The 71,373-nt window shown below is 48.1% G+C and overlaps 4 protein-coding genes and 2 pseudogenes across 4 annotated transcripts in view; 4 read left to right on the top strand and 2 right to left on the bottom strand.

Annotated features, from left to right (window-relative positions):
* Nucleotides 1-10,081: 10,081 nt before the first annotated feature.
* Nucleotides 10,082-13,572, top strand: LOC136467579 (protein kinase G11A-like). Its single transcript, XM_066466340.1, has 3 exons — nucleotides 10,082-10,438; nucleotides 11,325-12,289; nucleotides 12,474-13,572. The coding sequence occupies exons 2-3, from the start codon at nucleotides 11,436-11,438 to the stop codon at nucleotides 13,333-13,335; spliced, it is 1,716 nt and encodes a 571-aa protein (XP_066322437.1). The 5' UTR covers nucleotides 10,082-10,438; nucleotides 11,325-11,435; the 3' UTR covers nucleotides 13,336-13,572.
* A 967-nt stretch (nucleotides 13,573-14,539) lies between these two features.
* On the bottom strand, nucleotides 14,540-19,896 carry LOC136467580 (uncharacterized). Its single transcript, XM_066466341.1, has 5 exons — nucleotides 19,449-19,896; nucleotides 17,261-17,346; nucleotides 16,862-17,167; nucleotides 16,646-16,729; nucleotides 14,540-15,329 (listed from the first exon to the last, which is right to left on the bottom strand). The coding sequence occupies exons 1-5, from the start codon at nucleotides 19,860-19,862 to the stop codon at nucleotides 14,924-14,926; spliced, it is 1,296 nt and encodes a 431-aa protein (XP_066322438.1). The 5' UTR covers nucleotides 19,863-19,896; the 3' UTR covers nucleotides 14,540-14,923.
* A 12,047-nt stretch (nucleotides 19,897-31,943) lies between these two features.
* Nucleotides 31,944-32,960, top strand: LOC136466071 (glutathione S-transferase T2-like; annotated as a pseudogene).
* Nucleotides 32,961-33,631: 671 nt separating this feature from the next.
* On the top strand, nucleotides 33,632-35,004 carry LOC136466072 (uncharacterized; annotated as a pseudogene).
* Nucleotides 35,005-38,426: 3,422 nt separating this feature from the next.
* On the bottom strand, nucleotides 38,427-41,494 carry LOC136467581 (cytosolic invertase 1-like). The gene is made up of 4 exons (XM_066466342.1): nucleotides 40,813-41,494; nucleotides 39,727-40,158; nucleotides 39,072-39,630; nucleotides 38,427-38,939 (listed from the first exon to the last, which is right to left on the bottom strand). The coding sequence occupies exons 1-4, from the start codon at nucleotides 41,233-41,235 to the stop codon at nucleotides 38,644-38,646; spliced, it is 1,710 nt and encodes a 569-aa protein (XP_066322439.1). The 5' UTR covers nucleotides 41,236-41,494; the 3' UTR covers nucleotides 38,427-38,643.
* Nucleotides 41,495-70,358: 28,864 nt separating this feature from the next.
* The window catches only part of LOC136464285 (ribulose-1,5 bisphosphate carboxylase/oxygenase large subunit N-methyltransferase, chloroplastic-like), a 4,718-nt gene continuing 3,703 nt past the window's right edge, over nucleotides 70,359-71,373 (top strand). Inside the window, exons 1-4 of the mRNA XM_066463252.1 lie at nucleotides 70,359-70,782; nucleotides 70,883-71,046; nucleotides 71,149-71,232; nucleotides 71,334-71,373. The exon at nucleotides 71,334-71,373 is cut by the window's right edge and continues 18 nt beyond it. Of these exons, the coding sequence (XP_066319349.1) occupies nucleotides 70,405-70,782; nucleotides 70,883-71,046; nucleotides 71,149-71,232; nucleotides 71,334-71,373 (666 nt within the window). The 5' untranslated portion in view covers nucleotides 70,359-70,404. The remainder of the gene's footprint in view (nucleotides 70,783-70,882; nucleotides 71,047-71,148; nucleotides 71,233-71,333) is intronic.

A 71,373-nucleotide genomic window follows, 5' to 3' on the forward strand; every position in this document is an offset into this window, starting at 1 on the left:
TGGTAGGACACTTAGAGGCAAAGTGTCCCACACTTCCACACTTGAAGCACTTGATGTGAGTATAATCTTTCTTCTCATCTTCATTCTTGCTCATCATCTTGGCATCTTGAGTTTGCATTGGATGCCTTGTCTTTCCACCCCTTCTTGTTTTCTTCATCTTTATCATCAAATCACCACCATCTTTATGGTTGATCTTGATTTGAACTTGGGGTGTCTTCTCTTGCTCAACTTGTGGCTTTGGTTGAGGCTTCACTTGTTGCTTCACCAATTATTTGGTTGGGCACATTGAGGTAAGATGACCCCAAGTGCGGCACTTGAAGCACTTGACATGCTTGAGCCTCTCTTTTTCTTTTATCTTCTTGAGCTTCTCAATGTTAGGGCAACCATTTGCAAGGTGTCCCGCTTCATGACACCGGTAGCACATGGTATGAGAAAGTTTTCTTTGTTGTAGCTTCTTCATCTTTCTTTCTCTCTTTCTTTCGCTCTTTGTCGTCTTGTTCTTGAAGCCAAGGCCACATTTGTCACCATAGTTTCTTTGAGTCTTCAATATGTGCTCAAAGATAACTTTTAAGTTGTAGCACCTCTTTAGCTTATTGCTCAATTTCTTCACTTCATTTTTGAGCTCATTGTTCTCCTTCAAAAGGTTAGTCTCACAAGACATAGAAGTAGAACAAGCATCTAATTATAAAGAGCATGGCATATCTAATAAATCATCACAAGAGGTGGATACATGCTTCTTGCCTACATCACAAGGGTCAGCAATATTTTGCAATTTATCATTTGATCTATGTGATGAGCTCTCATTATTTTTAAGTTTCTTTGTAAGCACTTTAATGAGAGAAGCATGTTGTTCTAATAATTCATCATGAGATGCAAGTAGTGTCTCATGATTCAATTTTAGCTCATCATGTGAAGATTTATAAGCATCAAGTAATTTCTTATGTTCTTCACAAGAGTTCTTTAGAAATGAGTTTTTATTTTCTAATTTTAATGTTTTAGCTTTCTCATTTTTTAAAGATATGGTCATGCTAGCAAGTCTACTAACAAGCTCATCATATGAATCAACATGATCAATCACATTATCATTTGTTACCTTGGTGTCACCTTGTGACATAAAGCAATGTGGTGATGTAGTTGGAGAGCTTGTAGTAGCATCTTCATCATGGCTTGAGCATGAACCATCATCACCATCAAGTTTGCATGGGGTAGCATCATCACTTGCAACACTTGTGGCATCATCATCAACCTTGTCAAGTAAACTTGTAGTAGATCGATCATCATCATCATCACTTGACCATGAGGTGGAGCAATCTTCCACAATCACCAAATTGTGGTTATGCTCAACACACTCATGCACCTCCTTCTTGGGCTCATCCTTCTTGAATTTGCCATCATCCCATGTGGAGGAATCACCGAAGGTTTCCTTGATGGACTATCATATCTCACGAGCGGTTCCCTTAATGTTTACTTGTTTCATCAAATCAAAGCTTAAAGCATCCATTAGAAAACAACAAGTATATGCATCAAATTCATAGAGAACTCTTTGAGCTTTGGTGAGATTTCTATGGTCCAAGACACGGGTGAGACCACTTGTGACAACCCACCAAAATTTAGGTCTCTTTGCATGAAAATGATCAAGCATGTGATTTTTCCAAAGTGTAAAGTTTGTGCCATAAAAAATATGTGTCTCACAAACATCTAGCCCATTAGACGCCATCCTCTCAGGTCGATGAAGACCATAGATGAGAGACCTAGCTCCGATACCACTTGTAGGGTCGAGATGGCGGACTAGAGGGGAGGTGAATAGTCCTTTCTAAAATTAATCGCGTCGGCTAATCGAAACAAGTGCAGAATTTGAACTATCGGTCTAGCCAAGACTATACCCCTCTATCTATGTTCTCTAGCACCTTCCAAAGATACTAATTAAGCAACAAAGGTGCCGGGCTAGCTAGAGCTCACCTAACCAATTCTAGGAGCAAGGTCACACAAACCTATGCCACTAGTACTTTAAGCAACAAGGGAGCTCCTACACATGCTAGTAAGCAAAAGCACAAAGCCAACTAAGCTCACTAGCAATGCTCAATAACAAGGCAACCAATGCCAAATTAGAGAGCGCAAATACTTAGCTACACAAACTAAGTAAAGTGACTAACAAGGTTACATAAACCTAATTAGCCACGTAAGGGAGCTACTTCTATGCTACACAAGCAAAAAGGTAACTAGTAAGCTATACAAGCTAACTAGTTATAAGAGTAACTACACAAGCACAATGTATATGAAAGTAATTACAAGCTTATGTAACAAGGATATAAACCAACAGGAAGAACAAGGTTGACACGATGATTTTTCTTCCTAGGTTCACGTGTTTACCAACACGCTACGTCCCCATTGTGTCGACCGCTCACTTGGAGGTTTGGTGGCTAATTGGCATCACCCACCAAGCCCGCACGTCGGGCACCGCAAGAACCTACCCCGAAAGTGAGGGTAGCTCAATGACACGCTCAACTAGAGTTGCTCTTCGTGGCTCCCGCGGGGCGAGCACAATACCCCTCACAAAGCTCTTCTTCGGAGCACCGCACAAGCTTCTTGCGGGCTTCAACGGAGACCACCACCAAGCCGTCTAGGAGGTGGCAACCTCCAAGAGTAACAAGCACCACCGGCTTGCAACTCGATCACCTAGTACCACTCGATGCAACCTCACGATGCAATCGCACTAGAATCACCCTCTCACACAATCGAATGATCACTATCAAGCATATGTGAGATGGAGGACTCCCAAGCACTACTACACAAGCCACCAAGGCGCTAGTGTGCTCAGCTGCTGGCCCAAGGCCGACCATGGCTTCTATTTATAACCCCACGAACAAATAGAGCCGTTACCCCTTCATAGGGCAAAAGTCGTGGTGACCGGACCCTCCGGTCATACTGACCGGACGCAGTACCAAACGCACCGGTCGTGAATATCGGACATGTCCGGTCGCCATACCGGACGCGTCCGGTAGCTACCTGACCGCCACGTGTCCCACCGTTGCCTCCAACGGCTCTCTGATATGTCCGACTGGACGCACTGTTTGAAATGACCAGACGCAGAGCCGCTGCGTCCGGTCGAGTCCAGTAAGCCTCCAGGGCCGATCAGACACGTCAGTTAGAAACTGACCGGACGCTGAGCCTCAGCGTCCGGTCAAGTACAGTAAGCACCCACGGACGACCGGACACGTCCGGTCACTCCAGACCGGACGCGGCCAGCGTCCAATCAACTGTCTCACCGAACACCGATTTTGCTGATTCACACCAGACACGTCCGGTCGCTGAGTTCATCGTTAATACCGGACGCGTCCGGTCACCATATCGGACGCGTCCGGTCACTCTGTGACCAGCGCGACTAACTCCTTTTCACCTCTAACTTCTTCACCCTTGCTCAAATGTGCCAACCACCAAGTGTACACCACCATGTGTATGTGTGTTAGCATTTTCACAATCATTTCCCAAAGGATTAGCCACTCAACTTGCCACGCCACTCGATCCTAGAGACGATGCAAAGTTAGATCACTCGAGTGGCACTAGATGACCTATATGCAAACAAGTTTGCCCCTCTTGATAGTACGGCCATCTATCCTAAACCCGGTCATCAACTTCTCTACACACCTATGACCGGTGAAATGAGATGCCCTAGGTTATACCTTTGCCTTACGCATTCCATTTCATCTCCTCCAATGTTGATGCAACACATGCACCAACATGATCAACAATGATATGATCCACTTCATATCATCACGTGATCATATTGATTCATCGATCTTGACATCACTTGTTTTTCATCATTGCCTTCGTCCATCGGCGCCAAGTCTTGCTCAAGCTTCACCGCCACGTGGTCCATCGCTCCAAAGCCTCCGACTTGCCCTTCACGCTTGCAACCGGTCCATCAAGCCAAGTCTTGTCTTGATCTTCTCCACCTTGATCACATGACTCAATGTCATGTCTCATGTGCAATGAGCTCCTTTATCATCACATGTGTGAGCTTTGCAACATCTCTAAGCTATTTTTACCTTCATGGCATATGTTACTCACACATATATACCTGTGGACTAATCACCTATGTATCTCACATAAACACAATTAGTCCACCTAGGTTGTCACTCAATTACCAAAACCACATAAGGACCTTTCAACTGGGAGTGAACACCAAAAAATGCTCGATAGGATATCACCAAATAAATGCTCCAAAGATCTTTTTACTATCTCTCAAAAGTTTTATTGCAGAAAAAGAAGCATTGGGCTATGCAAAAGTTATCCAAAAAAAAGAGTTGAAAAAATAGACAAGTGTTCGAGATATCTAAAACAATGGGTACTCAGATGCCCGCCTAAAAAAAGAGATAGCCCATATTTTCTTGCAAAGTTGTTCCTCAATTTCAAAAGAGAGATGTTTTTAAGGAGCATAGTAGAATTAGGATAGCAACCAAATATATCCACCATACATCCACACACATGCACATCTTGATTTGATTGTATAACTCAACTCTCTTTGGATCCGAGGTTTGACTTTATAAAATATGTATTGCAAGTATGCTCTTTCATGTTATTTCCACTCCTATGAGCTCCACATAAGCCTTAGTTATAGAAAGAGAAAGGCATAACATCACTATTGCCTTGGTGATGATTCATAAATATCACATATATTAAGAGACTTAAGAGTGTCATACAATGTAAGCTCTGAGTTTTATTTTGAAAACCCATAAAAACTTTGGAATAATAATTAAACAAAGAACTTGAGACATAGTGCTTGACTTGATCGTTCTGTCTTTCAATTACTCAAGATCCAAATAAAGGCTAAAAAGCCCCATGGTTGAAGATAATATTGGTAAGTTTGAAAGTCAGATCGGTTCATTCTAATCTGGAGAAGAATTTTTGTTTAAACGCACGTGAACTTTTGAGGAGTGAAAGCATTGAAGCAACTCCTGATCCATTTACGGAGTTTAGCTTTGCTAAGGGACTAGCAAAGGTTAAGCTCGGAAGAGTTTGTTGACGGTAGTTAACAAACATTATAAACCATCAATATAACTTATATAAGGGCATAAAAATAATCACCAACAAAGGTTTAGGGGTTTAAACTAACAAATTCCACGAGTTTTGGTAAATCTGTATTTTCTACAGGCTTTATCCAGAAAACCGTTAAGGTGAACCTAGATGTCAGACTTAATCACGATTATCCGCGTGATAAACAACTCTAGAAGATTCCAGAGGATACCAGAGAACACCACACCGAAAGCGAAGGACGAGAGGCCACTTCCCACCTGCAGACCGGCTGGCCCCTGGGGCCACCAGTCAGCCTCCGTCTAGCTACGTCGGTTCTTCACCGTCTTAAGGATTGCATCTACGCCGTTTATTCAAGTCGGTTTGATCCGATGGCTCAGGATTGACGCTTCGACATGTATATACCAGCCCCTGTCACCCCCTCAGGCATAAGTCATTTGAGAAGACAGAAACCCAAATCATCCTCAAAGCTCCATCATATTCTTGACATAGCTAGCTAGGCTAGGTCTAGAAGGAGGCAAGCATGTTTCGCTTGGATTCTTTATCATGTCAAGAGCAGGTTTCGCAGATAAGCCAGTTTAATGGCAGCCGAACAGAGCTTGCTCATGCTGTACTTTGTGCACAGTTGCTTACTTTGTGCTGGTTTTAGAATGGTTGGCGCGATAATTGTCCTCCGCCCGGGCATCCACGATCGGCCTGCTGGATCGGAGGAGTTTTGACACGGCGACATGATTTACAACTACTCCTACTCCGTACATGTCATAGTTTATGCTCTCATCATTGCGGATGCGTCGTTGATGTCCCATTTCGAATGGGCTCCATCGAGAGAGGGGGACGCGTCTGTACTGCATCCCGACGAGGACGGCGAAAGAAAGTGTAGACTGGACTGGATGGGCACGCAGGCCCACGGCCCTGCGTGACCGATCCATCCTCCTGCCTCCCCGCTACGTGGACGCGATGTCGTCGCTCGCAGTTGGAAGCTTCTCTGGAGGAATTCACAAACACGCAATCGTGGACCTCGAGCTTCTCTTTCTCTCCCTCTGTCTCTGTGCAGTGCTGCTGCTGCGAATGCGAACCAATGCGCACATGAGATTTGGCCCTGACTGACATGGAGGCAGCAGCAGCGACAGATCTTTGTTGCTCCGTGGATGCTTCCTGATCGATGAGCTAGCGACGCAGCATGTGCCCTGCACATGCTCCCTCTCGGCATGGCAAAGCTTATTCAATGGACAGCGCCGGAGGGGAGTAGTTGTTGCAGTGCAAGTTTGGAGCGTTGAAATCATCATGGATCGATGCACGCACGAACGCCATGGATTCTGAGAGATGCCATCAGCAGAAGCGTCAGCCGCGCGCGTGTGTGTGTGAGCATCCGTTGATCTGTAATTTGTTTCAAGGGACAGGCACCCGGCCGGCTGCATCTAGCAAGCTACTAGCACAATGTTGCCTATGCTAATCTAGTAAGCTAGCACAGTTGTGTATGCTAATTGGCAGTCGCTTGCCTAGGATTCCAAGGCGATGCGCCGCCGATAATCTCGCCTTCACATCTTGGACGCATTCCTACTTCCAATTTCCTACTGCCAGCCAGATTGCATAATTGTCTATACTACATTACTACTCCCTTCCCTCTGTCTAGAATATAGCTACGGTGTGTATTTAAAATTTTCAACTTTGTCCCAAAATATAGTATGTTTGAGTTGCCAAGCCAGATTGCATAGATCAAAATACCCCTGCTATTGTCGATTAGTAATAGCCTGCACCACTTTAACTCACTAGTGTGGTCTAAAATTATGTAAAATGATCTAAACTTTAGACACCGCTTTAGATCTTCTGTTTAGGATTTCAAGAGCTAAAATAGTCTCCAAACAGGGCCTAAATAGCAGCATATGTATGCACATTTTAATTCGATCAACGTGGAGACATATATGCATCGCTGTGTTTAGTGATGGTCATATTTGACCTTTTATCACTCTCCAATCTTTGTGAGCAAGCTGGTTATAAAATAGGATTGTTATTGAGTAATGAGTTGTTACCACGGTCACCATCTGTGGTGCTTCTTAGACTCCGAGACGGCGTGACCTGTGTAAAAACTTTTTTTATTTTTTGCGAGCAGACCTGTCTAAAAATTAAACTTGTTTGGCTACACTCCAGACTCTTAGTTGGAGTACAGCCAAATAAGCCTAATTTAGCTACCTGCGACTGCGAGGCTCTGATCCAATGCGGGCTGCTGGTGCCGTGCATTCGGCCTGTGCTTGGAGAGTGAGGACAGCGAGGCAGATTGCTCCGCATGGCGTGGTGGCGTCCCATAACTGGTGACCTCTCCACGTACTCCACGCCGTAGCTGGAGGACGGCGATTGCTCCGCATCACAGACACCGACGCCGAACCGGCCGCGGCCAGCCACGCATTGCATTGGGATCTGCCCCGGAGGTCCACGCCCAACGGGTGATGGACCTCGACCACCCCAGCTACGACTACGAGCCTCTAAAGCCTAGAACCCGTCCGGTTTCGTCGTGTACGCCGAAATCCAGTAGCCGCTCTGCCGCTCTGGGAAGAAGTAGAACCGTGCACAGCTTATGGTTAGTTTCGAAATTCTGCGCAGCTGCCGCTGCTGTACTCTTTAACCGCTGCTAGCCGTACCGCTACGTACGTTCTGAAATGTTAGGATGGGTATAAAGGTTTGATCGTATTTGAGCTGCCTCATTGTCCTACACTACACGATCCGAAAGCGCCGTACTACGCGCAGTATTAATACTACTCCTAATGAAGACACCACTTTTCAGGGAAAAAAAAGTATTAGCGACCGTATATATCATGAATTTTGCGGCAGTACATTGATTTACAGGACTACACATCGTTGCCCGTCGCATTTTGTCTTCATCACTTTAGTGGTGTGTAAGAAAATGTGAGAGAACACAGATTATTTACCGGGCTAGGCTCTGTTTGATCGATTAGTTGCTAATACGTACAGTAGCTAGCTAATACTCTCTATTTTAAATTATAATAATAAAGTATTTTAGCTTTTCTAAATATATATTTTTACTATATATATATATATATATATATATATATATATATATATATATATATATATATATATATATATATATTCTGTAGCTGGCCGCAGAATAAGTTATTCTGTGGCCACTTTGAGTTACGATAATTACTATACTAATTTACGAGATTTGGTAACTCTCTCATAAGTGATTTACTATAACATTATGGTAAGTATCATCTTGAATTATAGTAACCCATGTATCGTAAATGTGTATTATCATTATCGTAAAACAAGGTGGCTATAGAATAAGTTATTCTGTGGCCAGCTGCAGAATAGCCTTACCGTAGTTTGAAATGGAGAGAGTAGTTCATATGAGCGCATAGCTGAACTATGTATCTAGAAAACACAAACGTCTCGTAGTTTGAAATGGAGAGAGTAGTTCATATGAGCTAGTTTTTTAATCCAAAAATGTGAGCTAGTTTGGCCTAACCGGTCAAATAGTTGTTAGGTAGATATTCAGCTGCCAATTAGCAAAACTATTAGCATATGATCTATTTGGATCCAAAGAGATAATTGTTAGCTCTATCGATGGAACATGGCCCTTGTGATCAAATACCTTGCTCCAAAATTTGGCAATATTTAGGTTGCGTTTCGCAGCGAGATACGTTTAGAACCACTAGAATCGCTGCCAACCAAAGAGCGAGACGTTTCTAAGAGAATTACCCAGAACTGATTCTTGTTTTTGTATTAGTCCAGAAAAACACTCTAAAAGTGAAGCTGGCTTTTTAAGAGTGCGCTTAAGATTTACTCTCTCTGTCCCTAAATGTGTGTCGTCACAATTTACGTGCCGATAATTTTGACTCCATTTGTAGAAAATGCGTGCAACATTTCTATCTCCAAATAAATTTATTAAAAAACTAGATTCAAATATCTATCAATGATACTAATTATGTATTATAAATATTAATATTTTTTAATATATATTTAGTCAAAGATGTTTCTCAGAAAGCGAAAACGATAGACATTTAGGAACGGGGTGCAGAGAAGTTGAAGCGTGAAAAATTATATATAGGGCAATTTTTATTTCTTTATACGATGATGATTTAAAGGACGATTCTAGGAGGACCGTTGGGAGATGCTCTTATAATTCGACCGTTCCGCAGCTTCCAAACCCGCTACCGTATCTACCGAGTAACCGGCCGAGGTAGTTTTCGTTTTCACCGATTCCTTCTCGGAAAGCAAGGAAAAGTTGACTCGGCCTTGTTTATATTGTAAATTTTTATAATCTGGATATTGTAGCACGTTTTGTTTGTATTTGACAAACTTTATCTGATTATGGACTAACTAGGCTCAAAAGATTCGTTATTTTTTTATCTACATTTAATGCTCCATACATGTGTCTAAACTGTGTAATTAGTTATTTTTTTTATCTACATTTAATGCTCCATACATGTGTCCAAAAATTAATATGATAGAGAGAGTGAAAAAACTTAGAATTTTGAGGCAATCCAAACAAGCATTTGAGGCTCGCCAATTTTAATGACGTGACTCGAGAGACGGCTGTTCTGTCACGTCCAATTGATTGCCGATGTGATTTCTTTACTGTGACGGTTTAAGAGATGCTATTGCAAGTTATGGCAAAGTTGCAACGTTGGAAGCAGGTTGCTGCAGTACGTTTGGGTACAGGGTTCAAAAAGATTTTGCACTGTTGCCGCGTAGGGCAGCATAGATCCGCACCATTACGAGTCTGTTCGTCTCATCTTAAAAAAAATCACAGATTATTTATTGTTGGTTAATTTAGTATGAGAAAAAATATTATTTCAGTTTATAATCGATGGTTGTACGATGATCGCCCGAGAGCCAGAGCCAGCGGATTTCTGAAATCTGTTTCACGATCCAACGCCGTGTTTTTCTTGATGCTGATTTTTGACAGAATTTCCGTTTCCGTTGATCTTGGCACGTTAACGTTACTGTGACTGTACTTGCGTTTACCCTCCTAACAAACTGAGAGGGATCATCGGAAGAAGGTTGAGGCGGGCATGTCGTTTTCGAGAGACTGGGCGTCGCCTCCAGCTCCAGGGAGTCAGGGACCCCAAAAACTATGGGACAGGATCATTGCACCTGCGAAATGAATTACCAAAAACGATAGAAAAAGAAAGCGAATTGACGGGCAGGGGAGCAGAAAGGCAGGCCATTAATACTTGACACCTCCCGTTTCCTGCCCTCTTCTTCCTCCTTCCCCTCCGCCATTGCTCGCTCCACAAGACATGTGCTGCACGCGCCAGACCTAGGGAGAGCTGGACAGAAGCGCAGGCTTCGGTCTCCTCCCATCCTCGCGGCGTCCTCTCGCTTGGGAGCGCAGAGATTCGGCTCTTCAGGGCTTTCAAGCTCTGCGCAGCGCAATCTGGTTCTGGTGAGATTTCTGCTGCGGCACATCTCCCCTCCAGTTTTGTTTTTCCCTGGTTCCTGATTCGGTCGCCTTTCGTTATATTGTGCTTTGGTCCTATAGATCTGTCTCGCCTGGGTTCCAGGATTGTTTTTGCTCATCTCTGCTGTTGTGCATTTCGCAGAAAGATGAGAAAAGTTCGCCCCTTCTTTTCGTGGCTGTTGATTCCTGCTTTCCTCAGCTTTCTGCAGCCAACACCAAAAGAAGAAATTGAAAAAAAAAATAGCATTTTGGTTTCGCTGAAATGTGCTCCGATTTCAACTCGCGAGCTTTGTGCACGCGGCGCGCCTTTAACTGCTAGGCAGTAGTATGTTTTTTTTTCTTTTTTTTTTGTGCAAGAAAAGGCTTTCATTCTGGGGCGGACGACTTTCTTTTGCGAGCAGCAATGATGTTCCTTTGGCGACCACTCTGCTGATCAAACATTTGTTTATTGCTAAAGAGTATGCTAGATCTGTAGCGTTGCATGATTGAGGTTAGTGGGTGCTGGACATAGTTTATGGTTGGAACAAGACCTTTCCTAGCTTGACAGATGATGAATCCCAAGTGCGGCTGGCGCACATTGAGCACCCAATGATGAGCGCCCATCATCCCATGGCGGGAGGCGAATGCTGAATGTGGCCGTCATTTTCTTGGTTTATTATTTCTTTTGATAAATCTTGGTTTATTGCTTACTTCAATAGTATGTCGCAGCCTGCGGTAAGAAAAGAAGTATGTCACAGTCAGATGATGCGTTCTATTTTCTTGGGCCACCTCATTTCCTCTGTTCTTTTTGGGGAGTAAATATTTGTTGTGAGTTCAGTCACTGGGCGACCCTAGTTCATTGATTTGATCGAAGTTTTGCCCCCATTTGCAGATTGTCAATGGAATAGTCCATCGCAATGCTAAGGTTGCTTCCTGACTGACCAGATCGAGCTTGTTGCAGTCTCTGGTCATATTGTCTGAAAAACAGACAAGTGTTTCAACTATGGCTTCGAAGGCAATGCCCCAAATTCTCCCAGAAATGCCAAGCATCCCAGGCCCGAAGCAGTGCTCTAAAAGTGCTTCCCCTTTGGAGATTCCCCAGACAAACAATTCCTGTGCTTCAGCACTAACAGTGTTACCAGGAACAACTAACGTGAGCAAATCGAGTCATAAACCTGAGCCGAAGGAGCAGAAACCAGATCACCTCAAGGAACCTGTTGATGTTGCGTCGATCAAGTTTCCCATAGAATCAAGCAAGAAAGTGGTAGCGGAGCATGGGAGCATGAATGGAAGTTCCACTTCATTTCAGACATGTGAAGGGACTAGTCAAGCAAAGGTTAGCGCAAGTGCTAAGTTCACTGATCCATCCGAGATTGGTGACAGGGGCAATAGTGGAAGATGCAGGCCTAGCACAAGCAGTGATATCAGTGATGAGAGCTCATGTAGTAGCATGAGTAGCAGCACAAAGCCTCACAAGGCGAATGATTCGCGATGGGAGGCAATTCAGATGATCAGAACTAGAGATGGGATCCTTGGGTTGAGTCATTTCAGGCTGTTGAAGAGGTTAGGCTGTGGCGATATTGGCAGTGTGTATCTCTCTGAATTGAGTGGGACTAAGAGCTATTTCGCGATGAAGGTTATGGATAAGGCGTCACTAGCAAGCCGTAAAAAGTTGCTTCGAGCTCAAACAGAGAAGGAGATTTTGCAATGCCTGGATCATCCCTTCCTTCCTACACTCTACACTCACTTTGAGACCGATAAGTTCTCCTGCCTAGTTATGGAGTTCTGCCCAGGGGGAGACCTTCACACTCTTCGACAGAGGCAGCCTGGCAAACATTTTCCGGAGCAAGCTGTCAAGTATGTCTTGTCTGCATTTTATTACCATCTGCATATATTGCATTTCACTGCCTAACTACCTAATAGAGTTAAGGTTTTCGAGTTCATTAGTTTGAAATCATCATGACTGAAAAAAATCTATAGCTTGCTGCCTTGTTTTCCACCTTCTGAGGTGCTTCGCTAATGAAATCTTCTCATGTTGCAGATTCTACATAGCAGAAGTCCTCCTAGCACTAGAATACTTGCACATGCTCGGTATCATATACCGTGATCTCAAGCCTGAAAATGTCCTTGTTCGGGAGGATGGGCACATCATGCTCTCAGACTTCGACCTCTCCCTTCGCTGTGCAGTCAGTCCAACACTGATTAAATCCTCAAACCCTGATGCAGAAGCACTCAGGAAGAACAGCCAAGGCTACTGTGTTGAGCCGTCCTGCATTATTCAACCATCATGTGCAGCCCCAACCACCTGCTTTGGCCCACGCTTGTTCTCGAAGTCTAAGAAAGATCGAAAACCAAAACCTGAAGCTGCCACCCCGATCAACCCTTGGCCTGAGCTCATAGCAGAGCCCAGTGATGCACGGTCAATGTCATTTGTTGGGACACACGAGTACCTGGCCCCTGAGATTATCAAAGGTGAGGGCCATGGTAGTGCTGTCGACTGGTGGACCTTTGGGATATTCTTGTACGAGCTGCTGTTCGGGAAGACACCTTTCAAGGGATCCAGCAACCGGGCTACACTGTTCAATGTCATTGGCCAGCAGTTGCGCTTCCCAGAGTACCCGGTTGTGAGCTTCTCAGCAAGAGATTTGATCAGGAGTCTACTTGTGAAGGAGCCCCAGCAACGGTTGGCTTACAAGCGTGGAGCCACGGAGATCAAGCAGCATCCCTTCTTTGAGGGCGTGAATTGGGCACTTATAAGATGTGCAAGCCCACCAGAGGTACCAAAACCTGTCGAGATTGAGAGGCCATCAAAGCATCCTTCATCGCCATCGGGAGCTGCTGATGCTTCCGTTGGTGCACCCCAGAAAGGTGCTGACGGCTACTTGGAGTTTGATTTCTTCTAGCAAACATGTGGGTTTTACTTTACTATATTTGTTTCTGCCACTGAATGTAGGATTTTCTGATGTTATGTTTTTAGCAGATGGTTGGTGCTGTAGATTTGTCTCTTCAACCTGTTTTTCTTTTTTCTTTTTTTTTTGGTACTTTACACTTTCTTAAAGTTCACATCTATAATTCAGCAAGTCCTGATTGTACTGATGTCCTGCAACGCCTTTACAAGACATTGTCATTTTCATATTTTTTTTCCGTCCGTTTCAAATTGGAAGTCGATTTAGTTTTGTTCCAAGTCAACTTGTCAAACTTTAACCAATTTTGTAAAAAAATAATAATTAACATCCAATCCAAAACATTAACTAAAGGAAGTCTCCGGCACTCATGTGGGTTTATCCCTTCCCCAGACCCCACTCATGTGGGAGCCTCCGGCAATGGATCTGCCCAAAACATTAACTAAAGGAAGTGAGTCTAGCTCAAGTGGTTAGGTAGAGGATGTGGTAATGCACCTAACCATCTTGGTTTTAGTCTTCAACTTAAATTTGGATGCCTAATTTCTTGTTAATGAAAAAGAGCATGATTTTTCTTAGGTTGGTCACATTTTATCAATATAAAATAAATGTACTATCAAAATATATCTCATAGTGTGCCTAATAAACCTGGTTAAAGATATTTTTGTATATTTTTTTTTCTATAAACCTGGTTAAAATCAGAAAAAAAAATGACGTGGGGCGAAGAAATTGACTTACGGTTTGGAAAGGGAAAAGTAGTTATTATGACCGATTTCTTCACTCTTCGGTACGGTTTATGCCTATTCTTTCTAATGCCATGTCCATGTCACTGGTAAACTTTACAGTCACATGCTCGCTCTACGATCTCACAGGTCACATGCTTGCTCTACTAGTTTTGAATTTGGTGATCACACAGCAACCGCTGAATGACAGCAAAAGGTTAACAGAAAGCTCCGACCAGATAGCATCATTTAAGATGACCATCAGACTATGCATCAGAGATCTTCAGAGATGTATCTGCGATCGTCAGCCGCAATTACCGTTCGTTGGCGCCCTATACATGTATCCGCGATCTTCAGCAGCAACTACAGCCTCCATAGCTTCATGCAAAATCCATTGCCGTCTCGCCGGGTTCACCATTGAAACATGCACGCACAGGTTGTCGATAAAGGAAGTTCAAATTTCAAAAAGAAAAAGAAAAAAGAGGGAGATAACTTCTGCATCAGATTAACATATTTTCCAATCAACCTGACATTGTTTTAATACCTCGATGCTCCGGAACATCCAAAATCCAAACAAAAGATAACATCATCACAGTGAATGTTGATGCCCAGGCCATCGCCTTGCTTATGATTAACTGCAGCTATGGCATCGAAACTTCGATAGCAGTGGACGTTCACAAGGAGTTCACACACGAGAACACAGTAGCCGCAACACCTTTTCATCACCATCTCCAGAAACGCTACTTTAAGGTTCTAAGCCTCGCATTACTATGCACAGGTAAATATTATTCTCATCCCAGACTGTTTTACCACAATACGCTGTTTCACCTACTTGTTTTGGGCACCTCTTCAAGGATCTCTCAAGTTCTTCAGTTGAGGTTCTTGTAGATTCTGAAAGAGACAAACACCGCTGCAGCAGCTGCGACAGCAGCAAGAGCGGCATAGGTGTCAGCTCTCTCCCAGGTCTCAAACCAGGTGGGCATCGGGCAAGTCTTTGTATTCCCCTTCTTGCTGCCAGCACCACCCTCCTTGTCATTCTCCTCAGAGCTCTTGGGGTTCTGCTCAGCTGCGATACTCTTGTCCTGTTTTTCCTTTGGCAGGTCAGTTTGGCAGCAGGTGAAGCCACCATTGCCTTGGCAGCATCCACCAGCTGCTGCAGGGTTGCAAGAAGCACCATCTGTTCCGGTTTCTTCAAGGGATTCTTTGCCACCATTTAGCATGCTCCGAAGCTCGAGAGCTTGCTTCTGCTGCTCCTCGGATAAACCCATCTGCCCCCTGCAAGACACCATATATAGCACACACATAAGAACCCCAGGACAAAGAAACACTCAGCTATCAATCAAACATATATTGTAGGATCGCTTGAACATAGCAAATTAGCAATGGAGGCAGAAAGCATTAATTTGGTGGCCCCAGTGCCTTGTAACACAAGTACAAAAAGTCAAAAGGGATTTGGAACATGCATTATTAGATTCAGGAAACACCATTCTTCTATTGCAACAAAGAACTGTGAATATGAACACTGAACAGCTTGCCATGTAAGGGTCATTCTTTAAGTTCTGAAGTTGGTGCAACTAGAAGTACAAAGACATATACATGAGTATCAAATTCAACCAGGAAGTAGACTTGCTACGACATTCCACATTAAGCAGTTGGAGAATTCCAGCGAAGCATTAATGAAATATCATTCTTGATCAGCTATCCTCATGAGCAGATCAATACATACAAAGTGAGTGATTTGACATAGCGCAGACAAATCCAACACTGAGATTCTGGATAAACTCACACCAATAAAGGAGGATAATTTAAAAAGGATTTCAAATATGAAGTTCATATAGGAAATCTCCTGTGTATGAGCATGGCTGAACAGAAAATGCACTATACAAGAACACAGATTCACGCATGCTTATAGTGCATTGTCTTGAACAACTTTAATGCACAAGTGCAAAATTCAAATGCACAAAATTCAAATTAAGACTTTGGCCCCATAATATACATTAGACTACCGAAATGCACATAGTTTTGAACATCGTGATCTCCAATTCTCCATTGAGGCCATGTTTAGATTGCAAAAAATTTCAAACCGATGAATAGTAGCACTTTCGTCTTATTTGGTAAATATTGTCCAATCGTGGACCAACTAAGCTCAAAAGATTCATCTCGTGATTTCCAACTAAACTGTGTAATTAGTTTTTTTTTTTACCTACATTTAATGCTCCATGCAAGTGGCTAAAAATTGATGTGATGGAGAGAGAGTGAAAAAACTTGGAATTTGGAGGTGATCTAAACAAGGCCTGAAGCTAAAATTAAGCATTACTAAAAGGATGTATTAACAGTACTACTTTAAGTAATGCAATTAAACTAGAACATTATGCAGGTTTTTTTTGTATGATTAATCATAGAATATATTACACATGTTCACATAAGCATGTACTTTGCAGGATAAGAAAGAGCAATATAATAGGCTGGGAACCGACATCTAGTCATTCATGACTCCACAACATGATAAGATGTAAATGATGAGTAAACAATTCTAAGTTCTCAACCCATGGTATACAGATAGGAGAACAAGGGTTTAACAAGGAGGATACCTCCATAGATGGTCCACAATTTCTCCTTGTTCAATATGTTTATGCAGCAAAACAGGCACATCATCAGGAACAACATAACCATACCTACAATTGCAATTGTAGTGAGCACTAATTGGATTATAAATGGACAGAATGTGCATATGCAAAAGTAAAAAAAAAACAATAGTTGCACAAGACAAAGTGAAGGGTTAATGTTAATTTAATAACAGTCCTTACCAATGACCAGTCACATCTCCCTTAGCATCAGAACTGAAAATGATGACATTTCCTGCATACTTATGACCTCCCACGTGTGAGCATGCACTGACAGACACCTGACCATCAAGTCCCAGTCCATTTATCTCTTCCTTGAACCTTTTAATCAAAGCAGGTCCACAAACACCACACCTTTTGTCCCTGCTTCCATGGGAGCAAACAAAAACATAGGAACCACTCATAGGCTCAGGAGATCCAGGAAGCCAGTCAATATCCTTCACTAGCACTTCTTCAACAAAGTTGTCGACATCAAAATGGGTCAGCCCTCTGCAAACATATGTCGCAGATTGAAAATTAACAAATAGTTGACTTTGAAGCCTAAATACCACATGTTTATTAGTTAGCACACTTGCAGCTTACTTGTATCTGACCATATCTGGAAAGATCAACACATCTCCATTTGATGATTCAGTGCCATCTTCTCCTTCACAGATGGTCAATTTGATCTGTGACGTGGTAGTATATAGCAGTCATTGGATATATATATGTATATATGTAAAACAGGGATGAATTAGCAAAAACTACCGAACTTACAACCTTTTTTGAAAGCATTTCTTTTCAAAAAGAACATAAACAAGCCACATAGTGGACAAATCAATATTCTTAATACTATAAAATATCACCCCAAAAGTTACAACTGTGCAATAACAACATGCTCCCAGAAGACAATAGATCAAAACAATTAGGTAATACCCTCTCAAGGAGCCTATATACCGAAAGCACTAGTTGCTTATTTGTTATTTGGGACACAGCAATAGTCAAAATCAGTTTGGTGCCTATATTATATGAGGTGATACAAATTATTTCTCCCACAGTTAGAACAGTTTGGGTTCTACCATATACTTTGGATAACAGAGCAGAAACCTAAAGACCTGAACAGTGACAATAGATTTGGCAACATCTTATAGACACACAGGACATGTTTTTGCATTTCTTCCAAACCATCAATTATGTAAATCATATGATGAATGGCAACACTCATAAATAATAGAGGCAGTGATTTTTATGTTTCGGACTAAAATGATTCGATTAGGAACAAGTCGACCCTGGAGCTCAACCAATATATGTCAAACCCATTCAAGTCATAGCTGAACACACATAATAGTATATGCGAAGAACATTTGGAATATCAATGATTCCCACGAAAGAAAATGAGCATGGACTTAAACCCACTACGGTAAGCTATTACTTAGATGGCACTTGAGGGGGGAAACAGAGACTAGTTGAATCTAAAGTAACTTTGAAAAAACCAAACAGGGCAAATAACCACTCAAGCTTCAAATAATCATTAACGAAAATTGGCACCAACTCATGGTACCATTAGCAAATAACCATGTAAAGGACCCAAACAAGGAGCAGAAGAACCATATAATGTTCATTAACTACCTCTTATACTTAAGCACTGGAAATGCATCATGGGTGCCAAGCAAAAAGTAAGTGATCCAGATAAACAACTACATTTCGAATTAAAAAAGGTGCACTAGGGTTCTATCCAATTAAAATAATCAGAACATATATACAGTTAAAGCATAAAAGCTAAACCAGAACATAAGCTAGACTCACCGAGCCCAATAATACACAATTTCTGAGCCATGCGCAAATCCCCGAATAATGATTCAGATGTCCTACCAAAACTACTAAAAACACGATTCATGACTTCAGGGTCCACAACATCAACAGATGGGATTGGAATGGAACCATGAATAACATCAACATAACCCTAACAGGTAGAGGAGCCATACATAGTTCATACCTCTTAAACTTCAGCATCAGAATAGAATCATGGAATATGGATAAACAAAATGTAAGCAGAATCCAAATTATGATGATGGGATCCAGACAAATAGATGTATTAAGCCAATCAATTCATGGCCAGCCGTGCACAGTCCAGTTAAACAAAACCGAACATATTATAAATTCAAAACATAAATGCCAAACCGCAACTAAAGCTAGAGTCGCAGAGCCCAATAGTACGAAGTGTTTCCTATGCCAAGTCCAATCCCCAAGCCAAGATTCAGATATCCAACAGACTATACTAAAAGATCAAGTAGCAGCCAAAATCTTCACTAGTTCACAGATTCAGATATCCAACAGACAATACTAAAAGATCAAGTAGCAGCCAAAATCTTCACTAGTTCACACTAAGGCCTCATAAGCAACCACAGACAACAAGGTGTAGTTAGAACGGGCGCAAAGCATTAAATATCAGCATCCCTAGATTCTAGTGGCGAATTCAGCGACGAAAACCATAATCACAACCGAACAGAACATCCACCAAAGCACTCTGTCGACAAGGATCGTAAAACCCAAACTAACCTCGCCCGTTTGCAGACAAACCAACCATACTAGATCACGTGATACCTGGAGCTAGTTGAATACTTACTCTAAAAAAGGGTCCAAAATCCAAATCACCAGCTTCCAGTTGGCAATTCCCCCAAATCAACTACGGAAAACCCAGCCAAAAGCGTACCAAAAACCACAACGCGGTACCGAACCAGCTAATTTCTGAGACGAATAAAAATTAGGAGGGAGCCATATGGATGCTCACGGTCTTCTTCAGATTGGGCTTGCGGGCCTTGATGGCGGCGGCGAGGAGGCGGGGGAGGCGATCAGACTCAGAGGCCTCGAGGCGGGACGGCCACACGTCCGGGCCCTTGTAGCAGAGGAACACATGGCGCTCGTGGAACCCCACCGTCCCGACCAGCTTCTCCTTCCCGAGCTCCGGGCGCTGGAACCCGAACTCTGCGTCTGGATCCGGCACCGCGGCCGCGGCGGCGAGGGCCGCGTCCGTCGCGTCAGCCGCCGGAGCCGGAGCCGCGAGGGGGGCATCACCCGCCGTAGGGGAGGCCATGAGGAGGCGGAGTGGCAGTAGACGGCGGCGGGTTGGTGCGCGCTGCGAGGAAGAGAGTGGTGGTGGTGGAAATGGAAATTGCTTGGGGAGTGTGCGGAAAATGTGTAGCATCTCCTCGGGTTTTTATGGCAAGAGGAGGGGAGTTGTTCTTGCTCAAGGGGAAAAGTCACGCCCACGGCCGCGGACCACAGCTGGCGTTGGCCCACTTGTCGGTGAGAATTTGGTTTTGTCAATCAATTTATTTTAATACCGCGGGACCAACACAAAGAGGGTGACGTCAACCAGAGAACCCAGAAAACTTTTGCTTCTTGTAGAGTTGCAGTCCGGTGTGCCGTGTGCGTGCCCGTCTCAATTTTATTCCATTTTAATTAAATATATATAAATACATTAACATTTGTGAAGTGTAATAAATTATATTAAATTAAATTAACAGTATATATTGTTAAATTTACAGTGTAATAATATACTATTTTTATAATAAATATGTTGGCAATATTTCTAATAAAACTAGTCATTTAAAAAAGATTTCTCAAAGTACAATTATTTTTCAATGAAGAGAGTAATTTGTAAGGTCCATAATAGTCTAGACTATTAAAATCCATAATTTATAAAATATAATTAATTAGGATCTAAATAGATGGATGGTTGGTTTGATTCTACGGAACGATAACTATTAAGCGAAATCAGGATATGACTTAACCAAACACGATCCTAGTGATTTTGCCATGGATCTAATCACCCTGTTCGCTTGTTGGTTTCAGCCAGTCCAAACCAGCCAGCCAACAGTATTTTTCTCTCACAACGAACCAGTACCAGCCAGCCCAAACCAGCCCAGAAACCAACCAGCGAACAGGCCGAATATGTTTATCGCTAGCCCTGGGTGTTCAGGTTACCTGAATATTTCGGGTAAGGTAGTTCGGGTAATAAGATATTCCGATAATGAAAAATGCTATCCATCGGTATTTTGAGTAAACACCAACGAGTAAATTTGTGTTAATGCGCGTCTGGCCCGGATGGTATACTAAAAATACACAAGGTTTATACTGGTTCGTACAGAATATCTCTACGCCCAGTTCGTGGTAGCTGCTCGTGTTATTAACACTGAAAAGTTCGCAGTAGGGGTTACAAACGAACGAGAGAGGGACGGATCCCAAGTCTCTGATGGAAAAGGTCGAATGGGTGTTGAGAGCTTGGTTGCTGCTCAGTTACGTGGCGTGATGTGTGATATGATGAAAATCGATCCCTTTAGTGGGGTGTCCTGCTTTCCCTTTTATAGATTAAGGGAGAGCATGGATTACAGATGGAAGAAAAAAAGAAAGAAAATCAGAGGCAAAGGAGGTCATTCAAGGATGCCCTCGGACATGGCAGGCGGTGGCAGAGATAGCCCCACGCAGGGCGCATGTCCAGGCCGTGTTGAGCGTATGTTCGCTGACGATGCCATGTCCTGGCATGGTCAGTGAGTTGTCAAGTCCCATCCCGCCCCGACAGACGAGACGGCGGACCAGGGTGTTGATCCACAGCCATATAGGGAGCAGACGGCGCAGTAACCGTACGTCCGTTATTGTAGGTGGTGCGAGTTTCCTCCTGGACCGTAGTGGTTGTCATGAGCTTCCGTCAGGATCCATGCCTGAGGGCAAATGGCGGCGCCCACAACACTATAAGACAAATATCGGCACCTACAACACTGTTTAAGCTCTGTCATGCCTAGAAGGTCACAAAGCGCCCTTCTGTCATGTCCTGACGGTACTTTCCTGCAGGCGTGCAGAGTACGGTCCTCGATATTGTGGTTGACTTAAGTGCCATGCCTTATCTACGCGCATCGTTACGAAGGAGTCGCGCGCAGACGTCGGGCGAGACGGAGTTAGCCCCCAAACGTTGGGCGAGGCAGAGCCGGTCCTAGGACATCGGGCGAAGTGGAGCCGGCCCCCAGACGTCGGGCGAGGCAGAGCCCGCCCTTAGACGTCGAGCGAGGCCGAGCCGGCGCTCGGGAGTTAGCCTGAGGCCGAGTCAACCCTCGGGGGTTGGACGAGACGGGGCTCGTGGCTGCAGTGCCCATCGAGGCGGAGCCAACCCTCGAGGGTCAGACGAAGCAGGGCCTATGGTCTTGGTGGTCAAACGAGAAGGGACCCGGCAAGCGGTGTAGTCGCGCTCTTGATCGTGCGGACGAATCAATATTGATGGTCATTAGCTCTTTCTCTTTGGGTACCCTAATACTAGTCCCTGACACTACCCGATGTTAGCCCCAAAAAACCACTACCCGATGTTTCGGGTATCCGATAATTGGGATTTAGGTCCGGGGATTCCCAAACTACCTGATATTCACATAAATCTACCGTCAAGATCTGACTGGGACTGGGAGACACATAGTCATAGACGATGGCGGTCATCGAGACCTGACATGGATGCGTCGGTGTGCGCTAGTGTTGACGCTGGGCGCCGGGTGCGTGGGCCGTGTGGGAGGCTTGCATCAGAGACCCTAGGTCACCGTCGGGGCGCAGGCATAGGCAACGCCACAGCGTCGGGACTCGGGCGGTTGCTGTCGGGTAGGTGCTACTCTCGGGCCTTGGCCTCGCTGCTCAGGCATCGGGCGAGGGTAGGGACTCGGCCGCGTTGGGCGGAGGCATGGGGTGGCGGGGATTTTTTTTATTTTAACATTTTTTAGAAATTAATTTTAAATCTAATACGGTTGGGTTTTTTAAAAAAACCCAACACTTTTGGCCCAGCCTATTACCCTGGCGTGGCCAAATGCCTGTGTTGCGCCATGCATGGTGGCGCGACAGAGGGCTGACGTGGCAGCGACCAGAATTGCTGAATGCTGACGGGGTAGGGCCTGCCGCGCCATCGATCTTGGCGCGGCACTGCCGCGCTCTGATCCGTGGCGTGGTAGAGCTGAATAAAACCCCCGCCGCAGCCCGCGTGCGCCAGTGGCCGAGCAGCCGTCGTTGCCCGAGCAATGCAGCAAGGCCGCCTAGCCGCCGCGCCCGCGTCCATCCGCGCCAGCCTGTCGCCGAGCACGTCGACCGCCGTGCCAACCAGCCCGCCACCAAGCACAGCACGGCCGCCAGCCGCCCGGTGCGGCCGCCGAGCCCGCACGTCGGCGCGCCACCCCCTCTGGCCACGCATGGCGGCTGCCCACCGAGGACTGCGCCCATGCCTCCTGGCTCGGTCTAGCGTGCTGCAGCGAGGTACTCCTCTAATAAAGTTAGTAAAATTATTAAAGTATAGTTAGTATAGTTAGTAAAGTTAGTTAGTTTAGTTAGTATAGATAATATAGTAAGTTAGTATATGTAGTAAAGTTAGGTAGTTTAGTTAGTACAATTATTGAGTCGAGTTATACATTGGATTTAGTCTAATTAGTTGTTGTAGTTAGCCTTATATAGATGTTAATATTAGATTAGTTAGTATAGTTATAGTTAGAATATGTATTAATATTACTATGGATATTACGTACGACGATTTCGATGATTTGATGAAGTTTCTTGAAATGCTTTTGCAGATGGATTGTTATGTTAGAGTTTTGTATGGAGGAAGTATTAAGAGAGAAGATGGTATGTTTGAGGATATGGAAGAAGAATTGGAATGGTTTGATGAACCTCCTAGCTTCAACGACCTTTGTGTTTGTTTGAATGTAAAGTTTGACGGTGATTTCACAATGAAGGGGAGGTTTGATACTGGAAAGACTAGGGCACACTATGTCCCCATGCCCTTGCACGCCCCTGCTCACTGGTTCCGCTACACTAGGGTTCTCCAAGGTTCCAATATGCCCATGGCTGAGGTGGTGGTGGAGAATTGGTACAGGATGCAGGGTGTTCAGGATGGTCCGTCCATTAACGGTGTTGGAGGCAATAAGCAAGAATTGGAGGTCGAAGGGGAAGCAACTCAGGGTAACATGGATTTGGATGATCAGTTGACGCAGGAGTAGTTTCATTCAACTGCAGTAGGTTGTATAAGCAATGACTTCGATGTGAATGATTTTGAATGGGAAGAGGAGGAGCAGGAGGAGGACAGGATCGGTGATGTAGTTAGCAGTGATTCAGACGATTTTGATGATGACCAAGGAGGTACAGATGCTATGCCAACACCGGCTGATGCCATACCAGTACCAGTTCATACTATGCCATTACCAGTACCAACTGAGGTTTTGCATGGTGTCCAGGCTCAGGGTAGACTAGTCACAGATTTGGCTACAGATGATACCCTATATGATTCATGGGCCAGAATTAGCAAAGCGCAGCAGTATGTTCCACCACCACCTTACACAGCGACTGAGCTTGAGCAACTAAGGTCCAAGAATGTACCTTTCATGGGCGTTCCGAACTATAGGGATGTTAGCATGACGGATATGGCAGTTTGTGACACCGGTCTCCAGATGTGTAGGAATTCATTGTATAACCATGAGAAAGAAACCCTTAGGAAGGGGATGATATTCAACACAATGTCAGAGATGAAACTCTTCCTTCAAGACTATGCTGTGTACCACCATAGGCCGTACACCGTCACTCATTCGAACCAGGAGTTGAGGTACCACGTGATATGCAAAAATGGTTGTATGTGGAGGTTAAATGCATGAAAGAGACAGAGTAATGGCAAGTGGAGGATAACTAAAGTTGTCAAACCCCACACTTGCCTAGATAATAGGGGGAAGGAAAATCATCAGCAGCTCACTGCGCGTTACCTTGCCCATCGTATATTGGGGCTCGTTGATGATAATAATGATATCTCGGTGTCTTCTTTACAATAGTCCATATCTAGATTCGTTTGGTACGATGTGACGTACGGAAAGGCTTGGCGTGCTAAGCAAATTGCTCTGGCGATTCGATGTGGTACTTGGGAGGAAGCGTACAACAGGATGCCCCGCATCTTATGTGCAATGCATTACTACAACCCTGGCTTCAAATGGTTTGTGGACACCGAAGGGATTTTTTTTCAGGACCCATTGAGGCATGTCCTCTATCATCTGTTCTAGTCGTTCGTGCAAATGGAACATGCATTCCAGTTTTGTCGGCCAGTCATACTTGTTGATGGCACTTTCCTGATAGGAAAGTATAGGGCCACCTTGATGATGCCTGTTGTTGTTGATCCTGAGGACCAGATAGTACACATGGCTTTTGCTTTGGTAGAGGGAGAGAACAATGAATCATGGTCATGGTTCATGCGGCTTCTACATGTGCAAGTGCTTGGCCTAACTCGCACTATATGTTTGATCTCAGACCATCACGCATGGGCTTCTTAATGCTACAGCTGAGCATATAGATGGGTTCCCGCCTCTAGTATATAGATGGTGCATGAGACACTTTGCCGCTAATTTCTAGCGGTGTCAGCGGAAGCAGAAGGTATGTGACAAGGTAAAGGCTCTATGTTGTGTACGTATAGAGCACCAGTTCAAGGAGACAAAGAGAGAACTAGACAAGATGGTAAATGCAGTGGAAAAGGCCTGGTTAGAGGCGTAGATGGAACAGAAGGCTCAGTGGGCGTTAGCATATGATGAGGGGGTTTCAGGTATGGCATCATGACCACTAACTCCTCGGAGTCCTTCAACTGTGTATTCACCGGAGTTTGATCGTTGCCTGTGTTTGGAAATGTTGAGTTCTCGTTTCATAAGTGCAACGAATATTTTGTGAAGAGGTGGGAACTTGCGTAGAGGAATATAGCTGAGCAGGGGCATTTTGGAAAGGCCAGAGCTGAACATTTGAAGGAGGTCGAGGAATTGGCCAAGCAGCACACCGACGAGCCGTATGGACTCCGCCACCATATCTTTAGTGTACAGGGCAAGGGTGGCACAAGCTTGGGCGGCGAACATTATGGTGGATGAAACTACCAAGTTGATCTTGAAAAGGTAGAGTGCAGTTACAACGTCCCTTAGATCATGCATGCCCCTTGCTCTCATATGATCACGGCCTATAGGGTTCGTGGGTACAACTATGAGGATCTAGCATATATGTCACCCTTGTATCTCTGTTCAAACACCGTTAGTATTTGGGAGATGAGCTTCGAGCCATACCTTGACCTGACACAGTGGCCACCTTATAATGGTTATGACTACGTGCCGTATCCGGATTTAATGAAGGTAGGGAATGGTAGGAGGAAGAAGAAGCGACTCAAGGGAGACATGGACGCTATGAGAGGGTATGGTGAAGACATGTATGGCGGGGGAGACTTCAATGAGACCCGTGGCAGAAATCTTTGCTCTATTTGCAAATAATCTGGTCACAAGGCTAGCCGGCATAGAAGACGAGGGCAGCATGTGATTTCATATTATGTTCGTACTGCATAACAAGTAGTTCAAATTTTTGCAATGCTACATAATGTTAATCTGAATATTGTTAATTTGAATACTCTAACCATTTTTATCAATTTGTAATAGGATGGCCCCTCCCACGCCGCACCAGCTGTACCTCCTTCTTGAGGTGGAGTACGACGACCCCCTTCTTCCACTAGACGACGAGGTTTCCAAGAGGCGTTCGAGGGATCCTTATATTCCTAGGACTTAGTTCATTACGTCGAACTTATGTCGAATGAATAGTGTCATAAAAAACTTGCAGACTCATAAACCAATGAAAATGTTATGTGGTAACTTGTCATCCATTTATTTGCTTCATGTTTGTTTCAACTTGCGCACGGTCGTGGCACCACTTATAGTTTTGTATAGCATCGACAACAACTTAATTGAAGCTGGATGTTGTCTGTCCGCGTCGCTGTCGCACCATCGTCTATGGTGTGGCACTAACGCGTCGTGTAGTATGGTGCGGCACTGACGCGCCGTGGGCTCTGGCGTGGTAGAATCTAGGCTATGGCACGGCCGAACCAGTGGGCTACAACGCTGTATTCGAGATAATTTCACCCGATTACGTTCATTTTAGAAATTTTGAACGCATGATACAAACAGATGTGATCACTTAAGATCGACCATGGGTAATCCGAGTACATGACACGTGGGTATAATACATCAGTAGTTCAAATGGAATATAAGACAACATAATGTAATTTCTACTAAATAGCTACATTGATCATTAATAAAGCATGAAACTAACAGTCGACGCAATTAAAAACCCTCTGTCAGAAACATACTGAGTAAGCAACTCGTCATCCGAGTACCAATCCTCAACAATAACCCAGTTGCAGTGGCTAGGCTCACCTACATTGTCCTGATCTACCTTTCGCCTATAGTAAGCGACCTTCGCTTCATCTGTGGCCTCTATGGCCTGAGTGAAGAACGTGTCGTCATCCTCCTTCACCTACAAGCCCGCCTCTACTAGAGCGATGAGCTTGCTCAGTCTATCAGTGTCGTCCTCAGCCTCCTCCGCCTGCAATCCCACCTCTGCTAGAGCAATGAGCTCACTTAGTCTACCAGTGTCGTCTTTAGCCTCATCCGCCTGTAAGCACGCCTCTGCTAGAACAATGAGCTCGCTCAGTCTGTCAGTGTCGTCCTCATCCTCATCCCCCTCATCAGACAACACAATCGGTGATTCAACGGTGCGACCAGCTCACTTTCTGTGCTCATCTAACTTCTTTTCCTTGTACCTTGCATGAGCCACCTCTACAACATGGTCCTCGCTGCATCCAATCCCTTCATGTATAAAATGCAATCAGTTAGCAACGTGACTATATTACATTTAAAATCAGGCAACGAAAAAAGGCTTCGAAGTACTCACTGGCACATAATGAAACAATATGCTCGTTCAAGACCTACATCTGTACTCTTGTCTCCTCCCTTGCATCCTTCCTTGCCCTCTCCTCCTCTAATGTCATCTGTCTCTTCAATTCCTATTTGACAAGCCCAACGTCGATCGGGTTACAAATACCGCACTGTCTAGCAAACTCACGCATCTTGTTTTTGTGATGTTTAACGAAAAGGTTGATGCAGTTAGGTCCATATCCCCTCTTTTGTGCAATTACTTGCTTCCCCTTCAGTTCATCCAAGAACTTAGCTTGACCATTATAACATTCCCACTTGGATTTCCTAGTGCTCTGTTCAAACGATAAATTATATCATATATGTCTTAGCAAAAGAAACAAAATATAATTTTATGGTTACCACAAAAATGACCAACCTCATCATAGTCAATCATATGGCCGCAATAATGGCCTATTCCAAGCTCCAAAGAGACTAGACCGTAGTTGGATTTAACACCACATTCGCATTTGACTGGCGGTGCTTTGTAAATTAATCTTTCTTTCTTCTTTTGCTTTGCTTTTGGAGGTTCTTTGGACCATTTGTTCTTAGGACCATACAACCACTCCTTGAAACAACACTTCGTCATTGAATACACCTAAATAACGTGACATTGGTGCATGACACATATAGCTCAACATTTCAACACATACACTTTGCACTTACTTCATGCTTGTTTGGACACACAAACTCCAACATATTATCAGGGTTTATCATGGCTCGGTCTCCGCAATGGCACAGAGAAGGTTCCTCGAGTCATCTAACTGTGGCTAAGTGCTTCTCCTTAGCCGTCATTGGAGGGGGGTTAGGGGGAGGTGGAACCCACCGCTCGAAGTGATCTCGTGGATGTCGCCCTCTCCACCAATCATCGAAAAGAAGGTACCTAGGGTCAAACTTGTCTGCACCGTCGATCCACTGAAAGAAAAAGCACCTCTCATGGTCCTACACAACAAAAATTCAATAAAATATTAGTAACCTAGTAATACAAATGAAGAAGAAAAATATACGAAAACAATTACTTACATTAAAACGACTGCACGTGTAGAAGCAACGAGTCGCTGTATCCGGATGTCTCGATTGAAACACGTCGGTCAGACGACCACAGTCACGGTTAGGGACAGGGAGTTCAGGAGGGACGGGGGTATCTTTGCTAGACTCATCGGGGTACAATTCGGATGACCCCGTTTTCGACATAACTGCTCCCGAAATATGTCTTCCATCTAATAAAACAGTTCAAATTAAACATCAATCAAAACAACGCAAATTAATATAAAATATAATCACCATTCATAATTTTCCTCCTAAACTTAGCTTCCATTCATAATAAACTATCCACCATTCAAACAAAAATAAAATGTGTGTCATTACCTTGCACGAGGACAAGGAGGGAGGGAGGCGGCCGGGGAATGGAAGGGAAGGGAGGGAGGGAGGCGGCAATGGAGGGCAGGGCGGGGGCCAGGCTGCCAGCGTTCGTGGCGTGGCGGCCGGCGTGCTCGGCGGCGGGCTGGCGCGGGCGAACGTGGACGCGGTGGCCAGGCGACCTTGCTGCTCGGGTAGTGGGACTGGCGGGGGGGGGGGGGTTTATTTGGTTCTGCCGCGCCATAGATCAGGGCATGGTAGTGTCGTGCCAAGATCGGTGGCACAGCAGGCCCTGCCCCATCAGCGGTCAGCAATTTCGGTCGCTGTCACGTCAGCCCTCTGTCGCACCACCATGCATGGCGCGGCATAGGCATTTTGCTGCGCTAGGGCAATAGGCGCGGCCAAAAGTGTTAGTTTAAAAAAACCCGACCGTGTTAGATTTAAAATTAGTTTAAAAAAGTGTTAAAATTAAAAAAAACAGCGGGGTGATGAAGCGGCTTTGGTTTTCAAGCACCACCGAAGGAGCGGAGGGGTTTGGGAAAACAGGATTCAGGATTTGGGGGCTTGGCTCGGGGGTGTGGTCGTTGGAAGTAGAAACTGGTGCTGAGCCGCTGGGGTATAGACTGGTGAATGCACTAGGCTTCATGACTTGGCAGGCTCTACATTATGATATCGGGTAATATGGGTAATTCGGGTCCCACGAGTTGTTACTCGAATTTCTTGAATTAATTTCGGGTATCTCAAGTCACTATCTGAAATTATGATCGGGTAGATCGGGTGCGTGTAGTTCGGGTATGGGTTCGGATATTGGGTAGCGGGTAATTTGCCCGGTCCTATTTATCGCTGCCAAACTCTCCATAGAGCACGTTTCGTAGGATCCAGATTCTTTCAAAAACGTTTTAGATTTAATCTTTCTCAAATCGTCTTGCTAGCAGGCAGGATTTAGTTTCTCAAAATGGATGCGAAAGTCTACATGGAAAAAATCATAATAATTGATAGTGTGTTTTAAATGATCTTCTTGGGTGAAGGATGATTCAATGGCAACCCATTTTACTAGAAGATCAGTAGAAAAGAACTCTAGATTAGAAGGGAAGTAGGAAGGTAAGAATTAGAATAGGGAGAAACTACATAGAAAGTAATTCTAATCTCTTTTTTTATAAGAAGTCATTCTAATCTCTTGTACCAAATAGTAGAAGCACAAGAAAATGTTTCTAGCTAGAGCCAGTTGTCCTGCCATTGACCAATTGCTAGGTCCATAGTCATTCTATGTCTTTTCCAAGGAGTGCCGCATCTTGGCCTACAACCAACGCCATGACCCGATAAAAGCAAGCTAGCCCACTGAGACAGTCTCCAACAAGGAACTCATATGAGCACCTAAACCCAAAATAGATAGCAAGAGATCTAAAATCAGTCTTCAATAGAGTACCTATACGGAAGACCTATTTTGGGTTGCCTGAGAGGCACAACCCAAATATGGATATCCTCTCTTCTAAAAACCCATTTGCAGAAAGGATTCTCTTTTAGGTCTTATTGTTGGAGAAGATGCTGAATAGGTATTGAACCTTTTACCTGTAGCGCTACCTAAAGGATGAATTGGTCTTGTATTTTGGGTGTTGTTGTTGTTGGAGATAGCCTAAGGACAGCCGCAATGGTGAGTCATTCATCCGACGAACGGACAACCACCTAAGGGCACGTACAACGGACATGTTGGCCGTCATCTCTAGATGGTCATTTTGTAAAATCCACCCCGTCCACTATAGTAATTGAGGAGAGAGAGCGAAGCCATTGCGTTGTGAGATGACGGTGAGTGCTCGTGCTCCTAGGCGAACTCGATCGCTGAATTCGTGTTGTACGGAGTCGTCGTCTTGAGCCGACGTCGCGCGGATCCAGCTGCACGCTCGTGAAGTGAAATATTTGTGCCAAAAATCCACACATATATGCCTCAACCACGCCATTTTTCATAGCCATTCTCGCCCAAAATAGTCTCAGATGCCCTTGCGCCTTCGCTAGATTTCGTCTCGCGATGTCTAGCTAGGATTTGAAGAGAAAGGCGATGTCAGTTTCGAAGAACAAGGCGAAGGCAGCGCCACCAGCGGTAGTGGCGGCAGGGGCGAGCAGACTTCCTCATGGAAGCGGCTCATCCCCAGCACCCAACCTCGCCGGTTTCAATGGCGTGGTAGTGCCCATCCTCGGTCATGAAAGATGCTCATCCCCAACACCCAACTCCTCTGCTGGTATGATTCATCCTCAATCCCTGGCAGATGCCTTGGATTCTTCACCAATCCATGGCAGACGAGGCTACCCAGTTGGATTTAGCGTAGTTGCCTCTTCACATGGCAGATGTGCCTCCACCAGTCCAAGTTCTCCTCCGCATCAATCAAATTGGGATCCAGCATGGTAATCCTTTTGCTTCAATTCTTGTGTTTAGCTATAGGCTATAGCCTTGATTTGATTGAATTCGTATTCTGCATTTCTGCTCATCTAGGGAAATCTATCCTGCTACGTTCTGCGATTCTATTTTAGTTACATGTATGCTATGTTGCCTTGGTGATTTTCTAGATAGCAGAGAAATAGTGGTAGTTCAGTTAGTTCTTTTTCAGTTAAACATGTCAATACATGGAACCTGTAATTCTAACTATTGAATGCTTTCAGTTACTGATAACTGAACAATTATCTAATCATTGAATTTTTTTTCTAGCTACTGGATGTTATTAGTTCAATAGAATTGATCACTGATTTTTTTCTATCTACTGAATGTTTTGTAGCTACTAATTTTTTTCTAGCTATTGAATGTTGTTAGTTCACTAGAATTGATCATTGTTTTCTTTTTTGTAGCTATTGAATGTGGTCAGTTCACTAGAATTGATCATTGGTTTTTTTCTAGCTACTGAATATTGTCAGTTCACTAGAATTGATAACTGAATGTTTTCTAGCTACTGATTTTTTTCTAGTTATTGAATTTTTTTACTTGTTTTACTTGTCTGTTAGTTTGATAAATACATATCCAGCAGAAATTTGATAAGAAATATATACTTGCAGGGACAACAACACACATCCCCCTAGTGGATTTATGGGTTTATTCAACAGCCAACCCCATTTATCACAGAATTCACATTTTGTTGGTGTTCCATCTCATTATGTACCTTTCAAGGCACCAAGGCATGTCGATGTTGGCATCAGTTTTGCCTCAATGGGTGCACCACAACCTAACAACTGCGAAAGTTTGTCTCAAGAAGTGGAAGTTTTATCTGACCAGCAGACTATTGATGTTGATAGCAATACAGAGAATGTCAGGACTGCGGATCATGTGGACACCAGAAGAAGACAAGAAATTGATGAGTGCTTGGTTGAAAAATTCAACAAATTCATCCATCGGAGCTGATAGGAATAACGAGCACTATTAGAGTGATGTTGTTAAGTCATACAACATGACTATCCAGTCACATAGGAAAAGAAATTCAAAGCAAGGCAAGGATCGATGGCACAAGATTAATCGGTGGACTAATCTGTATGAATGTGCATATCTGAAGGCTCGCAGACTATTCACAAGTGGGTATTCTGATCAGATGTGGATTGATGCAGCAGACAAGTTCTATTTGGTAGACAACAAAAAGGCAAAGCTAGGTCCCTTTGTGCTAAAGAATGTTTGGAAAATATGCCAAGAGGTGCCAAAGTGGAAAACATACAATGAAGACCTAAGGAATGCGCGTAAATGGAAGTCATATCACATTAAAGGAGAAGTGGAGGAAGATGATGATACTAAAGAAATGAATGAGCGACCTATTGGACAGAAGGCAGCCAAAAAGGCCGCTCATGCTGCAAAAGGGAAGTCCAAAGGATCAAACTTGGATGATGATGGAAAATCTAAGGAATCGACGATTGATGTGGAGAAGCTTGACAAATTTAGCAAAATCTAGGAAGATTTAAATACAAACCGCATGAAGGTATTGGAACTACAATAGAAGTTATCAACCGAGAAGCTTGAAACCACAAGACTGGCACATCTTACAGCTAAGGAGACCACCGAGGCAAAAAGGCTTAAGAAGGAATCAAAGATGATGCATGCTTACAACACTCTCATCTCTCAAGATACAAGTTCAATGTCCGATGAAGAAAAAGCTAAGCGTGTTGCTGCTATGAAGTGTTTTAGGAAGACTTTATTTCCTGAAATGATTTAGTCAGGTATGCACACATGCTGTTTTAGTTACATGTATGTTACTTGTCAGTTGCCTGCACCCATCCTTGATATATCTGCTCATTTCTACTCCAGGGAAAAGGAGAAAGCCATAGTGAGATGTGCTGGAAATTCTACCGATGGCATGATAATTTTCAATCTTAGTGTTTCGGTCTTAGTTGTCCGATGGCATAATAATTTTCAGTCTTAGTTGTCTGATGGCATGATAATTTTTAGTCTTGTTTTAGTATTAGTGTTTCGGTCTTAGCTGTATGGAACATGTTGTATGGAACATGCTGTGTGAACCTGTCAAATGTTTGCATGTCTCCCTGTGTGAATGTGTCAAACGTCTGATTTTTCAGTTACTTGCATGTCATGTTTTTTAGTTTCCTGCATGTCACTTGAATTTTTCAGTTTCCTACATGTCACTTGAATTTTCAGTTTCCTGCATGTCACTTGAATTTTCAGTTACTTGCATGTCACTTGATTTTTCAGTTACCTATCTGCATGTATCCTATGTGAAACAGTCAACTGTCTGCATGTCTCCTTGTGAAACTGTCCACCGACTGCATATCTCCTGTATGAATCTCCATCTAGTCATAGGTTACGGACTATAAAAAGGTGGCTTGGCTCCATTCAGTCGGCATAGGATCTATAGTTGTTTTTACCAGTATTATGGAACCACATCCACCAAACGATGATGAAGATGATCTACCAAAAGCCGATGCCTTTGATCCTACAGAGGTGTTCACCATGGAAGGTTTCCTAGTAGAGGATGAAATTGTAGAAGAATTTGTGAGGAAGATTGGAGATGGATTGAAGACTGACATCGAAGGAGGAACATCATCTGTGATTCGCCGATGACGACAAAGTGGACCAAGGAGGTACATACCAAGGAATCGAGAAGCAGGTCATGATGATCTTGTCGCTAATTACTTTTTTCTACAAATCCTATCTACACCGATGAGATGTTCCGTAGAAAGTTTTGGATGAATAAACCATTATTCCTGCGCATCGTGCAAACTCTTAGCAATCGAGATCCTTATTTTACCCAAAGAGTTGATGCAATTGGTAGGGATGGACATTCACCCCTTCAGAAGTGTACCATGGCAATCCGGATGCTAGCATATGGCTCGTCGGCCGACCAACTTGATGAGGTACTAAAAATTACGGCAATCACTTGTTTTGAGATTCTAGGAAAATTTGCCATAGGGGTGATTGAATGTTTTGGTCAAGAGTACCTGCGCCCTCCTACAAGAGATGAACTAGAAAAAAATTTACAAGAAAATGAGGCTCGTGGTTTTTCAGGAATGTTGAGAAGCATCGATTGTATGCATTGGGCATGAAAGAATTGTCCGAAAGGTTGGGTAGGCATGTTCACACGTGGTGACAAAGGTATTCCTGCTATGATCCTTGAAGCAGTGGCATCTCATAATCTTCGTATATGACATGCTTTTTTTGGTACCGCCGGATCTTAGAACGACATCAATGTCCTAAACAAGTCACCACTATTCATCAATGTCCTAAAAGGGAAAGCTCTAAGGGTACAATACACCGTAAATGGAACATAGTATGATATGGGCTACTATCTCGCCAATAAAATATATCCAGAATGGACGGTCTTCATGAAGACAATATCAGCCCCTCAAACGGATGAAGACAAATTGTTTGCATTGATGCAAGAAGGAGCGAAGAAAGATGTCGAATGTGCATTTGGCGTATTGCAATCTCGCTTTTATATTGTTCGTCGACCATCAAGGTTATGGAAGCAGGGAGACATTACCAACATAATGCAAGCTTGTGTTATCTTTCACAATATGATAGTGGAGGATGAGAAGGAATTGGTTAGAGTTTCCTTGGATTTGAATGAGAATGCAAGTGCGACAATAGTGCTCCCGCCTGAAGCGCATACAAGTGATAATCCCAATCCATGCTTCGCGGAGGTGCTTAGAAGGAATTCCGCTATCCAAGCACGGCCAACACATAGACAACTTAGGGATGATCTTGTTGAGCATATATGGAAACGCTATGGAAACAAAGAAAATTAGACATAAATGTTTAAATCATATTTGATTTATGGGGAAGAAGATCGTATGTTATATTTGAGTTATGAAATACATTATATTACATTATATATATAATATATATGATTTACTTTGAATGATTTGTTTTGTATCAATTAACAATACAATGGTACACACAATGGTACATAGAAATGATATTTATGACTGATCACGGCTACATGCAAGTATTAAACGATTTGTAGATAGTCAAATAGACAACAACTATCTATGGATTATATGAGCTGTCTGTTTAGGCATCTATGTTATAAATCAAAAAAACTTACGATAGAGCCGACTGCCAAACCAAACTAGCGGGGGCCTAAATATAAAAAGTAAAATAATCACTTCCAGATTATTTCCCATCCTCCCGCACTTATTTTCCTGTACTCGGTTCAGCGGCCTGTCTGTCCGAGGGGTGGGCCTACTCTATTTTTTTATTAACGACGAGTCAACTCTCAAGTAGGGGTCGATTCTTCTCTCTTCGTCATGTATCGACTTCTGTAGACTTCCGCAACGGTGATGAGTCTCTTTTGCTAATCCACGTTGGATCATGAGTCGGCCATTGGAGAAGCCCTAAGTTAAAGTTCACTGAGCTATAAAAAATATTTGAATTTTCTTCTCAAACTCCATAACCACACATCTTACCCCTTAGACTCTCAAAATCGTTCACATTGTCTCGATGCACGGGTTTGGAGTGGTTTTGGAGGCGGGTTTGCTCTGTTTTAATTAAAAATCATAAATATTTGATATATTCTTTAAACCACCGAAAATGTATCTAAAGTTTAAAAAATCAAGAGAAAATTTAGAGATAGATTGAGACACGACAAATCCAAATCTTATACTCTTATAAAGCAAAACTCCACTAGCTATTTATCTCAACATGTAAGCTGTCTAACTAGGCAATACACTATCACATAGAATTAAAATCCACTCAGCAAAACCCCACTAGCTATTTGTCTCAACATTGTAAAGCAAAAACCCACTAGCTATTTATCTCAACATGCAAGCTGTCTAACTAGGCAATGCACTATCACATAGAATTAAAATCCACTTAGCAAAACCCCACTAGCTATTTATCTCAACATGCAAGCCGTTCAACTAGGCAATACACTATCACATACAATTAAAATCCACTAGTACATGTGACCGCAATATCCACATTGGCAGGACACATAAGCATTTTGTTGTCCATGTCATCATACTACACAATCCACTAATCTACAATTCTCGCAGCAACACGCGAGATATGCTTCTAATAAAATATTTAGATCACATGAAAAATCTCTAGATGCTTCAATATTTATTTAGCTAGAGAGAGAAAAACTATGGAGCAAAGTCTAAAAAATTCTGAAAACGTTCTAATTGATATATACTACCGAACACACGCGTAGCGGCATAGTGAAAACATGGCGTGATGTGTGAGTAGTGTTCAAACAATAGAGCAGAGTTTCAAACAGTAAAACAGGGTTTGAACAGTAACGCAAAAGCTGACAAACAGTAGCTGAAACGTGCACAATGGTAGGAACACTAACAAAATGTAGACAGGTACACAAACACTGCTTGCCTAACTGAACAATGCTTAACAGTGCTTTAAACAGTAGCAGGGGTCTGAGAAGGGCGCAAATCTTGCGCGGTTGAGGGATCTTATTATATAAACAAGAGTAAATTGCACTACAGGTTCCTAAACTATTTGGTGTTTCATAGATGGGTACTCCAACTAAAAAACATAACTTCTGGGTACTGGAACTATACTTTTTGGTATCCAACGGTCCAAACCTGGTCACGCAGGTGCTAGCATCCGACGTGGGCACGCCACCGTGGACAATGGACGCTGGCCCCTTGGCATTTTTGTGATAACCCCTCCCCCAATCCAGGCGTGACGCCACCTTCTTCTGCTTCTGCAGTCTCAGCGGCGCGGCGGTGGCCGGCCAGGAGTCCAGGCCCATGAGGCGCGCGATGACGCTCGGGGCGGCCCCATCGGCCGGGTGCTGCGCCGTAGGCCGCAGCGGCGGCGTCGGGGAAGCAGGAGGCGGGCACGGGAGCCTGCGTGGGGAGGAGCAGAGGGAGGCAGCGCGGGAAGAAAAGCCTGGGCTTGCGGGCGAGGCGGCGGTGCCCGGCGAGCAGATGTAGGTGCATGCGCAGCTCCCTGCAGCACCGCGCCCACGTCGACGGCGGCAGCGCTCGCTCGCCATGGGACAGGCGGAGCAGAGCTCCCGCTCGCACGCACCGCGCACGCCGCCGCAGGCGAGCTGCCGTGGGGAACCACGCCCTACCTGCGGCCGCGCAGCGCGCGCGCCAGGGCCCCACCGGTGGCTGCCCTCGCCGAGGTCGCGGCACCACCTCTTCCTGTCCCCTGCCTCGCCGCCTTCGTCTCCTCCTTCATCGCACCCGCCAGGTTCGTGCGCCTGCCTCTGCCTGGATCGGCGGAAACGCCACCGCCACTGCACTGCTCCCTGGCACCCACTGCTCCTTGGACGGCCCGGAGAAGGAATTGTTGCGGGCTGCGTCCGTCGGTGACCCGCGCGGCACCCACTTCTCGTTCCAGAAGGTCGCGCGCATCGCTAGCATTTGTCGGGGAAACTGCCGTGAGATACCAATGTCTAGGGAGACTGGCTTCGCTCTCTCGCCCAGGGCGCTGGCCATGGCGGTGCGCCCCGATGAGGCCACGGGCAGGATCCCGCTGTTCCTGTTCGCGACTGTGGGGACCACCCCGACTGCGGCGGTCGACCCTCTCCGCGGCTGTGCGCCGCCGTGGCGTGGCGCGGCGTGTGGGTGCACGTGGACGCGGCCTACCAAGCGTCGCGAGCGTGTGCCCGGAGCTCCGCCATGTCGCCGTGGGCGCCGAGGCCGTGGACTCGTTCAGCACCAACCCACACAGGTGGCTCCTCGCCAACATGGACTGCTGCGCGCTCTAGGTGCGGAGTCCGGCAGCGCTGACGGCCACGCTCGACACCGACCACGACGTGATCCTCAAGGACCCGGCGGCTTCCTCTCTCTGCTCAAGCGCCGAGGGAGATTGGGGAAAGAGACGACGGGAAGTGAGAGAGTGAGTGAGAAGAGTCAGGATTGGGGGAGGGGGTTATCACAAAAATGCCAAGGGGCCAGCATCTACTGTCCACGGTGGCGTGTCCACGTCGGATGCTGGTGCCTGCGTGGCCAGGTTTGTACCGTTGGATACCAAAAAGTATAGTTCCAGTACCCAGAAGTTACATTTTTTAGTTGGAGTACCCATCTGTGAAACATCCAATAGTTTAGGTACCTACGGTGCAATTTACTCTATAAACAACAAGTTGAGTCAAAATATAAACAACAAGCTTAGTATCGGCATTTGCACTTATACAACAAGTTGAGTCAAAATATGAGCTGTTGATTCACCTAAAATTTGCCATCTTCTTGCCATGGAAATGACACGAAAAATCTTTTCGTTGTTTCCTTATTTTCCCCGATGAAAGAAACTTACATATCATGCAACTGGATAGGAACCCACCAAAACATTGGACATGCGTACTTTCCCGGTAGGAACTCGGAAAGCAAGAAGTTGCAGAGAAAATCGAAGTGTTAGCTCAAAGAACAAGAACTCCGATCCTGCTTGTGTCTTTCTGACTAAAAGCTTCGACCGTCGCCTTACACTGTCCAAGAGGCCGACCTCCTGAGCACCGGCTTGGTCGGCTTCTCCTCCTCCAGGGAGATCATGCCGAGGTGAGACGGGTCCTCCAGCATCATTTTGGCCACCAGGTACCCCGCGATGGACCACGTCTGGAACTTCCTCGCCTGCTTGCCGATGTAGCGACCCAGCTTGCCGTCGTAGTACTCTGGGCAGCCGTCCCTCGCGAGCCTCGCCTCGGCTAGGTCGATGGCGCGCCGAGCAATCTTCAGCCTCCCCGTCTTGATGCATGCCGCAGTGAGCAGCCACAGCAGCACTGCAGAAAAAGGTGAGGTACCGTACATTCAGATGTGAGCTGCTCAACTGGTCAAGTGGTTTGCGTTTCTGAAAACCATGGTGCAGAGGGACAACTGCCCGAACAGGCGATCCTGAAGTATAATTTACTGACCTGGCCAAGATCCCCCGTTGTGGTAGCTCCATCTTGTGTTCTTGGGGTCGCAGCCCGTGACGATCTGCCACTCGTGTCCCTCGATGGCCGGGTAGCATATCTTGACAGGCATCTCGCCGACGAGGTCCTCCCACCGCTCCTCGATGAGGTCCATGATGGCAGCGGCCTGGTCGGGCGTGGCGAGCGACGCGAGGATGGCGACGCAGTTGCCGAGCGCGAACCACCGGAAGTCCATCCGGGCGGGGCTGACGTTGCCGACGAAGTAGCCGCCGCGGGTGGGCATGAAGTCAAAGAGCCAGTCCGGGATGGACTCCGGGTTGACGTTGAACTTGTTGACGGCCGTGTGCGAGTACTCCTCCGTCTTGAACCGGTAGATGTCGTTGAGCTGCTGGAAGTCCAGCCAGAAGTAGCTCCGCATGTGGTAGCTCAGCGCCGCCAGCCGTGTCACGATCCGCTCCATCATCTCCTTCCCCTCCGCGTCCGGCTTCAGCATCAGCAGCGCGCACCGAAGCGCCATGAAGAACAGGGCCTGGATCTCGATCGGGTACCCGTACACACCCTGCATACGATTCAATCAATCGATCGATCGGTTTATTTAATTAACTGACGGATTTCTTGACGACGACATTGACACTCGGCTGCTCTGCTTGCTTACCATCCTGCGATCGATCATGCAGCATCCGTCGGCGCAGAGCAGTGTGGGGAAGGTGTCGAAGCCCTCGGCGAGGCACTGGTTCATGATGAGCCGGATGCCCTTCTGGCACATGGGCGTCTCGGCCAGCGTCATGTCGCCGGTGGACTTGGTGTAGGCCCTCAGGATGATGATCCACCAGAACCCGGAATCCACCGGCGCCACACGCCCGATGGCGCTCTCCCCGAAGTCGGCCACCAGCTTGTCGACGCCGCGCTTGGGGTCCTTGAGCACCTTGAAGCTCGCCGGCATGGCGCCCTCGCCGAGCTTGAAGCGGTCGATCCGCTTCTCCCACCCCTGCAGCAGCAGCGTCTTCAGCAGGAAGTTCCGCACGATTTCCGGCTCCCCGTTCATCAGGAACGCCAGCGCGCTCGGGACGAACTCCCTAACGAACACCTGCATGCGCGCACGCACCGCACTTCAAGTGAGCTGCTCCATCCCGCATCAATCAAACGAATGAAGATTATACTTAGCGACACACAATATTTCCGGCCTTATTCTGCATAATACTATCAAATAATACTCCCTCCGGTCAGAAAACATATCATTTAGGATAGAGTTTTGTTAATTAAACCTTAAAAACTACAAACATCAATAAATTTTAGATCATTTAGTTTGTTCGCAAGCATATTACTTATATGTGTACATTTGTATTCAACTGTACCTATATAATCTCATAAATTTGATGAAATTAAGAGATATGAGTTCTACAAGAAATTAGTGGTCAAAGACTGTACAAAAATTAAACATGGCATGTATTTTTGATGAGAGGGAATATGTGCCAACTACTAGGTACGAAATATGTGTACACTACACTATACTACTCTTGGACTGGCCCCTTGCCCGTTCTTCCAAGTAACCATACAGTTTTGAAGTATCTATCTTGATCAGCATAATCCCCTTACTTTCCAGAAAGAATCTCGATCAAGATAGGAGTACTAACAGAATTCAACTACCTAAGAAGCAAAGCAACTAGGACGCACGACACAGAGCAAGAAAGTGTGTCCGAGAAAGGCAGCAGCATGCCGTTGTCGTGTTATACCATACTACCTGGTCGTAGTTGAGCACTTCGCCGGCGGCGGAGTGGTCTACGGCGGCGATGGTGCCGATCGGCTGGCCGCGGAAGGACACGATGGAGCGGCGCAGCGCGTCCCAGGCCTCGCCGATGAGCGGGTGGGGCTCGAACGAGAGCCGCGTGGACGAGGCCGGCGTGCCGCAGTAGGACCGCAGCCCGCCGCCTGGGGAGTACATGCTCTCGTAGCTCTCCACCCCTCCGCCGTAGTAGCCCCATCCGCAGCGGCTGGCCGTGCCCGCGCCGGCGAGCGACAGCTCGCTGAGGGAGCGGTCGTCGAACGACCGCTGCCTCTCCACGTTGATCCGCGGCTTGTGGTTCAGCAGCCGCGTCAGGTCGAAGTCGTCCGGGTCCGCCAGCGACGCCTGCGACGATGCCTTGCGCATCGCCGCCGCCTCCATCTCGAACGCCGCCACCGTCCCCGTCTTCGCGCCCGGATACGTACGGTCCCCCGGGGCGGGCCCCACCCTGCCGTGAAGCGAGACGGCGGCGACGAGGAAGGTAACAGAAAGGAAACAGGAGGTCGGAGAGAGAGTCTGAGCTCGTATAGTACGGGCTCACCGGAGCTGGCCGCTGGGTTTGCGTTCCCGGCGAGCCGGAGTCGGTGCCGCGTCAAGCTGCAGAGTCTGGGCTCTGCTCCGGCGCGGGAAGGGGGGTTGCGGTTTGGCGGGTACATAAAGGGCGCGGTGCCCAGAGATGACGTGTGGGGACGGGCAACGCGCGCGCCCACGTAGCAGGGACTGTTGATGGTCGGCGTCGGATTTTGTGGGTCCGGCTGAGGTGCGCCGGGGTCATAGATGTCCATCGGGCCGGCCCGATGGTGGTCGGGCCGGCACGGCACGTCGTGCCTCCCGGACCGTGCCGAACCAGGCACCGGGCCTAGCCAATGGCCCACGCACGGCCTGTCGGGCCATTTTTCGGGCCGGGCTGGCCTGAAAAGCCCGAGCGTCTTAGCAGGACGTGCCGCCCCAGCAGCCCGACGAGAGGGGAACAGAGGCGTCGTCGTCGCCTCCAGGCCGGGCGCAGGTGGCGAGGGGGCGGCGCTGGCTGAGAGAGGCGGGAGGCGGTGGCGGCGCTCGACGCCGGATCCGGCGAGAAGAGAAGGGGATGGAGAGGAAGTTCTGGTCGGAGTAGCGGACGAGGCAGGAGGAGTCGGCGTCGCCGTGGCAGAGTGTGAGCGCGTAGACGGTGTCGAGGACCTCGCCGATGGTGGCCGTTGCGAAGAGCTTCCCGGACGAGGAGGCGTTCGTGGGGAGCGTGGCGGCGAGCCGTTAGATGTTGGCGTGGTAGGCGCCGTTTGTGGTGTAGTGGTTGCAGCTGTTCCCGCAGATCTACCCCACGGGGTCGCCGGCTTCCAGAGGCGTGGGGGTGAAGACGAGGAAGAGGGCCGTGGCGGATCCGGCCGCACCCGCACCCGACGTCGACGGCCACGCGCGGCAAGAGGAGGTTGGGCCGTAGGGGCACGCCGGCGGCGACGCTTCCAGGGCACGACCTCGTGGAGGTAAGGAGCCCCTGGCCACGCGGAGGTTGATGCATGACGTCGGATCTGTCGAGGTGAGCGCCTGAGCGGAGGTGAGGATCCTCCTCTGCCCTCTGGTGGGCACGGCCGCGCGGCGGTGGCAGGAGTGGAGTGACTGCGAGACTGAGAGAGGCGCGGCGCGGTGAGAGACTAAGAATGGGGATTAGGGTTTGACAGGGGGAGCGGTGAGAGACTGAGAGTGGCCGCATCGTGCTTCCGACTAGCGGGCCGGCTCTGTGCCTCCTTTTTTTGGGCGGGCAGTGCCGTGCCGCCCGCCGGGCTGGGGGAGCAGCCCAAGCACGCCCTGCTACCCCGGGTCGGGCCGGCACGGGCATGAAGAAGGCCGGGCCGGGCCAGGCTCGGCCCGAGCCAAAAAGGCGTGCTTCGGGCCGGGCCACTGTGCCGCGGGCTGCATGTACCCACACATATATATATATATATATATATATATATATAGCCGGGGTGTACGATTGGGACTGGCTCGGCCCTCGGCTCGCTCGCCGTTTGCATGTGTCTGCTCGGGGGTGGTGGCCAACAGGTTGTTGCCTGGCTGTGGCCGGTTTGCTTAGCCTGTCTGAGAGGAGCCGGTGATGTTCATCAGTTCGTCACACACAGGGATGCTGCATGGATTTCTATCCTTATGACATAGCGTGACAGCGTGGAAGTGCCTGGCATTAGGAGTTTATGGATCTTGAAGTCTTGTTACGTCAGTTGAAAAAATTTCTATGAACATTTTACATTGATCCGAAGATGCATTAAATAGCTGAGGGTGTAGATTGCCTATCGGTGAGGCAATGACACCAAACAATTTTTAAGTACTTGGAGAAACGGAGCAAAGTTCTGTAACTGACATCTACTCCAACCTTGTAGTATCTTTGACTAACATGAGCGCTACTTCCATATATGTTTATTTAATAGCCTGGACATAAGTTTCTTTAACTTGTCAAACACATAGAACAACGGTACATATCACTTTATTTCTTGGGAGCACTTTGACAGGGTTGACCTGACACAGTATGTAATTTCAACACCCTAGTCCCTAGTAGATTGATGGAAGAACACCCTGCATTCGGTTCCTAAAGAACGCAAGCTCGCGTTCAATGGCTTAGCCATCTACAACTAGTATATGAAAGTTATGAAAGGTGCGCAACCTGCCATGGTCCTTCAAGTTGCTGGATCAGTCAAAGAAAGTTTGGACCTACATAGAAGGGCCCGTTGTTTGCAGCCTCCTTAGTCGTAAATGGTTTTTATTTTGTGAGCCGCTTTGTCCTTGGGCTTTGCCCATTCTATATACAGAACTCTTTTTCTTCTTAAGTGAATTGAAAGGCAAGCTCTTGTCATTGCATTCAAACAAAAAAAAAAATCATAGTGGATTTAACAAAACTAATTAGATGTTGTAGTTTTTTTTCTATAAATTTGATCAAAATTAGAGAATTTGATTTAGGACAAACGTAAGAACAAACTATATTTTGAAACTGAAGGCGTATGTCACATCTCTTAACTGAATAACCGAAGATATTTCCTAATGTCTTCTATGATAATATCAACGTGGCCACTGGCCAGAGTCATCAGCCCCCCATCAAATAATTTCCTCGTTTAATCATTCATCACATTCAAAGTGAGTAAATACGTGTCACGTCGTGTGGGTTCCCAGCTAACATTCTCCACACAAGAGAAGATGAAACGGGTAACAAATGTATCATTGCTGAAAAAAAGTAGAGTGAATCATTTTCATTTGTAAAAATCAATAAGCACGCAGAATTGTCATTGTGTGTTTATTCGGTAATGCTATAGACCGGGCGTCCGGGGTGGTCGGACGCACCGTTCCACAGACCGCTATGTACTCGCACTTCACTTCCCCCCGCTCCGCCCGCTGCCTCCACTCGCTCTTTCCCGCACTCACTCCGCTCGCTCCCCCACACTCGATCTCTCCTGCGTCGCTCCTCCGCCCGCTTTCCTGCCGGCTCTCCGAGCCGTCTCTGGGACGGGGACACCGCGGGCTGCGCCCGCCCGCCCGTGCTCCCTTCCTCCCTCTGTCCCTCGCCCTCCGCGACCTCCATGCACCCCCACTCTCCCTGCGACCCGGCTCCCAAACCCCCATCGGAGACAAGGACGACAGCGGTGGCTCCGACGAGGTAGCTCGTGGAGCGATCTAGATCTGAGGCCTGCTCCTCCTCCTCTGGATCTGGATCTGAGCCCTCCTCCTCCTCTAGATCTGAGCCCTCCTCTTCTTCTTCCTCCTCCTCCTCCTCTGGATCTAAGGGATGTGGTGGTGGCTAGGGTTCCGACGAGCTCTCGGGGTCAGATCTCGCCGTGTTACACTGGTTTTTTTGGATGTTGCAACAGATGATTTCGAATGTTGCAACAAGATATTTTTGGGTTGTTGCAACAGATGTTTTTGCGATGTTACAGTACTACTGCTTGAGATGTTGCAGTACATTTTTTCGAATGTTGCATCATAATTTTTTGATGTTACAGTACACATTTTTTTTATGTTGCAGTATATGTTTTTTCGATGTTATAGTACATGTTTTTCATTGTTGCGGTAGATATTTTCATTGTTGCATCATATTTTTTTTTAGATTGCCGTGCGTGTTTTTCGATGTTGCAGTACATATTTTTTGTTTGTTGCAGTAGATATTTTTTGTTGTTGTTGTACATATTTTTTGATGTTACAGTGTATGTTTATCAATGTTGCACTGCATATTTTTCGATGTTGCAGTTGGGGAAGAGGGTACGTTGGGGAAGGGGGGACAGGAGTGCGTTGGGGAGGGGTGCTGTCGTCGGGGGGGGGGGGGGGGGGGGCAAACGGATGGGGATGGGGATGAGGATGGCGATGGATATAGGGACGAGATGCGGATGCGCGAGGTGCGGACGTGTCGGGCGTGCGCGGGGGCATCCCGACGGAAGCGGGCTCGGTTGCGGGCGATGGAGACGAGGTTGGGGATGGGGATGAGGTTGCTGGTTGTGGGCGGGGGACATCCAGGAGCAACATCACAAACTTTCGACGCTAACGTCCGGATCGGACGTCTGGACGCTAGCAGTTCCCGTGTTTATTATTAGTCATCCCCTGTTATCAGGCACACGAAACAGGTCTGGGAGACTGGGATATGTCTGGAGCCTCAAGTTCGTGAGATGAAATCTCGGCGCAGAAGTATGTGTTTTGAGTCGTGATGTTCTGTAGTCTGTACGAAAGCTTGACATATTGGAGTAGGACTTTACAATTTACAATACACAAAGAACACAAAAGAACGGTCGTACTGTATATATACGGGTGTCCTGTCCTACCATATATAATCTGGTCTGGTAACTTGACCGTGAATTCTGAACGCATTGGTTGTCGTGGAGGTAATTATGGAAGCGAAAACAACGCTTGACATGCTCTTCACGTTCCTGGGACGATGATACCTGCGAGTCAAGCTGTTGAGTCACAGTCGTCACGCTGTTTTATTCCATGCCGCTGCTGCCTGATCATATCGATAAACACTCAATCTACGCTATTTATGCCCAGGCAACAAAAATTGGAACTAACTATTTCTCGCGTCACTTTCGACGAGACACGTGGACTAGCGTAGCTATCCGCGCGCGAAATTAAACGTTCACCGAGGTACGAGAGTACAGGCCCCAAGTCCGATCCGGCCAACACCGAATCTTCTAGGTTAAAAAACAACACCATATCTTTGCTTCTGCCTCGGCAGGTTGACGGGCAGCCGCGATGATTTTATTTATTTATTATTTAATATTTTAATAATAATTGCTTTTTTTTTTGCGGATCTAACCCTTTTGGTTGCGTTAACGTTGTCACGCCACATGCAATGGCGAGGCAACATCCGTCATGTTAGACGGCGTTTCCGCCGTGAAAAACGTTGCCACGCCACTTCCGCTGGTGTCACAGTATTGTTTTGTCGCGCCCCCAGGAGTGGCGTGACAAGACTAAATCTTTGAAAAATTATAACTCTTTGATACGACGTCGGATAAAGATAAAATTTATATGAAATTTGTAGCTCACAATGAGATCTACAACTTTGTAGTTTTGAGTTTTTTTCATTTAAAGACGTTAAGATGCTCAAAAATAATATAAAATTTTAGGAGCATAATAACCTACTAGTACTTGTCGTATTAGAAAAATAATATCGTTTCTATATGTTGTCAAACGAAGATACTTTTTCATAAAAGTTGTAGCTCTCAATGTGATCTATAACTTTATAGTTTTGAGTTTTAACATTTGAAGTCGTTAAGATGCTCAAAAAAATAATATAAAATTTCAGAAACATAATAACCGCGTACTAGTACTTGTCGTATTAGAAAAATAATATTGTTTCTTTATATTGTCAAATGAAGATATTTTTTACATTAAAGTTATAGCTCTCAACAAGATCTACAACTTTGTAGTTTTGAGTTTTAATATTTAGAGTCGTTAAAAAGCTCAACAAATAATATAAAATTTCAGTAGCATAATAATCATGTACTAGCGCTTGTCGTATTAGAAAAATAATATCATTTTTGTATCGTGTCAAATGAAGGTAATTTTTATATCAAAGATGGAGCTCCCAATGAGATATATAGCTTTTATTTAAAAAGTAGTTTTATGTGATATCAAATAAGAAATATATTATTTTTCTACAAAGATAAATTTTGATACACGATAATATGCTGCTAAAACTTTATGTTAGTTATTAGAATATGTTAACAACCTCAAATATGAAAACTCAAAACTATAAATTTGTAGATCTCATTAAAAGCTACAACTTTAATATAAAATGTATCTCCATTTGATATCATACAAAAAAAAAGATATTATTTTTTAAATACGGCAAGCGTTGGTATGCGATTATTATAGTGCTAAAATTTTATATTAGTTTTTTGAGCATCTTAACGTCCTCAAATAAAAAAAATCAAACTAAAAAGTTGTAGATCTCGTCGAGATCTATACTTTTCATATAAAAATAATCTTTATCTGACGTCGTATTGAAGAGTTTTGATTTTTCGAAAATTTAGTGTTGTCGCGCTAGTACTGTCACGCCACCGGAAGTGGCATGACAAGCTTTTCCACATCGAAAACGCCATCCAACATGTCAGATGTTGTCACGCCACGTGCGTTGGTTCGACAACGGGACTGGCGCGATCAAAAGGCTCAAATCTAAAAATAATTTTTAGAGCGGTTATTATTAAAATATTAATTAAAAATAATTAAAAAATTCCCAGCCGCGACCGCGAGGGGACGCGGCGAGATGCTGCCAGCGCGGCGTCACGTTCGACGGCCATCGGAATGATGCCCCCTTGGGGGCCTGTTCAACGTGGTCGTTTATCCGACACAACTGTTGCATGATTCGACGGAAGAGCATGATTAGTCAAGGCGGGTGTCACGGCCTTAAATTAGAAATTAGAATGATGCAAACCTCTGCGTCGCTCATGATTAACCGTGCTCGATGGTCAAAGGACCGTGCGCCTTCCAGAGTTCCAGTACCTTCATCGCGACGACAGTAGTAGCCGGTTCGCAGTCACGACTAAAGATGGCAACGGGTACGGAATGCCCGCATGCCCGCGGGCATGGAACCCGATGGGCAAGGATACGGGCACCACTTCTTGCCCGCGGGCACGGGTGCGGGCACCATCCTGAACCCAGAGGATAGTTCTTCGCGGGCAAAGAAATTTGCTATCCTCGCCCGCTTATCCGCTAGACCCGCTCCACAGGTCTGACATGTGGGACCTACAAGCAAATATATGTATATATATATACGATTTGTTGTGAATATGTATCTTCGTATCTCTTGTAATACACTATGATTTATGTATATGCTCAAACTGGCGGGCACACGGGCATGCCCGCGGGCATTTCATGCCCGCGGATGGAGGGCGCGGGCGTGGTTTGTTGCCCGTGGCGGGTCGCGGGCGCGGGCGCGGGCGAGGGATTTAGCTGGCGGGCGTGGGCGTAAGAAGATAGTATCCGCGGGCACCACGCCCGTTGCCATCTTTAGTCACGACCAGGGCATCTTTCGCACGGGCTTCGACGGCTTCGGCTCCTGCCGGCTTCTCGCGGTTGACACCTGGCTATTATTTACCGGAGCTGTTTTTCTCTCTTCTTCTTTCCTCTCTTACTGATACCACCGGAGCCAGAGAAGCTTGTTTTTCTAGCTCCGCGGCTCCGGCTCCTGTAGACATCTATTGGTTCGTGGGCGGTCGACACCCGGCCACAGTGTAGGAGCCAAAGCCCGCCAGAGCCTGCCAAAGAGGTTCACTGGTCACAGCTAGCTCCTGCACAAGCTACTGTACGTACGACGGAGCATTGCCTCCTAGCCATGGAAGCCAGGACGCATAACCTACAGTAGAGTCCAGCAGATTCGTCGACGGTGACCAACCTCTAGGCTCGTAACGTACAGAAGAGGTCGGTGACCAGGATGGGATTTTTTTTTTAACTTTAACACTTTTTTGTAAACTAATTTTGAATCTAACACTCTTGATTTTTTTAAAAACTAACATTTTTTGTCACGCCTATTGCCATGGCGTGGCGAAATGTCTGTGCCGCGTCATGTATGGTGGCGCGGCAGGTGGCTGACGTGGCGACGACCGGAAATATTGACCGACTAACGTGGCAGGGCCTACCGCGTCCTGATCCGTGGCGCGACAGAGTCAAATAAAAGCCCCGCGGCCAGTCCCGCCTGCCTGCGCCCGCCGTGCCAGCGCCAACCTGCCTGCCCGCGGCCACCTCCCTCCCTCTCTTCCCTTCTGCTCCCCGACCGCCTCTCTCTCTCCCCGGCCTCGTTCAAGGTAATAACGTACTTTTTTGTTTGAATGGTGGATAGAAATATTAAGAATGGGAGTTAAGGTTAGGAGAGAAATTATGTTTGGAAACTATGGGCTACGGTTTGGAGAAAGATATTAGTTTGATTTTATCAATGTTAAGGTTAATTATTTAGTTAGAAGTATGTTTAACATGTATAATTTTTTTGCTATAAGTGTTGGTTATATTATTTTAGTTGCAATGCAAATGATTATATTTTACAATAATTTGTGTTGTTTTGATTTATGTTTAATTTGAACCGTTTTATTAGATGGAAGACATGTTTCGGGAGCAGCTTTTTGATTACGTCGTCTGTTAGTTCCATGCTTTATTAATGATCAATGTAGCTATATACTAGAAATTTCATTATGTTGTCTTATTTTCTATTTGAACTATTGATGTATTGTACCTATGTATCATGTATTCGGATTACCCATGGTCGATCTTAAGTGATCCCATCCGTTTGTATCATGCGTTGAGAATTTCTAAAACAAACACAATCGAGTGAAATTATTTCGAATACGTTTTGGCACTGGTTCTGCCACGCCATAGCCCAGGTTCTGCCGCGCCATAGCCCACGGCGTGGTAGTGATGCGCCATTACTTACGGCGTGGCAGCACCTAGATGCAGACAGAAACCGACCAGCCTCAATTGCAACTGAACGAGAGCTGCTGGCGGTGCTATAAACAACTACAATTGCTACCACGACCGTGCGCAAGTTGAAATGAATATGAAGCAGATAAATAGACGACAAGTTGCCATATAACATTTTCATCGGTTCAGAGGACGATAATATTCATTCGACATAAGTACGACATAACGAACTAAGTCCCAGGAATATAAGGATCCCTCGAACGCCTCTTTAAAACCTCATCGTCCGATGGAAGAAGGGGGTCATCGTACTCCACCTCAAGAAGGGGTACATCTGGTGCAACGTGGGAGGGACCATCCTGTTATAAATTGATATACAAAGGGTTAGAGTATTCAAATTAACAATATTCAAATTAATATTATGTAGCATTATAAAATTTGAACTACTTGTTATGCAATACGACCACAATATGAAAGCACCTGCTGCCCTCGTCTTCTATGCCTGCTAGCCTTGTGACTAGATTCTTTACAAACGGAGCAAAGATTCCTGCCACGGGTCTCGTTGAAGTCTCCCCCTCCGTACATGTCTTTGTCGTACCCTCTCATAGTGTCCATGTCCCCCTTGAGTCACTTCTTCTTCCTCCTACCCTTCCCTACCTTCATTAAATCTAGATACGACACGTAGTCATAACCATTATAAGGTGGCCACTGTGTCGGGTCAAGGTATGGCTCAAAGCTCATCTCCCAAATACTAACAGTGTTCGAACAGAGATACAAGGGTGACATATATGGCAGATCCTCATAGTTGTACCCACGAACCCTACAAGCCGTGATCATATGAGAGTACGGAGCATGCATGATCTGAGGGACGTTGCAACTGCACTCTACCTTTTCAAGATCAACTCGGTAGTTTCGTCCACCATAACGTTCGTCGTCCAAGCTTGTGCCACCCTTGCCCCGTACACTAAAGATATGGCGGCGGGGTCCATACGGCTCGGTGGTGTGCTGCTTGGCCAATTCCTCGGCCTCCTTCAAATGTTTAGCTCTGGCCTTTCTAAAACGCCCCTGCTTAGCTATATTCCTTTACACAAGTTCCCACCTCTTGATAAAATATTCGTTGCGCTTATGAAAGAAGAACTCAATAATTCTAGACACAGGCAACGATCGAACTCTGGTGAATACATGGTTGAAGGACTCCGAGGAGTTAGTGGTCATGATGCCATACCTGAAGCCCCCCTCGTCATATACTAACACCCACTGAGTCTTCTGTTCCATCTACGCCTCTAACCAGGCCTTTACCGCTTCATTAACATCTTGTCTAGTTCTCTCTTTGTCTCCTTGAACTAGTGTTCTATACGTACACAACATAGAGCCTTTACCTTGTCACATACCTCCTGCTTCTACTGACGCCGCTAGAAATTAGCGGCAAAGTGTCTCATACACCATCTATGCACTAGAGGTGGGAACCCATCTATATGCTCAGCTGCAGCATTAAGAAACCCTGCGTGACGGTCCGAGATCAAACGTATAGTGCGAGATGGGCCAAACACTTGTACACGTAGAAGCCGCATGAACCATGACCATGATTCATTGTTCTCTCTCTACCAAAGCAAAAGCCATGGGTATTGTCGAGTTCATAAACCTGGGGTCCCTCGGGGATCGGCTTCCACGCCCGGGCTCGGCCTAGGAAAACAACATGTGGTTCATGGGCCGGCCCAAGAGTCTAAAAACAAAAGGGCAAGGGGGCGGTCTAGCAACCGATCGGAAGGCTAGGCCCAAGAAGAGCAGTGCCCGCTCGTCGGCTACTTCGGCCCACCTATCCGACTAGATCGCTCGATTCGGGCTCTAGCCGGCCTCCAATCGAAAGGCCTGCCCCCAGCCCTACTTCCGACTCCGACCCTATGATCGGGGCTCATGGGAACCCTACTCACCGCTCATCTCTGACCGGCGCACTCAGAGCCAACTGGAGCCATCCGACTAGGGGCGCACCGTTCGATAGGAACCAGAAGATGTGCGGAGAAAGGCAAGACAAGGCTCACAAGTCAAAACCACTGTACCAGAGACCATACCCTGCACGAAATAGTACTCTACAGCCACCATGACACAAACAGTATTGTAGGCGCTGACATCTCCCCCTATAGTATTGTAGGGGCTGCTAAAACTCCCATACAGTAAGCCCCTCGTGTGTCTCTAGACATCGATCGCGGTATGGGCACCAGGATTTGCCGTACCGAGTGAACATAGCACGACTCCTCACATGCCACTAGGCATCAAATAGTATTTGCAGGTACCAATGTCCATCCTTCCTGAAGAAGATAGCACGACCTCCCACGCGCATCTAACATTCTACAGCGACATCAACAGTGTTGGGAGCGCCTACCATTATCCAATCCTCATCAGCGTGGGTAGCAAGGCTTAAAGACATCCGTACCCTCTCCCTCTCACCTATAGTATGTAGAAGCCATCCCCTTCATCTATAAAAGGGGATGCGCTCCCTCCAACAAGGGGACCAACCAAAAAAAGGAGTTCAGAGTTCCTCAGATCGACATCAACACCTCACAACCGCAGAACCACCAAGTTCTGACCGCAAGCACATGCTCGAACACCTAGCTCGTAGCGAAATTCCTGTCACTCTCGGCCCTTTCGATCGAAGCCGACCGGACCTCTTGTACACCCCATCTTTCTCCCTCTCGTTTGTAACCCCACTACAAACTTCGAGCACCCGACTGGACATAGGGCACGTTACCCGAACCAGTATAAATCCTGTGTCATTGAGTGCTAGGCCACCTCTGATCATAATGTACAACAAAACTACAAATATTCACTAGTTGGTCACTTTCTACACCGACAGTTGACGCCGTCTGTGGGGAACACGTTGTACGTTCAACACCTTTTTAGTCATCGGATGACCCATTTTTCTGCCACCCCCGTCGTGGCGGGCTCGGGTGATATGATTCGCTTTGGCTCGCTGGAGTTTCCCACACTCGCACATCGGGATGTGGGTTCCACCCGTCTTCGAGCCATCCCATGCCTTCCTCTTCGGAAGCCTGGACTTCGTCGCCGACTGACTTGGCGTACTCCACCTCCACAAGAAGGCTCGCGACCCAACACCCGTCGGAGGGACATCCTCCATCGACTCCGGGACGCGCAACTTCGACGATGCGGCATCTGCGCTTCATTCCGAGCAAACTCTCTGCTCAAACCCCGCTGTGAGTAATATACATGCTATTAAGTACTCACTATTCTCTATCTTCAGCCGATTACCCGGTGGAGCCCCGTTGTCCCTAACGCAACCACCGTACGGCCAGTTCCCCTATGGCCTCGCGTCTTCCATAGACGCATATGCCCGAGGGCTTCGAAGGATGCTTGCGCCGCCTCCTCTCGCATCCGAATTCGGGGGAATGGCGAGCTATGCTCCCACCTATTTCTTTGGCCTCATGGATGACGATGGCGAGAGTGACGGCTCCAGCATCGGCAACATGGCACCTAGCCACCGTCCGTCCTAGGAGTGTACCATGGCGGACCCTCCGGGACACCCACCGACGGAAGCAGAGTTCTCACGGACTCACGCCCCTCTGAGCCCTCATGCGAAGACCCCCCGAGCTCACACCTGAGCACGGGGAGGAACTGCGACAACGATGGCTGCATCAGCCACCGACTGTACTAGCACGCTCGGCGCACCACGCTGTGCCCCATGCGCATAGACTAGCAAATGGCACTCGGGGTCGCGTCCGTCAGCCCCAGCGCAATGTCCCGGTTCGGGGGACTAATCCCCCGTAGTTCGCTTAGGCCAGTCAGAACGTTGCCACCATGGTAATGCTTCTACGCGACCTGCCCAAGCCAAACAACCCTTGCGAATGGGCAATCCACCAGAACTTTCGGGCACTGCTAGAAACCGCCGCCGTTCAACAAGCGGAGTGCTCCATATAGCGACGCCGACTCACGACCTCACTCCCCGTCTAGGGAACAGTGACGCCGCAGATTAGGCACTACACCCTATCACCGCAATAACCACAGAGTGCGGCATAGGAAGCCGCAATGGCACCTCACCTCGACTTGACGACCGCTTCGCGCCAGCCGTCCATCTACGTGCGGCTCGGGCCGAACCGAGACACGCACAACGTCGACAGGAGTCCCAGCCCTGACAGCCTAAAACCACGGACCTTTGTCCAACACTCCCAGCAAGCGTCGTTCCCACCACGCTTCAACGGGGGCCATGACAAAGGTAAGGTCAAACGCCAAGATCAAGACGAGGGCCCCTCCACGCAGAGGGGAAAAAAGAATAGAAAGGATCGTCGCTGACCGGCCAACTCCGCGTTGGTTGCCGCGGCAGATTACGTGGGCACTCCGCCCCAGCAAGACCCTCCGGGCCACATTCATGAGCTCATGGAGATCCCATGCACCAACCATAACTATCCTGTCAACCATCTCTACAAGGACTGCCAGCTCCTCAAGCGCCTGCTGAGGTAGGCTGGCATGCCACGGAAAACAAACAGGCGAAGAGGCTGCAACCGAAGAAGGAGGCGCAACGGGAAAGGATCTAGACGACTGAAGGATGAAGTAATCTGACCGAATGCCTACCGACTGAAGGACAACAACAACGACGATGCTCTCACCGAGCACCATGGAATAGCTATGTCGTTTCTTCTTTTCCTAAGTTTTAGTCTTAGCTTTACTTAGCGAACGCTCCTATAAGAGCATCTTGACCCAAACACTTTTCGGCTTGAGGCGCTCGGGGGCTCCACTAGGGGGCTCTACTACCCCTCTATTTTTGTTTTTACCTTAAGTACTCTTTTAGTTTCATATGGAGAAACTCCTTCCTACCTGAACAAAAGGGCAGTTCGTTCCTTTGATTTACCTTACGTAGCTTTGCTTTAAAACATTCTGACCGATCGCACCCCGCCTTTTCCTATGGTTACGACCGGTCGAGCCTTGTGGGCCACACCCTGGGCTCACAAGGTTGCAGCCTACGGGACAAACAGGCAGGTACGAGAAAGAAAGAAATAAAAAAACAAAATTATGCTAAGGGAAAACTAAGGAACGAAGGGGAACAAGCTTCCCCGAACGGAGCAACTCCATCACAAAAACAAAAACCGATTGCAGTCATTAAAACACACATGAACGTTTTACACAGGGGCTCCCCCATGAACTTAAACTTTTTACGTTTACTAAACTACTTATATTCTGCAAGCTATTAAATCGACCCGGTGGCATCTACTGGCAGCGCAACCGACGAAGGCGCAGGCTGCTCACTCCCTAGCGGGACTAAGGATGGCAATGGGGCGGTTTCAGGTCAGATATCCGTGGGTTTTGGGTCTTGCGGGTTAGGGGATGATTTCTCACCCACAATTTTTGGGTTCGGGGCCCTAAAACCAATCGGGTTCGGTTTCGGGTTTGGTTTTCCACCCGTGGATATCCAATGGATATCTGAAATAAATCATTTGGAATTAAAACTCATATTTTATAATATGCTAATAATAACTTGTTTACTTATATTATTAAATTTATTCTAAGTTGACTCATGAAAATATTTATTATTTGTTGCCTCTTGTTTATACATGTGAATATGTGTATATGTATCATGCATATGTTTATAGAAAGTCCTTGTTGCTCTTACTATGTTGTCATACAAAGCGGGTTTCGGGTATCCATTCGGGTTTCGGGTATCCACGGGTTCGGTTTTGGGGATGGATTATCACCCGAATCGGTGTTCGGTGCGGTTTCATGTTTTGGTTTCGGGTTTCGGGTTCGGATGCACAGAGACTCCACCCGATCCGAATCCACCCCGTTGCCATCCCTAGGCGGGACAACATTCGGCTCAGTCGAGGCCGAGGCGACGTTCCCCCCAAACCAGGCTCTGGGCTATCCGTAGGCTCGGAAGCGTCCTCTCCGCGCATGCTTTGGGCCATGTGTGCGGCAGACTTGCTCTGACAACGACCGTGTGTGCGGCAGCAAGCTTTCCCCGATTGATTGGATGTCCTCTATGCTCAGACCTTCAGCATACCTGCTACAGATAGTGGCAAAGTCTAGATTCAAGTGGTACGTTGCCACCGAGGTCAGCACCCCCGACGCTCCATAAAACAGCCCGCTCTTGACAAGGTCCTTGACTGCGTCCAGGACCTCCGCTAGTTGAACCGCGGGCGCGCTGGTACTTGGCGCCGACCTAAAGACTTCCGAGATGATGAGCTGGGCAGCGTTGCGGATCTAGCCAAACTCCCCTTTGAGAGCACGTCGCTTTTCACAGGACTTGGCCAGCTCCACGACATTCCAGCTAAAGTTCGCCTTGGTCATCTCCAGGTCTCACTCCAGTGCCTTCACCTTTTCACCCAGCTCTGCAAGAAGGGCGATAAGCTCAGAAATAGGCTAGGGGGAAATCAACACCACAAGAAAACAAAAAGGTACGCACCGATGCGAGAGGCCTCAAGGGTGGAGAGATCCTCTACCTGCCGAGCCACCTGCTCGCGCAGCCGGGCACTCGCGTCCCCCATCCCCATCACCTGGTCCCGAAGCGCGAGCACCTCTCAATCCACTTTCGACCGAGCCCTCTGCTCCGCCTCTAGGGCCTTCTATGCCGACTCCAGGGTGGCCCACTCCGGCTCAAGGGCTGCCAAGGCCTCTTGAAGCGCCGCCTCGGTGTTCGCTAGGGACATCCGTAGCCCTGCCTCAGTCTCCTCTTGATGGACCCTTGCTGCCTGGAGCCCTTGCTCGACAGCAGTCGCCCGCTCCACTGCACGCTGCCCCTCCGCTCGCGCCGTGGCCACCTCGGCTGCCCGAACCTGGGACTCACGGCAAGCAAACTCCACCCGGCGCTCAAGCTCGGCCATCTAGCGCGTGTTCCGCCCAGAGGAAGTAAGACTTGTGGGATGACACCTTCCTTATTTCCTATGAAAAATAGGCATGCTAAAAACAACCGATGAAAGATTCAAAGGGCAAGGAGAAGTACCAGAAACTCACCTCTGCGGTGAGCTGCAGGTCGACCTCAACCAGCTACCGAGCAAACTGAGCCTGGTTCTAGGCATTCTCAAGCTTTGCGGACAGCTTGGTGAGCTCGGACACCACGACATGCCCTCGGCCCCCAAAAATGTCCTAGAGCTGATGCCCCCAGGAATCCTCGAGGACGAACCGTGCCTTTGATGGGTCCTCAGGGCAGGGGCACTCTAGGTCACCCTTTGATGAACCGCAGGAGGGCCCAGCCCCTGACCAGACCACCGCCAGATCCCGCGGCGACACCGGCGGTTTCGCCACGGTATCTGCCTCGTCGTCAGATGGGATCTCCACCACCTCGCCCACATGAGACGCCGTCCAGCGTCCCAACTCCATCCTAGCCACGCTTCCTTCTGACGCCTTCAGCTCCGACGACAAGGATAGGTCGTGCAGCCCTCCACCCGGTGAGGTAGGGAGCTCACCCCCCTCATCTCCTCCACCGCAACCGGCGGAGGAGGGGCCACAAGAGTTACCTCCGATGCCGCCTCCGCCATTGGCACTAGAATCGCCGCCAACAACGTCGTTGCCACTGTCATGTTATCAGCAGCTGCCCTAGGGGGCACCACCCCCGGGAGGGAAGGCTTCGCCGCTGCCACCCTGCTGCCCCCTTCGCTCGCCGCAACACGATGCAGAGTGGGCCTCCAAACCTCCCGCACAAGGGTCGGGGTGATGCTCAACCCCGGCATCCCCTGGCCGCTGACAAAAATCACGGGTAAGCCACACTCCAAAAAAGACTCAACCACCAAAAGTCGAAGAAGCAACAAAAGGAAACATACCGGGTGGCGAGCGGCACTACTCTGAAGGCAGGCTTCGATGACCATGGGACCACAGGACGAGGACCGCTCCCGGACTGTGACCCGCACCCCCTCACTTCAGACAGGGCCGGAGTCATCCCAACCGGCTCCTACTCGACCTGTGGGTCGCTACGACCTCCAGCTCGGGGCTCCCCGACTGTGAGTCGCACGTCGACCGGGCAACAGTCTGCCCCTCAGACTACCCAGACTGCTCGACCACACCCATGGCAAGCGGGGCCTCCTTCGGTCGCAAGTTCAGCGTTGGCACTGGCCCTGTCACCGCATAAGCGCCGGTCTGCTCCTCGGACCGCCGGGCTCCCCCAACCGCGTCCGCCACAGGCGATAACGGGACCGGCGACACCGCCGAGAGGCGCGGTGACCGCGTCCACTTCGCCGTTCGATCACCAACAACGTCCGTGCTCGCCGCACGCTTCCTCGACACAGGAACCTCCGCACGCCGTGTGGCCTTCTGCTCCTCACCAGTGGACATCGCCATAGGGTCACGACACACCATAGGGTCATGACGCACCACCAAGGTCGCAACGACGTCCCGACTCTCCTCCTCGTCGGAGAAGACCTTGTCGTCCAAATCCGTAGGATCATCCGACGCGAGTTCTGACTCGACGTCGCTCATACGTTCCTTGGCCCTCACGTGTCGGGCGACCTCCATTTTCTTCTCTTCTTTCCGCTGAACCTTCTTGGTTTTCTTCTTCTTCCGGGTGTCCGTCGCCTCCTTCTAGGCGTCCTACCGGGCCCGACCAGCTGGTCCCTTGGGAAGGTGCGGCCGGGACTTGTACCTCCCAAGCCCCCATGGAACGAATGAACCAAAATCAAAAAAGAAGGGGGCAGAAAAAAAGCATGAACAAAATAAGGGAGCATACCAGCGTGGGTATGATCGAGGCATTAAACGGTATGGGTTTTCCCACCACTGTCTCTTCGAGCCTCAGCTGCAGCACTCAGCCAATGCGACTCCAGATCTCGTCGTTCGGCAGCTCCTCTGGTGATGCGTGGTCTAGGTCCGATCGGCCACCGTACATCCACATCAGGTGCGTCCTCTTCGCCAACGGCGCAACCCAGCAGCGGTAAAGGGTGTGGAACACCCACCCCCCCATTGAGGCTGCCCCTTACGAGCTTTCAGAGCTCTTCCTCGATGGCCTCCACCTTGTGCCTCTCTGTGTGGGCGCAGCCCCATGACCAACTCTTCTGCTTCACCGGCCTCCCACCGGTAAACGCTGGAAACGGCGCCCCCATTGGATTCCTAATGTAGAATCACTCCCCATGCCATCCTCGATTGGAGTCACATGGGGAGTACGCGGGATACGAACCTCCCGCATGCGGCTTCCACTACAGGGCGAAGCCTCCGACCGGTGCGATCTCGGCCAAACTCTAGTCCACCATAGCTCTCTCGGAGAAGAAAACCCAGAAGAGATCTGCATGCGGCTCCATCCTAAGGAAAGCCTCATAGACGGTGATGAAGCCAGTGATGTGCAGCACCCCCATCAGATTGAGATATTGCAGCTCCAGGCCCCACTCATTGAGGAGCCCACGCAGGAACCAGTGCGCGGGGTATCCTAATCCGTGCTCGTGGAAGGTAAGGAAAGAAACCACCTCATCGGAACGAGGTTGCAGGAACTCCTCCCCTCCAAGGACCCTCTAGTGCGCCACCTCCTGCGGTGGCAGAAACCCCTTTGCGACGAAAGCCTTCAGCACTGACTTCCTCACGTTGGACGTCTGCCAGTCCGACATTTCGCTCCAGATCGAAAAAAGGTCGGTGAGTTCTTCTCTTCTCCCTCGCTCTCTCCCCCTTCTTTCCTAGAAACCTCCGCGGCTCTCAGGAACGCTCATGACAAAAAAGGAGGAGAGAAGGCAGCGACAGATGAAGAACAGGTAAAAGAATAAAACAAAAACCCTCTCCCTGCTCCTATTTAAAAGAAAGGGAACAACGGTTAAGGAAGGACATGCCAATAGGGGAAGGCAGAGTGGCGGAGCGAGAATTTCTCTCTCTTTTCCATTTAATGCAGGTGAGACATGCCCTGAACCGATGAGACGCGCCTTGCTCGATGGAACGGCTCCTAATCAAACAGGACGTGGCCTGGCCATGGCCCACTACTACCGCACGATCAACCACTACCACACGATGGGCACAGGAACCGAAGTGCCACCGCACGCGGGTGTAGGGACCAGAAACGAAATCTCCGCCAGAAGAGACCACCAGACCTCCCTGAGTCGATCGAATCACCCAGGAGGGACACCAGGCGACAGGTAAGGAGCAAAGGGACGCCTCATGCAGGCCATGCCGACTCCATCTCGAACGACGAGCATGAGTCCTGGTCGGACATTTCTGACTAAAGCTCTCCGAGCCCCGTCACTCCAGTCGACAAGGTAAACATTACCAAAACCCCCTCTATTTCTTTATAAATCATTCATACATCCATACACGCATTCATCTCATACGCCTAAACCCCCTGGACGGTTAGGGCATAAACCGCCCGGGGGCTCGGGAACTAAGCATCGCACGTGTAGCGAAATACATCATAATGCTCCGTGTTGTGTCACGAAGTGGCGGTTTGCCTCATTCGACATGAGCAACCAAACAGAGCCAGGGGAGAAAACCGTAGATGAGCACCGTGCGGCCCTAGCCTGGTTCGGCAGATCGGGTCATCTCAACCTTCTCGTTCGATCCTAAACCTCTCGCCAGGTCCACAGAATCTCCATCGAAGCAGAGGTCGATAGGCCACCTGGGTCAGTCTCTGAAATGACCTAGGCATCTGTTGGGTTGTAGGTAAAGGAGTAGTGGAATGTCATAAGAGGGCTATGCCGACTCCATCACGAATGATGGACCCAGATTCCACTCGATCACACCCGTTAGTGAGCTCACCGAGCTAGTCTTCGAGCCCGAGCGATCGGGACAGGCGATGAAACTCAGCCCCTCCAGTTGTGAGGAACCAGATGGGGTAACGCATAATACTCACATCGACCCCCATGAAGGCCCGATAGGGCTCGGGGGCTCAAGAAAAACGCCAAGGACAGCGACCTCGAACTCGCTAGATCAACGACTATGACTCGCCCGGTCCCATGGCGCGCATCGACGCCAGGATCCGCGAGCACCGCCTCGTCCGATCTTTAACTTAACTAACAACGTCTTCATAACGGCTTCACTTTCGACTGCGCTCCAAAGAAATCTTGGGACCACGACCCTGAACTCGTGTCGATAGGATCAGCTACATCCGGCTACGGCTCTTGGGACCGTGACTCCAAACTCGCATAACGGCTTCACTAACTGAAACTAACTAAAACTAACTCTCTCGATCCACGGCGCGCATCGACGCCTGGGTCTATTCGCGACTCCACCTCACTCGAACCCACAACACGCACCGACGCCTGGGTCTACCTGTGACTCCGTCTCACCCAATCCCATGGCGCGCATCAACGCCAAAGATCAGTAAGCTCTGTCGCATCAAAACTAAGTTGTCTCCATTAACGGCGCTCACCGACGCTAGGTTTTGTCTCAAACTAAACTTCCTCACCCGATCCCCGACGTGCACCGATGTCGGGATCAGTAAGTTCTGTCTCAATCCAATCCCCGTGCCTAAAAATGCCTCGGCTGCACAACGATGCCATGGTTAAACAAATTTCGTCTCAAAACTAAAAACACGCACACCCACGGGTGCGCTCGCGTGCACCCACCGACACGACACAAAACCTCTCTCGCTGACAACGTAGAAAACCCCCTAGCTAGTTCCGCCCAAACCGACCGGGGGCTCGGGGGCTACACCCGTGGGTGCACTCGCGCGCACCCGCCGGCAAGACAAAAAAACCCCGGACGATTCGGCTCAAATCGCCCGGGGGCTCGGGGGCTCTTGTTGGGTCCATAAACCCGGGGTCCCTCGGGGACCGGCTTCCACGCCCGGGCTCGGCCTAGGAAAACAACATGTAGTTCATGGGCTGGCCCAAGAGTCTAAAAACAACAGGGCAAGGGGCGGTCCAGCAACCGACTGAAAGGCCAGGCCCAAGAAGAGCAGCGCCTGCTCGTCGGCTACTTCGGCCCACCTATCCGACCGGATCGCTCGATTCAGACTCTAGCTGGCCTCCGAGTAGAAGGCCTACCCCCAGCCCTACTTCCAACTCTGACCCCACGATCGGGGCTCATGGGAACCCTGCTCACCGTTCTTCTCCGACCGACGCACTCAGAGCCGACTGGAGCCATCCGACCGAGGGCGCCACGTTCAGTAGGAACCAAAAGATGTGCGGAGAAAGGCAAGGCAAGGCTCACAAGTCAAAACCACTGTACCAGGGACCATACCCTGTACAAAATAGTACTCTACAGCCACCATGACACAAACAATATTGTAGGCACCGACATCTCCCCCTACGGTATTGTAGGGGGCGCTAAAACTCCCATGCGGTAAGCCCTCCGCATGTCTCTGGACATCGATCACAGTATGGGCACCAGGATTTGCCGTACCGGGTGAACATAGCGTGACTCCTCACATGCCACTAGGCATCAAATAGTATTTGCAGGTACCGATGTCCATCCTTCCTGAAGAAGATAGCACGACCTTCCAGGCGCATCTGACATTCTACAGCGACATCAACAATGTTGGGAGCGCCTACCATTATCCAATCCTCATCAGCATGGGCAACAAGGCTTAAAGACATCCGTACCCTCTCCCTCTCACCTATAGAAGCCATCCCCTTCATCTATAAAAGGGGATGCGCTCCCTCCAACAAGGGGACCAATAGAAAAAAGGAGGCCAGAGTTCCTCAGATCGACATCAACACCTCACAACCGCAGAACCACCAAGTTCCGACCACAAGCACATGCTCGAACACCTAGCTCATAGTGAAATTCCTATCACTCTCGGCCCTTCCGGTCGGAGCCGACCGGACCTCTTGTACACCCCATCTTTCTTCCTCTCGTTTGTAACCCCACTGCAAACTTCGAGCACCTAGGCTCAGGAATAAAGTCACCGACCGACCCCGACTAGACGTAGGGCATGTTGCCCGAACCAGTATAAATCCTGTGTCATTGAGTGTTAGGCCACCTCCGATCACAACGTACAACAAAACTATAAATATTCACTAGTTGATCACTTTCTACACCGATAGGTACTGTCTGGTCCTTAGGATCAACAGCAGCAACCATCATCAAGGTGCCCCTGTACTTTCCTATCAAGAAAGTGCCATCAACAAGTATGACTGCCTGACAAAACTGGAATGCATGTTCCATTTGCGCGAACGACTAGAACACACGATAGAGGACATGCCTCAACGGGTCTAGAAAACACATCCCTCTAGTGTCCAGAAACCATTTTAAGCCAGGGTTGTAGTAATGCATTGCACATAAGATGCGGGGCACCCTGTTGTACACTTTCTCTCAACTACCCCATCGAATCGCTAGGGCAATTTGCTTAGCACGCCAAGCCTTTCCGTACTTTACATCGTACTTAACAAATCCAGATATGGACTGTTATAAAGAAGACACCAAAATGTCATTATTATCATCAACGAGCCCCAATATACGACGTGCAAGGTAACGTGCAGTGAGCTACTGATGATTTTCCTTCCCCCTATTTGATAGGCAAGTATGGGGTTCGACAATTTTACTTATCCTCCACTTACCATCACTCTGTCTCTTTCGTTCATTTAACCTCCACATACAACCGTTTTTGCATATCACGTGGTACCTCAACTCCTGGTCCGAATGAGTGATGGTATACGGCCTATGGTGATACACAGCATGGCCCTAAAGAAAGAGCTTCATCTCTGACATTGTATTGAATATTATCCCCTTCCTAAGAGTTTCTTTCTCATGATCATACAATGATTTCCTATACATCTAGAGACCGGTGTCACAAACTGCCATATCGATCATACTGACGTCCCTATAGTTCGAAACTCCCCTAAAAGGTACATTTATCGACCCTAGTTGCTCAAGCTCAGTCGATTTGTAAGGTGGTGGTGGAACATACTGTAAAGCGCCTCCTATTCTACCCCATGAATCATAAGGGGTACCACCCTCTGGCAAATCTGTGACTAGTCTACCCTGAGCTGGCATAGCATGAAGTACCTCAGTTGGTACTGGTAATGGCATAGTATGAACCGGTATTGGCATGGCATCAACCGGTGTTAGCATAGCATCTGTACCTCCTTAGTCATTATCAGAATCGTCTGAATCACTACTAACTACATCACCGATCTTGTCCTCCTCCTCCTGCTCCTCCTCTTCCCGTTCAAACTCATTCACATCGAAGTCATTGCTTATATAGCCTACTGCAGTTGAATGAAACTGCTCCTGCGTCAACTGACCGTCCAAATCCATGTTATCCTGAGTTGCTTCTCCTTCGACCCCTAATTCTTATTTATTGCCTCCAAAACTATCAATGGACAGACCATCCTGAACACCCTGCATCCTATACCCATTCTCTACCACCACCTCAGCTATGGGCATATTGGAACCTTGAAGCACCCTAGTGTAGCGGGACCTATGAGCAGGGTCACGCAAGGACATGATGACATAGTGTGCCCTAGTCTTCCCAGTATCAAACCTCTCCTTCAGTGTGAAATCACCGCTAAACTTTGTATTTAAACGGACACAAAGGTCGTTGAAGCTAGGAGGTTCATCAAACCATTCTAATTCTTTTTGCATATCCTCAAACATACCATCTTCTCTCCTAACACTTCCTCCGTATAAAACTCTAACACAACAATCCATCTGCAAAAGCATTTCAAGAAACTCCATAAAGTCATCGAAATCGTCGTACGTAATGTCCATAGTAATATTAATACATATTCTAACTATAACTATACTAACTAATCTAATATTAACATCTATACAAGCCTAACTACAACAACTAATTAGACAAAATCCAATGTATAACTAGACTCACTAACTGTACTAACTAAACTACCTAACTTTACTATCTATACTAACTTACTATATTACCTATACCAACTAAATTAATTAACTTTACTAACTATACTTTACTAAGTATACTAACTTTATTTATTTTACTAACTTGCTATATTAACAATGTCGATTCAATCAATAAATACACTAGGGGAGTACCTTGCGGCAGCGGTGCTCGTCCTCGGCGGCGGTGGCGCGCTAGACCGGGCCGGGAGGCACGGGCACTGGCCTCGGCGGGCGCGGCGGCCAGCCGCCGTGCGTGGCCGGAGGGGCTGGCACGCCGGCGTGCGGGCGCGGCCGGCCGCCATGGAGTGCCGGAGGGGGTGGCGCGCCGGCGTGCGAGCACGCGCGGGGGGGGGGGGCAGCGGGCGTCCGGCGTGCTCGGCGGCGGGCAAGCCCTACCGACGACCGGCGCGGGCAGGCACGGGCGCGGCGGCCAGTCGCGGGCAGGCGGGCTTGCTGGCGCGGCGGCGGGTAGGCGGCCTTGCTGCTCGGGTAGGCGGGGCTGGCCGCGGGGCTTTTATTCGGCTCTACCGCGCCACGGATCAGGGGGCGGCACTGCCACGCCAAGATCGGTGGCGCAACAGTCCCTGCCACGTCAGCCGGTCAGCCTTTTCGGTCGTCGCCACGTCAGCCACCAGCCGCGCCACCATGTATAGCGCAGCATAGGCATTTCGCCGCGTCATGGAAATAGACGCGTCCAAAAGTGTTACTTTTGAAAAAAAAAATCAACAGTGTTAGATTCAAAATTAGTTTAAAAAATGTTAATTTTTTTTTAAAAAAATCCTAGGATGGCAGCGCGCCGCCCGAGGACTGCCGAGTGCCGACAGACCGTGGCCAGCACCAGGTGCCGTCCACGCCAACGGCCGCGCGCCTGTTGTCAAAAAAAAAAAAACGCGGGGATGGCGCAGGCATGTGCCAGTGCCATTGCTACAGATTGGTTCACCCGAGCGGCGGCGCCCGCCCAGGCCCAGCTCGTGTGTGTTTGTGCTCAAGCGCGCGCAGGTGCTGTCTCGTTTCAAAATTCTAAAGCTAACCGCCAACCACCAATGTACACATTAGGCGTATTTATTTGCCTGGACGAGGACTCTACAGGCTACCATATTTATTTGCCTGGACGTGTTTTGGGCCTGGTTGGCCCTGGAGAAATGCCCCTCCCTTCGTTTCTCCAAAGCCCGGCTGGGAAGGGCGCACTCGAATGGTTACGGTGACCTTCGGTGCCCCTTTCTTCCTCACGGTGCGGGGCTGCGGGCGGTACAGAGCCCGGTCGCCGCGGCAAGGAGCGCCGCCGCCCGTGCGAGAAGAGGAGGCACGCATCGGCACCCAGGGAAAATCTCCCATCCTTCCCTCACCCACCGCCACCGGCACCTCCGCTGGGTCCGACAACTCCGAGGCTGCGCCCTGGTGGCAGACATGGCGTCCTCGGCGGCTGACCGCGTGCGGAGGCACCCCTCGACGGCCAGCACGACCCCGGCGCGGGGTCGCTGCGGAGCGCGAGCATGGCGGCGTCGTGGGCGCGCGCGGCGTCCTCCGCTGCGGCGAAGGTGGCGAGCCAGAGCCTGCAGCCGCGGCGGCCCGGCAACTGCGCGAGCGCGGTGCTCCTGCTCACCATTGCCGCTCGCGCCAGCTCCACGAGTCCATGGCGGAGTCCTTCTCCAAGATCGGGCGCGGCGGCATGGACACGCCCAAGCACAACCGCGCCGCCACAGTAGCTCCATGGACGGGCTACGGCGCCCCTGCCCACCCCTGCGGTCTCCCTCTTCGTCTCTAGACACAACTCCCGCTCCCACCCCAGCTTGTGCCGCTCGCGCGGATCCTCGTCACCACCGCGCGCACTGTCACCTCCACCCTGAGGTGAGGGCGAGGGGGCGGCATCCCGCCGTGTCCTGTGGTTGTGGTTGCCATCGGAAGAGGTGTGGCCATGGCTGTCCATGGTGGAGGCGAGCTAGCGTGTCTCACCCGTTTGTAAAAAGGGTTAATGGGAGAAACACTGTTATAATTTTCGCGGTTCGAGAAACGTCATTACTATTTGTTTATTTTAAAGCATGTCATTATAATTCTTTGTTTTCTACAAAAATGACACTGAATACGTATGGACACAGCCTGGGCCTAGCTGCAGGGCGTATACGAAGACGTATACTCCATCTCCATTGTCACTGACACGTGGGCCCCACATGTCATCTTCTTCCTCCTCATCTCTCTCCGGCTCGGGACCAGACGGGAGCTTGCCGGCGCGGGCGTGCTCGGCACCGGCGGCGAGGGCGAGCTCTACTCGCACTGTACGCGCACGCAAGGCCTTGGCAGAGGCGAGCACGACCTCTACTCGAGCTCCAGCCGGGGGGGGGGGGGGGGCGAGCTCGGACCTGGCGGCCACGGCGAGCTCGACCACGGCGGCCATGGCGAGCTCAGCGCCGACGCAGACAGCCCCAGCGAGTTCGGCCCCGGCGGCCATGGCGAGCTCGACGCCGGTGGCCATGGGGAGCTCGGCCTCGGTCATGGCGAGCTTGTCCCCCGACGCAGGCTACCCCGACGAGCTCGTCCCCGGCACATACTGCCCCAGCGAGGTCAGCCCGAGTGTCCAAGGCACGGGCAAGCTTGGTCCTGGCGGCCATAGCGAGCGCAGCACTGCCGCGGGCAAGCTCGGCCCTGGCGGCCATGGGGAGCGACGCAGACTGTCCCGGTGAGCTCGGCCCCAGCTGCCATGGCGAGCTCGGCGCCGGTGGCCATGGGGAGCTCGCCCCGGCCATGGCGAGCTCGTCCCCGACAGAGGTTGCTCGCCGGCGTGCTGCTGTCGGCGTGCTGCTGCTCGTCGGGATGGAGAAAGAGAGGAGGAGAAGAGGAGGAAGAAGATGACATATGGGGCCCGCGTGTCAGTGACAGGGGAGATGAAGTATACGTCTTCGTATACGTCTGCAGCTGGGCCCAGGTTGTGTTCATACGTATTGAGTAGCATTTTGTATGGAGAACGAAGAATTATAGGTTCTGTTCGGCTTACCTCATATTTGACTTGTTTTTTCAGTCGGAACAGTGTTTTTCTCTCACATCAATTCAGCCAGAACAGTGTTTTTCAGCCAGTTTCAGCCAAGTTTCAGACCAGCGAACGGGGCCATAATGGCATGCTTCAAAATAGACGAATAGTAATGGTGTTTCTTCGAACCGCGAAAATTATAATGGTGTTTTTCCAATTAACCCTGGTAAAAATGTCCCAAAGAAAAAGAAGGGAAAGAGATGAGTGGTAACTATACCAGATGTTAGTCAAGGCGACCACATACCACAATACAGGCAAACAAACACAATCTCCGTGTAGCCTGGCTCAGTTAGAAAAATGGACCAAACAAGATGCGGTTGCATCTGTTGGGCCTGCTCCGATGTAGCCTGGCTGAGCTGGACCATGCAGGCTGGCTATGTCCAGCCAAACAAACACGCCGCACGGCACGGCGCCGGTTCGCGCACGTACACTCGCTGTTTCTGCTACTGCCAGCAGCTTCCCGCGGCGCAGGGCACATCGGCGGCGCTGCCTCTGCCTCTGCCTCTGCCTGCTGGTCACCACGATACGAGTCTCTGAGGACTGAGGCCCTGGGCACGGCCGCATGGGACAAAACACGGCGGAATCATGCACCCACGATGGCGCCGGCGCCGCGCGATGCCCTTGCCACCGGGGCACAGGCACTCGAGATCGGTTTGCTCATACAGTGATCTGCATCCACTCATTCTTCTGAACGCGCGTATGAACATGGGTGGGCATCTTCGACGCTGACCCTCGCTTGGATCAGGACCCCTGCCCGGACAGCCGGTCACGTCGGATTTAATCGCAGAGTACGGCGATGCAATGACCAATTCGTCTAGCAGCGTGGAGGTTGGCCAGATGGATGGAGGAGCACGACCGCCTACTTTGTAATTCTCAAAAAAAAAAAAAAACCTTCACGGAGAAGAACCGCTGTGCTGAGAAGGACTAGGAAGGTTAGCTTCGCAGCCGTGGCGGAGCTAGAACGTTGCATGCACCGGGTTATTCATTCAATATATAGAAAAAAAGATTTGTGCACCGTGCACGCAATGCAAATATGCAATGTATAGGACCATTAGATCAAGCTGGCCACAAAAAAGGCGCACAATAACTATTGAGTCTGTCTACCCCACATCTAGTGTTTTGCCCCAAACCAACACCCGATTTTTTTTGCAGGCACTGTTCACCTTCTAGCTCCAGCCGCTGACGGTGTTCATCTTCTGCCTCCAGCCGTCGCAGCCCGCCACTCTTGCTACTGTTTATCTTCTTCCTTGGCATAATTCACAAATCACAGATCACAAGTTACGAATCACAAGAAATAATTTTTTTTATGGAAGGACAAGGACAAAATTTAGGGGAGAGGCTCGCTGGAACCGCCACCGCCGCCGTCTCCGGTCGGCACAGATCCGCCGCAACCCGTTGCTGCCGCCGCCGCCGGAGGAGAGGGAGGAAGGAGCCACGGGCAAGGGGGTCGCCGAATCGGATGGCTCCACCGCGTCCCCGCCGCGGATCCGACGAATAGAAAATAGGGTGCCGATCTAACCAAAAACACATGGTGTAATATAGTATTTCTGTAACTATTTTAGTTTACTTGGTGAAACTATTGAAGTTCATGGAAATCAACAAGTAGTTGAAAGACAGTCATAGAAGTGAAGTCTTATCGTGCCACGTCAAGAATAATCCTGGATTCGCACTAATTAGGTAGTTTAGTTATATGGTCAGAAAACCAATTCTGCTGCCTCTATCATTTGCCGTGTAGCAAAATACGCATGAGGCATCCTGAAAATACCATAAAACAGATGGCTGAGTAAGGGTTAGCAGAGACTAGATTAAACTGTCCCCAAGAGGAAACAAGTGTAACTTTAAACGATATACATGCCCTTAAGTTTTCATCCAACCTTAACAAGATCCTCAATATCATATAGCAGCCACCATTCTGAAGGGATGGGTGTCGACTTAGTTTTTATGATGCACATAAAAAATAATTTATATTGCAGAATTACAATTTGTTGAGTATATTAACAATCATAGACACTTAACAATCTCGTCTATAATAGTCTAGCTATTAAAATCCATAATCTAAATAAAATAATTACATTTATAATTTGGTTAGGGTCTAAATAAAATAATTGTTACATGACTGGTTCCGTAGAAAATAAGGATCGGTTCTCTCGCTATTTCTCCATGTAATGTTCCTGTTTCGCTGTAATTCTGGTTGTGTTTAGATGATGACCATACATTTTCATTACCAGATATATGTCTTAACAATTTGTTTGCCACACCTTAGACATGGTTTAGCAAAAAATTAGGTCAATGACAGACGGGTAGGAAGTGTGGCAAGCCATAGTTACAGTAGAATTAAAGAACAAAGTGAGAAAATTATGGCCCACTCAATCCACGAACCAAACATGCCCCTTGTAATTTTGCGATGGATCCGAAATGGTTCTTGGTGCCAAACACTTCTTAGAGCATGTTTGGTAGGTTCTACATTCTTTTGGAAACGTATGTGATTCAATTTCTTCTTATAAATGTCTCTAGATTGGAATCACTAACTCATATCGTCTTGCTAGCTGACATGATTTACTTTCTTAAAATAGATGAAAAAAATCATCTTTCCATATAAAAAATCATAAAATTCGATAGTGTTTTTAAAATGTTCTTCTTGGGTGAAGGACGATTCAATGGCGATTCATTTTACTAGTACAAAATCAGTAGAAGCAGTCCCTATGTCTTTTCCAAGGAACACCGCATCTTGGGCTCTTGGCCCATAACCAACACCATCATCCAATAAAGCATGCTAGTCCACTAAGCTGTAGCTCACTGATCTTTTTTTTTTTTTGAAGAATTGTACGTAGATCACTGATCTTGGAAGCCCAGCATGGAAAATCCACGAATAAAGATGCCAAGCCCGCCACGACCCTTGGGGACTAGCGGTAGCGGATAAGCCCCCGCGCCGGCGCCTGCACACTGACCACATCAGTTTCGCCATGGCCACCTCCGCCACCGCGCTCCACCCGCAGTTCCGGCCGCCGCTGCGCGCTCCCCGCCATCTCCGTCCGCTTCCACACTCATATTCCTCGCTCTCCCGCACTCGCGGCCACGCTCCCGTACGGGCCTCCGCGGCGTCCGCATCCGTGCCGGCCCAGCGGGAGGTCGCCGCGGGCGTCCCGTGGGGCTGCGAGATCGAGTCCTTGGAGAGCGCGGCGTCGCTGGAGCGGTGGCTCATCGACTCGGGCCTACCGGAGCAACGCTTGGCCATCCAACGCGTGGACATCGGCGAGCGCGGCCTCGTCGCCCTCAAGAACATACGCAAGGGGGAGAAGCTGCTCTTCGTGCCCCCTTCCCTCGTCATCACCGCCGATTCGGTAATAAGTCCTATCATCTCACTGACTGCAGAGGTGCTGTTTATCTTCTGTTAAGAAATGATGTTACAATTGGTATTCTACTGTGCTTTGTATATATTAGGAGTGGAGCCGCCCTGAGGTGGGTGATGTGATGAAGAGGAACTCCGTGCCGGACTGGCCGCTTATCGCTACTTACCTCATAAGTGAAGCCAGTTTAGAGGGCTCGTCGAGGTGGAGCAGCTACATAGCAGCGTTGCCGAGGCAGCCTTACTCGCTTTTGTACTGGTATGGCCGGGGATTGTAGTAGGTGCACCGCCGTATTGAGAATGGAGATAGGCTCATTAGATAGCATTCTCAATCTTGTACAGCCTTCATGTGTTATTGCAGGACTCGTGCAGAGCTAGAATCATACTTAGTGGCCTCACCAATCAGGAAACGTGCAATTCAGAGGATAACTGATGTGATTGGGACGTAAGATTGTCTACCAATACTTCTACTGATGTTTGTTTAGCAAATTAACCCCCCTAACTGCTGAAACTCACATTGGGATTGTGCTTTGTTCATTTTGGTAGATACAACGACCTTCGAGACCGTATATTTTCCAGGCATTCA

This window comes from Miscanthus floridulus, chromosome 7 (genome assembly GCF_019320115.1).
Source record: "Miscanthus floridulus cultivar M001 chromosome 7, ASM1932011v1, whole genome shotgun sequence".
NCBI lineage: Eukaryota > Viridiplantae > Streptophyta > Magnoliopsida > Poales > Poaceae > Miscanthus > Miscanthus floridulus.

Coding starts and splice junctions, on each gene's coding strand:
- LOC136467580 (XM_066466341.1), bottom strand. CDS start 19,862: ATGCTACACATTTTCCGCACACTCCCCAAGCAATTTCCATTTCCACCA. Junction 17,347..19,448: donor AGCCCAATCTGAAGAAGACC/GTGAGCATCCAT, acceptor ACCACGTCACAG/ATCAAATTGACCATCTGTGA. Junction 16,730..16,861: donor GGAGATGTGACTGGTCATTG/GTAAGGACTGTT, acceptor TTGCAATTGTAG/GTATGGTTATGTTGTTCCTG.
- LOC136467581 (XM_066466342.1), bottom strand. CDS start 41,235: ATGGAGGCGGCGGCGATGCGCAAGGCATCGTCGCAGGCGTCGCTGGCG. Junction 40,159..40,812: donor AAGTGCTCAACTACGACCAG/GTAGTATGGTAT, acceptor GCGCGCATGCAG/GTGTTCGTTAGGGAGTTCGT. Junction 38,940..39,071: donor CAACGGGGGATCTTGGCCAG/GTCAGTAAATTA, acceptor CTTTTTCTGCAG/TGCTGCTGTGGCTGCTCACT.
- LOC136467579 (XM_066466340.1), top strand. CDS start 11,436: ATGGCTTCGAAGGCAATGCCCCAAATTCTCCCAGAAATGCCAAGCATC. Junction 12,290..12,473: donor TTTCCGGAGCAAGCTGTCAA/GTATGTCTTGTC, acceptor CTCATGTTGCAG/ATTCTACATAGCAGAAGTCC.